The sequence below is a fragment of the Apteryx rowi genome, unplaced genomic scaffold, assembly GCF_003343035.1.
Source record: "Apteryx rowi isolate R43461 unplaced genomic scaffold, aptRow1 scaffold_61, whole genome shotgun sequence".
Taxonomy (NCBI): domain Eukaryota; kingdom Metazoa; phylum Chordata; class Aves; order Apterygiformes; family Apterygidae; genus Apteryx; species Apteryx rowi.
In genome coordinates, this window is record NW_020450883.1 from 45,622 (window position 1) to 110,219 (window position 64,598).

A 64,598-nucleotide genomic window follows, 5' to 3' on the forward strand; every position below is an offset into this window, starting at 1 on the left:
AGCGCCGCCTGGGCGCGGAAACCTTGGCGCAAATCATGGCCGAGCGCGCAGCGGGAGCTCCGGCAGCTGCGCCGCGGCAGCGACCCGGGCGCTTCGCTTCGGGCTTGGGAAGGAGGGAAACCTCCAGGGCTACGCGAACCTCCCCAGGCAGCCGGAGCGCCCTTTGCATTCGCAGGCTTGAACAAAATTTGGCCATAAAAGGCATTTAAATGTTAAAAAGCGTGTTCGTTTTCGGCTTGGAACTTCCCATCAGCGTTTGAAACCTGGAAATGCACAAAATGTGCAGACAACACCTAACTGTCTCTAAAGCAAATCTGTGGGGAAAAAAGAAGTGTATTATATGGAATAAATATGCAACAAATACTAGATTTTTCAGAGAACTCAGTAGCSCTTATCTCCAAAGGCCCGGAGATAAATAATAATAATAATGTAAAATAATAATAATCTATCTACGTGTTAAAGTGGAAACTTGATGGTCTGCCCCTTTACAGGTACTATTGAGCCGCTCAGAAAAACTCCACAGAGGGCAGCTAAAATAATCCCACTGTCACATGCTACTTAGAAACCTGTCTGGACTTAACACAGGACAGGCAAAGAGTGGATGACAGTGGATAGAGAGGCAGCTCGCTCGCTCGCTCACACACACACACACACACACACACACACACACGCATATGGCCTTTGCAGCACAAAATGTGGGTTACTTATGTTTTAAAAATTATGTAGTAAAAGAAATGATCGCTCCCTCCTCTTTGTTTATCTTTGCCAGATTCCAGCCCTCGTCCTAGTGGTTTCACACAATAGTTGTCACAGGTCCAGCAGCAGAAAAGGGGATAATAGCAGGATCTGTAGTACTGAAATAGATCATTAGTTCATTAGTTCCTAAACAGTGCTTTACACAGCTGCACCCTATTTAAAAATATGCATTTGATGTTTTCTGTAGCCATCAGTTTAATGCTTGGAAAATGAAATTTGATTATCTTAATTCAGATTTAATTACTCATATCTTAGCACACTAACACCAATTATTCATTAATACAATTTGGACTGTATTCTGAATTTACCTTCATATGTTTATGGCCCAGATGCCTTATTCACATGTGTAGCATATCTGTGTAAGTTAAAACCCTGGCTGCTGCTCAGTGAGTTTATTGAAGTAGCCTTTTGATTTCAGAGTGGCTGAGTAAGAGTTGAAATCTTGTTTCAAACAAGTCCGGATATTCTTTCCAACAGAGAGTCTTTCAGATGTCTCAGTAACCTTTCAATCATAAGTAATTCTGTGAAGAAGCTTGTTAAGACCCAAATAGTCAAAAGAGTTCTTGAATTGTCTTCCTGGAGATATCTTTTGAGTTTGATAAATAATTCTTTAAGCTCTGTCAAGTAACCAGTTCCTAGCTGTTCTATTTTGTACAGAAACAACTTTTTTTTTTACATAAGGAGCAAGTTACAGCCTTATACTGACCTTAGCAAGGCTTCTGACATGGTCTCCCAAATCATTTTAATCGCCATCTAAGCTGGGATGTTATGGTCTGAATGGGTGGACAATTAGATGGGTGAAAAACTGGCTGGAATGAAGCTCAAAGGGCAGTGGTTAATGTTTTGTACCCTATCTGGAGGCTAGTTAACAAGTCTAGTTTGTCAGGTTTCATACCTATCAGTAACAAGCGGGGAGGAGGCAGAGTGCACCCTCATCAACTTTGCAGATGACACCAGCCGTGAGGTCTTAGCAGACGCACTCAAGGGCAGGGCTGCAGCTCAGTGGGGCCTAGACAGGCTGCGAAACGGGCCAGCAGGAACCTGATGCAGTTAAATAAGGACAAATGCAAAGTCCTGCGCCTAGGATGCGCTGACTACCTGCAACAGCACAGGTGTGTGGGGGGGGGGGACTGACCAGCTAGGAGCCGCTCTGTCAAAAAGCCCAGGGGGGCAGTGGTGGACAGCGAGCTAAACGGCCAGCAGCATGTCCTGGCAGCAAAACAGGCTGGATAAAGCTATGAGCCAGCCAGCCTGACTCTGCTTTGGTCAAGAGATTGGAATAGAGACACGTCTCTAGGAATAATCCCAACCTGAATTATTCTGTGATGTCATACTTTTGAATAAGGCATCTTATTAATCATACAAAAAAGTCACAAAGCAGTTATCACATGAAGCCTAGCATATATATATATACACAATATATTTGTAAATTCTCTCTCAAAAATTTAAACCATCATAGGTATTTGAGGAGCAAATTTTTTCCTCTTCAGTTAGGCCTGGATTGGAATTAGTATCTGCTCTGAATCATCATTAGCTGTTCTTGTCCACCTTATAGTTTAAATAGCAAAGGCAAGACTTATTACAAATGAAAACTTCCAGCTGTGATTCATTATTTAGATTTAAATAAGATTTTATGCTTTGCAAAGATGAAGGATAAAACAATATCATATCTTGGCATCAGTCCTAGCTTTATTAAACAGCCTAATGCATTATTCCTCCCTGAGTGTTCTGAGTGTGGAGCATCTTAACACTTATTCGTAAAATGGGCTTTTCCAAAACGCCAAGCCTCTTGGGAAATGTATGTTCCTGAGCCAGAAATTTACTGTCTACACACCAACTTGTTAGGCTCAAAATCTTGTTTATGGGCAAAAAGGAAACACGTCATATATATGAGGCCAAGTATGTATTATTTGTATAACTGAAATCTTAACAGCATAATCCAGGAATCATTATTAATCCAGAGTTATTAGAGAGAGAATACATATATGGAGAAGAAGTTTCAATCATAACAGTAGTAATAGAGTTAAAATTGTTATACACACACTACTTAGTTTCTGTCTCTCTCCCAATGTTATGCTCACACTTCCTTTGGGTCCTAAGGTTGGTGGTCTCGTTCTGGTGGGGTGGGGGGTGTTACGGCAAGTTGTCAGCACCTACAGTCCTTCATCAAGAGGAATATCATGTTCATGTTGATGCTTTCTTCTTCCTATCTCTAGGATACACTTGGGGTCATTTTTGTATGTTTGCTAAGACACTTTTACTTGTTGTTCTTTCTTCACCAGCCTGCAGCTCCATGTTACATCCAAATTTACTATATGTGGTGCCTTTTACCTGTATTATATACTATTTCTATGTTCTCTTTGTTACCTTTAAATCCATTTTTGTCTGGCTTCAGGTCTGCATTTCCTTAACTGACCATTGGTGAGTTGTTTACAGGTGTGGGGTCTCCAGTGCCTGCTTGCTGCCGCTGTCTGTATAAAACTATGGTCATAGCATACAAAGATAACAGAAGTAAAATAAATTAGCTATGGACACCTAGTCAATTAGAGAAATTGCTGTCACAGTTAAACCCAGTAAAAAAAAGCTTCAGGCAGGTCAAAAAACGTTCAGACAGAGCAAGACTAACAATCCTCAGTCCGAAGGCCTTGCAAACTCAGTACAAAGCTTATGGCCTGTTGCTAGCCATGGCAATACCATCACAGGGTACATGGTTAGAGGTTGATAATAGGCTCATTATAGATTATAGTCTGTAATGAGAGAGTCCTACTTAATTCTATACAAAGCACTAATCACAGATTGCTTAAGACATCCCTCAAAATATAATTAAAAGGAAAATATACAATTAAAAGGAAATTAGTAAGTTAAATATATGAACCAACAGATATTTAGAAAACAGAATTATCCTTTTGGACACTTAGAAGCCTCTTAGATTAACAGAAAGCAGAGCTCCCTTAGAAATTTTTGTAATGACCTTCTGTATATTATTTATCTCAATAAGCAATTAACTGTCATGTTCTCCAACCATTACTTTCAGGAAAATAATTGTCTTTCATAATTATTAAAGGCAAACCAGTAATAACCTTACAGTATGGGATTAAACTGTAATGATTGTATGGATCACAAAAATTTATATTAGTATGATGCCTACTGCCTTCCATTCAGGTTCTCTGTGGCTTTTTGGGGCAGTTAATAAAAATCTTCATCCTGACTCCAGAAATCCTTGAATTCCTATGACAACAAGCTATTGGCATTACCAGGGGAAGGAATGCTTTCTTATATTGCACCAGATGCTAAAATGAGTATAGTTTTCATTACATTTATATTTGCATTATACCAGCTGATCGGGGTTTTTCAGTCTATTTGTCAGTGATTATTTTCTGAAGTAGCTTACTGCAGTCAAGTGGGGACATTTTGGCTGCCAATGGAGTGAGTCAGTTTCTGGAGGACTGTTTTCCCATTTTTATTTTCACGTGCCTTGATATGAAACGGATACTTGCAAATTGTTAACAGATGATAGGAAGTCATCAGAAGTTGCACCAGAGGGATGACAGGGACAGAACTAAAAATATGTGTATGGAAGAGAAGAGGAGTATACAAATGAAAAGAAGTGAAATAAACAAGGCAGACAAACTAGCTATATTCTGTACAAATCAAAGGGTTCAGATGCAGTGGAAAACATCTATAACTCCAATAGCAGCATCTGCAAACATTTTAAACAGATGTTTTCAGAAAATAAGACCCCCTTGATTTCAGTGGACATGTCCATCCTCTGTCAAATGTCATATGCATCACATTGTAACAAACTATTATTTAATTAGTATCCTGTGATTATGTCTACAAGACCCGCAAAGAAAGAAAAATAACAGAGACAAAATAGTTCCCTGAAAACAGGAAACAGTAAGTGTGTCAGACTTCCTTTCCCTTAAATATTATCATGAATTTGGCACGGTTTGTCTGGAGTTCCAAAAAATCATCCACATTCTGAAATGCAAACGATTTGTGCAGAGATTTGCCTGAATGTAATTGTTTGCTAGCTGGAAAGCAAACCACTGATTTGTCAAGAACCTTTTAAACATTTTTGTGTAGAGGAATTTGGACGCATATTTACTAGTTTGGGGGTGATATGATAAGTATGTTCTTTACCTTCTACCCTCACAGTTTTCCCTTAGTTTGAGGCCCAGTGCATCACAGAACCCGATTTACAGCCATGCAAGACCCTCTCTTTTCTCCTGTATTCCAGATAAAGTTTGCAACCAACAATGAATTTCCAACACACATAAAGCTACATTCTTTGATTCCTCAAAAACATGACAAGAAAACACTTAAAAAAAAATGAAGATGTTTGTCTTTACCTGAATAGCTCTACAAATTTCTCCCACATCTCATGTACTTTGGGCATTGTACACCTGAGCTAGGGCTGTATTCCAGCTTTCATTTTTTCCAATACCCATTTTTCCACAGATTTCTCAATTTTTCAAAAAAAAATTCCATGCTTTTTTTCAGCCCATATGTGTTCTGATTTGGATGTGGAATTTTGGGGTTCCATTTGGGGGTTTTTTGCTTTCACAAAACTATTCAGGCTCCTTGATTTATATGGTGCATAAAAATATACTTCCGTCATGCTTTCATGAATTTCCTGAATAAGTAACACAACAACATCCAAAGCAGGGGAGGGAGGGGTGGGAAAATGACAGAAGACATACTAAAGGCCTGATGCAGAACTTACAAAAAGCAATATGTATATTTCCAATGTTTTTTCTCCCGTACAGGCCCTTTACTAACATGTTAATCCTATTTTTAGACACTTTATACATCTAAAATTGTTTAACAGAGAAATTATGAATAAACCTGGTAAAAATTACTAGTTGAATGCACCAACCTAAGAAGAACTGTTCAGAAATTTCAGTTGTTTCTCAAACCAGTTATGGCTGATTATCCAAAGTTGATAATCTTCCTGAAAATGTGTCATATCATATAGGAGAACTGTGCAGGGCTTCTCACATGAATAAAATTAAACTTGGCTTCAGAGTCTTTAGCTAAGAAGTACAAACATTCTACACTGATCATTCTTTTTCTGTCTTGAGGTAAAAAAAGTTATGTAAAGATGAAATAAAATGAAGATTGAAGCTTCTTCTTAAACCTGCAGTTTTAAATATACGTGGAAATTCAGGAAAATAAGGAGTTGTTACCCTGAGATCCATTATCTGCTCAAAAAAACATACTGCAGTCAGGTCTGCTAGAAGTACAGAGCCTTCTTTAGCAGTGAGATGCTGAAATTCATGGGTGCATATGAATTGGAAAGTAAGAGTCTGCACGTGCATAGAAGTATCCTTTGCATTATTATAAAGTAACATGCTCCCACAATCCTAATGAACTGTCAGGAACAGAAAAAATATCCAGAGAATACTGGAGCTGGGACTCTGAATTTATACTATTTCCTCTGTCGTGTGTCCAATCCCTGCAAAATATCCATATTCAGCAGGGCATGTATTATATAACAATATAATTCCTCTAATATTACATTTAGTATAAAAGGCATAGGGAGGGAATAAAAATACATGACTAGTAAATGCTGCGTGTCACCCTAACCTGGATAAGCAAGAGCAATGAGAGCTAAAACTAATCTTAGGTTTTTCAACATTTGAATACATGTTGCGTGCATAGACTGAAGAGTCACTAATATTATCACAGGAAAAACACACTCAAAATGATTGATTTTTATCTCTTGTTTCTTTTTTTAGGAATCCTTACAGGATTCAGCCATAACCACACAACAGTTTCACAGGCTTCACACAATATTACTTCATATCCACTTAAAAAAAACCCACAATTGCCCTTATGCACTCTGAATGAACTGGAAATTTAAGACGTACAGTAACACTTTCAGTCACTAGGTGGCACTAAACAGATGTCTAAAGACGCTGTTACTAAGTGTGAGCGTTTGACGTTTTCAGACACTCACAGTGCTCCATTTATTTAATAGAGGCCTTTTTCCATTTTTTTCTAGCCTATATCCTTGTATGTAAGCTATGGTGCRATGCGTGCTAACCAATACATTTAAAATATCTAACATTGTCCAATATCTGGTAAAATGAGGAAAAATCCAACTCCACAATAACTTGTCTTCCAGATTATATTGCATTTTATTTCTCATCTCTGTCTCCAAATGAATCACATGTAAACAGGAGGATCAGTGTTATCTCAACATTTTAGAGAAAAAAAGAATCTTGTTAGGACATTTGTTTAATCCATCCCAATCTAGCTGCTAATAATGTAAGTTCTCATTCACTTCTTAATCACAGCAGATAGAACTGGATAATCCTAGTCCAATGACAGCTAACCCCAACCAAAGCTCTTCCCATGTGGCATATATGAAGCTTTGAGGAAGACACATATTAAGATCCTTCTCTTGTCTACAGAAGAGCAGATTTTGGAATCGCATGTCCTTTTAGCACAGCTCCTGCCCTGCATGGTTGTTGTGAATACAACTCAGTAGATTCAGGCAGCAGATTACAACTCACTAGTAAGTAGATCTTCTGGAAAAGAAGAGCCTGACACAAACATGGAGGGACATCCCTCCTGAGGTTTAGTACGAAATCACAGAATGTCTGAGGTTAGGTGGGACCTCTGGAGATCACCTCATCCAACTCCCTGCTCCAGCAGGGTCACCTAGAGCACGTTGCCCAGGACCTTGTCCAGGCGGCTTTTGAATAGCTCCAAGGATGGAGACTCCACAACCTCTCTGGGCAGCCTGTTCCAGTGTTCAGTCACCCTCACAGTAAAAAGGTTTTTCCTTGTGATCAGACAGACCTTCCTGTGTTTCAGTTTTATGGAACCAGTTGGAAATTGTGCTCATTGAATAGTTATCGACAGACCACTGTCAGAATCACACACAGAATCACAGAACGGTTGAGGTTGGAAGGGACCTCTGGAGATCATCTAGTCCAACCCCCCTGCTCAAGCAGGGTCACCTAGAGCACGTTGCACAGGACCCTGTCCAGACGCCTTCTGAATATCTCCAAGGATGGAGACTCCACAACCTCTCTGGGCAACCTGTTCCAGTGCTCTGTCACCCTCACAGTAAAGAAGTTTTTCCTTACGGTCAGAATAGAAGGATGTATCAAATGGGGTTCAACAGGAGTCTGCCTTTGTTTAAAAAAGAAAAGAAAAGAAAAGAAAAGAAAAGAAAAGAAAAGAAAAGAAAAGAAAAGAAAAGAAAAGAAAAGAAAAGAAAAGAAGAAAAGAAAAAATCTATTTTAGAAGAGGCAATGCAAGTAAAGAGTTTGCTTCCTGCTGTGTTATGAAAAGAACCATGATCAAAGCACTAAGCAGGGAGCAGGCCTTTATGAACTCAAGATACAATAGGGCAAATCTTTGAAGAGTTTTCAAAAAGTCAGGAAAGCAGATTTAAGATTTTACATTATTACCAAGAGCTAATAATAATCAGATCTGAATGTAAATTCAATCTTTCTTCTTCCAAATACTGAAGATATTCTTTTGTTGTAGCTCCAAGGCTTGACTTCTGTTTTTTGTTTTTATTTTCAGCTCTTGAAGTTACTTCTAAATATGTGAATCATAATCTAAATCAAGGAAGTACACACTCCATTTATCCTTCTCTGAACTGCTCTATTCCGAATATCACCAAGGGGAAGGTAAGGAGTGCACCCTTTTTAGTGGTTCTCCAAGCTCTCTCAGAAACTGTTTCTTTGACCTGCCCTAGGCACTGTGTACACAGAAAGTACCCCCATCTAGGCTAAATATGAAATTTTTGCATCATATGTCATTCTCACCAGGATTTGGTATTCATTTGTTTGCCTAATCAACCTGTCACAGAGATAAGAATTGGACCCAAATCTGTTTTCCCCAGGAATTCACATGGCAAAATTTCATCTGGTTCCTCCTTTGTTTAATAGCAAAACAGGAAATGAGATTTACAATAAAATATTCTTCATTGCTACTAATGCTTGATAACCTGTCTTCGTAACTAGGCGCTGCATCACTTAGCAGCTCCATCCATGCACAGAACAAAGAAGCCACTGCCTTCTCCGCTCTGATTCTCTCAGGACGAAGATCAGTTAATACATTTCCTTCACCATCCATTCCCTATCCTCCAGGCAAAGTAAAGCAATGATTTCCAAACTCTGTKCTCTTGGGCTTGGAAGTAGCCTTTTAGTTGCTTTGATCTCGGTCCTTTAGACTAAACCCTTAGGTGTGGTTCCACAGCCATTTTATGCCACTAAGTCCCACCCATCTTCCTAACCCCAACCACACGTATGTACCTCCTTTCTTGCACAAGCAGTAGTGCATGGGAAACTAGTTCAGGGAGCAGACTGAGCTGGAAATGAATTCTTAAAAAAAGGCAACCTTCAGCAACAGCAGATCCCTCAACCAATTCTCTGTGCTGCTGCTAAAGCAAACACAAGGAAGGGTCTGTGGCAGCCAGGCTCAAATCAGCTCGAGAATGTTGTTCTGTGACAGCTTATGAGCCCATGTGAAAAACCTGGTTCAATAAATACAYGGAATGCCAGGAGCAACTTGTATATTCTAACTTCTGCCTAAATGTGGTAATGCTGCACCTAGTATTATTGTTTAAGCATGGTTTGCACAGGTATAGAAGTCATTTAAAAACTGGCAAAGACTTTCTGCATTGAGGAGTATGTGATGTGCTTTTGTATCTATACTGACACAGAGAGCTGGTCAACCTGTAGGAAGGCATTCTGGACATACTGAATTAAATTTCACATGTGTAATTATCTTTACAAGTAGAGCAGAGGTGACATGTCCACAAACGCAGATTCCCTGCACATGTGTGGCAGTTTGTCTCAACCTTTGTAGTGTTGTACTTCTAACATTTCCAGACATCCTGGGCTGAGAGATGCCTGGAGTCTTCGTAGAGAGCAACACCCAAAGCGTAGGGCAGAATTTACTGCCAAAGTCAGTAATGTCGACAGGCCTGTGTTCCCTTCTACAGAGCAATCTTTCTCTGGAGCCAGACTGCTGTCTAAGTAACTGAACCATTTCTTTACAGGTTATGTGCTATTCCCCTAGTTGGTATTACAACTAATGGTTGGACCTCTGGTTCTCACCATCACCAGCACTGGCTCATTCAACTTGGACTGCAGAAACAACTTTCTTGGCAGTGAAGTCAGAGCCAGTGATAATTCATGGCACTTTGCAGCCCCTTCTCTTCTCATGGGTTGCTATAAAAATGTTACAGAAGTACAGYGTTAAGATAAGCTCATATACTTGTAGAGAGAGAAGGCCCTCATCTCATTTCAAAGTTTTACTTCATTTCAAGGAGCTTTTCAGAACAACAGTAATGACTTTCTCTCCATTAATCTCTTTGGGTAGAATTAGACTGTCCTATGTTTCAGAGGCTTTAAGGAAAATGAATTAGAACTCTTCTAGACTGTATGATTCAGTCTTTTTGTATCAACCCGGAAATACAGCACAGTCAGTAGCAACAGGTCCAAGTGAGATGCTGATGAAGGCCTATCTATTAACTTGTAAAATAAATATATACATACATAATCCCAAAGTATTTAGACAATACCTTATTATCTCAACCTATAACAATGCTCAGAATATCAGGAATAATTTGTGAATGTCAACTACATGAAGGCCATACCTCTTGTTCCTATTCTTTTGATATTAGGAACTCGGTAAGAATGCAGTGTTCTCAAGAACTTTCAAAACTACACAGTTTAGTCTCTTTTTAAAAGGAATAATTCATAGGCTTATTATAGAAATGAAGAAAATCAAGAGAATTTAGTACTTTAAACTGGGAAATGCACAGATTCTCCAGGATCATCCACTAATAGTTTGGGGAAATTGACTTCAACCTTAAATTTACACTGGATAAATGACTTATCTTGAGCATATCCTAGGTCAAGACAAATTGCAATCCATTCTTCTTTGTAAAAATATGCTTTTTCTTACATCTTTTCTGATTTTTTTCTGCTGACCAAGATTTCCTTCCCTTTTTTACTTCCCTAGAGTTTGTTGCTATAAGTACATGAGGCCATATTACTCAGGTGTTCCTAAAAAGATCACAGAGCAATGATTAGTACACATGTGGAGACATACATGACTATAGCTTAGCAATTTGCACTAGTATACATGTTTTTCATACTGAACCTCAAAAATTGTAGTCACAATACTCCTTACCCACCTAGTAATAATTTTAAACATTTAGACAAAAATGCCTACATAAAACTTTCCCCAAATTCTCAATCATCGATTCAATATGCTTTACAACTAGCATCATTTACCACCTATTTCAAAAGGCACGACTATCCAGATGGTTAAACAGCTGATTTAAAGTTTAGATATCACACCAATCAAATTATAATGTACTCAAACTTAAAGGAGAGTATCTGCATCAAACTAAACCTCCCTTAATAGAGTTTGTTTTATATAATGACAGGCCTTTTCCTTTCCATTATAACTCCGTTTAAAGAAGTTGTAATTTATTCATGGACATTGTTGTTGTTAACTATCACAAAGAATGAACTGTTTCTGTACAGCATTGTGAGGTCCCAATCATTCTTCTCTGTTTGTAGAGACCATTTAGGGAGAGCAAGAATACACATTGTAGACAGAGAGCCCATCAATACTTCAACACACATCCAGGAACAAATTTTCTGAGAAATATAAGATTATTATAGAAAAACAGGTGATCATCTAGGCAATAGAGATGTATTTGAAACATATTTCATCTTCATAAAAAATAATGGTTCATTGTAAGCTCCCCAGATCTGTTAACCTGCCTAGCAATATTGAAAAGAGGTTAAAAAAAAAGAAAAAAGAAAAAGAAGTTCAAAATAATGTAATAGTACTGTAGTTGTGTACTGATATCAAAATGAATTCTATTTTAGGCTTACAGAAAAATGAGCAGTTTTGATGCTACAAGGAATTGATTTCTTCAATAGCCTCCCCAGAATGACAAATACATCTCAGGTTTCTTTTTGTTTGTTTGTTTTAACTAGCACTCCAGCTTTGAGCAACTTGCTTTAGCCAGAGATTTTAAGACTGTCAGAATTACTACCTTTTTCCCACAAAACCCCAAACCTCCATATACTGATCTCAGATTAAGTACAAAGAAATTACAGAGTTCTATAAAATAAATCAAAACCACAAACTGGTTTTAGTACATCAATAAATGCACTCAGAGCACAGAGATACCCTGAAGCGCAATTACAAAGCTACCTTTGTGAGAGACTGCACTTGCTTAATAGCAGAAAGTGCCAGTCATTTCACATATAGCAGAACTACAATTCTAGAAAATATGAACAAAGGTAAGCTGTTCTTCAGCCTTGCATTGTGATTACTTAGCTTCTTCTCATACACCACAAAAAACTGAGATACACTGCGACTTTCAATGTTAGTTGGCCCATAGAGGTTACTGCTATTTTTACCGTACAACACAATTTAGTGGTGTGGCAAAAGAATATGCTATGAGCTGAAGAGAATAAAATCCCATGTTAGTTTTAGTATTCATTTATAAAGTAAATAACAGTACCAATTCAAGAAACAATGTAACAACTTTAAGAAAAAACATGCCTGAACCTTTGTTGGAGAGGGAGAAAATAGCCTGTGACTCTTTCACTCCCAAATTACAAGCAACTGATCTGTACTCAACAACAGTCAGGTCGGTCACTCTCCCTCACCAGCATGACAGCAAACTGACAAAAATAAAACAACCAACCTTAGATGCAAGAGGTTACCTGCTCAGAGTACTTCATGCACCTGCATTTCCCATACAAGGAACCAGGACAAGACCTAAAACCTTCTTAAAAAGACAGCTATCCCCCATTAACTCCTAGAAATGTCCAGTCTCAGGTACAGGACAGGAAAGATTTCTTCTTACATTGCAGAGATCAGTGTTAGAGTTACTGAGAAGGATCTGGACTTTTCTCCAAGCAAAAGGGGAAAGAATATACAATTTTTATTTAACAGGCACTGATGGGCACAGAGCAAGAGGAAAGAAGGGAGAATAAATGCATAAAGAAATCATAGTCCTTGTTTTGGAAAAAGTAGAGGAGACAAACTACTGCAGTAATTTTAATCTTGTGTTTTTTAGAAAAGATTATGCATCCCTAAGTTTCAGATTCTCTCATATATATACAGAACATAAACAGAACATTGTRACAGGTCATTCTAATCATTAAATATGATTAACTCTCATCCTTCTGCAAGAAGAATTTACACCTGAATAATATGATGATATCAGACCCACTAGCTTTCATGGTTGTGTCATATATTGTCCAGCTGCCAACCAAAATGCAACCACATGACAGACCGCATCCTTAAAGAACGATATATCTCACTATAGTTTGGCTTACAGCATGGCTCCAGGTATTAAAAAGCTCAAATGGCAGTCTTCCAAATTTTACCCTTTCTGTTCTCAATTGGTCCAAAAGATCACACTTTACAGTCTAGGCTGACTCTTAAGCTTACTGAAAGAAGGTGTATCCCTTTGTATCTTCAACCCCAAAACGGCATTATTCACAGAGATGAGCACACATTGCAAAACTAGTGTCACATTTGAGCTGTAAGGCAAGCTCTTTTCTCCTGCCAGTTAGTTGCTTTCGTGTGCTTCGCATCACCATCCATGTAGAAGTTGTAATGCAGTCAGACCAAGGTTTTGGTTTTTGCCCTTGTTTATGATATTAGAACAAACAGTCTTGGGAAGAGAATTGTGTGACTGTGTACACACAAAGCACAAAACCTGGGACAGGTGTTTGGTCAAAAAGAGCCAAAGTTGGTATTTATTTGTATTCCTATTGGTAGTTTGCAAAACGTTTACCTTGAGAGTGAACTACAGTAGTTAAACTAATCAACAGTGAAGAGAGCTATTTCAGTTGCTTTAAATAGGAACTCATCAGAGGCAAATGCAACTGGAGAGGAGATAAACTGAGCACACAGTATAACGTTACTGAGAATCCATATGTGGGAATCTTGAAGTGTCTTGACATTACCAGATGGTACATTCCATTTTTTAAGAGAAATTGCTATGTTCCTATTCACAAGGTTCATTGGCAAGACCTTTTCAGTTATGAATGGCTGTATCTTTTTTTTTTGGGGGGGGGGCAGTTTTACAGGATACATTTGAAGATTAACTTTGCTTCAAAGCTTGAGTTGCCTCTCCATAAACATTCCCATTCCAAATCCATCATATGTATTTGATTCAAACAAGCAACTGCTCTAATACCTGGAAGACTCAGCTCTTGAACACTGTTGCCCATTAACATTGTACACAAGAAATTCCATGTCCAGCCATGACTGGGGTTATTAAACTGATTTTGCATTAGAGCACACTTATTTCAATAAACCCAAGTTTACCACGTGGCTTGTTTACCAGTTACATATGCACCATCATCCCATGTTTGCACTGATAATGTATACCCGTTTCCTTAAGGTAAAAGGTAAAGCAAGAAGGAGGGTTTCTGATATTTTGACTGACAGCTAAATCAGTTGTGTTCCTTTAGGTCTAGTCATGCCCCTGTAGATTTGGGGAGAGGGAGAAAATGAAAGCCCTCTGCCAGTTCCTCAAAATATAGGCAGAGACATTCCTTTATTACCTAGCACTTATACTGCTGACAGCACCGTTAGCCTTCCATAGCCTTACAGACAGTGCATTGAGACAATATACACCCTGATACTTGCAACTTCCACCTCTTGCTTTTTGTCCAACAGACTTCCTCAGTAGGAACTTTCTGTTCTCCCTTCCCCGCTCCCAGCTAGGGACCTACTCTTTTTTCTTAAGAAAAGAGGGACTCTTTCCCTACATTGCTGACACTGTGCTCACAAAGAGATGGCCAGGGAGCCTCCCCACCACCTCTTAGGAACTTCAAAGTCACAGAATTGCAGAATGGTTGAGGTTGGAAGGGACCTCTGGAGATCGTCTAAGTCCAACCCTTCTGCTCAAGCAGGGTCACCTAACACATTGCACAGGATCGTGTCCAGCTGGATTTTGAATATCTCCAGAGAAGGAGACTCCACAACCTCTCTGGGCAACCTGCTCCAGTGCTCTGTCACCCTCACAGTGAAGAAGCTTTTCCTCATGTTCAKATGGAACTTCCTGTGTTTCAGGTTGTGCCCGTTGCCTCGTGTCCTGTCGCTGGGCACCACTGAAAGGAGTCTGGCYCCATCTTCTTGACACCTTACCTTTAGATATTTGTATACATTGATAAGATCCTCCCTCAGCCTTCTCTTCTCCAGGCTAAACAGGCCCAGCTCTCGCAGCCTTTCCTCATAGGAGACATGCTCCACTCCCTTCATCATCTTCCTGGCTCATTGTTGGACTCGCTCCAGTAACTTCATGTCTTTCTTGTACTGGGGAGCCCAGAACTGGACACAGTACTCCAGATGTGGCCTCACCAGGGCTGAGGAGAGGGGGAGGATCACCTCCCTCGACCTGCTGGCAACACTCTTCCTGATGCACCCCAGGATACCATTGGCCTTCTTGGCCACAAGGGCACATTGCTGCCTCATGCTTAACTTGGTGTCCACCAGCACTCCCAGGTCCTTCTCCGCAGAGCTGCTTTCCAGCAGGTCAGCCCCCAGCCTGTCCTGGTGCATGGGGTTATTCCTCCCYAGGTGCAGGACCCTGCACTTGCCTTTGTTGAACTTCATGAGGTTCCTCTCTGACCATCTCTCCAGCCTGTTGAGGTCCCTCTGAATGGCAGCACAGCCCTCTGGCATATCAGCCACTCCTCCCAGTTTTGTATCGTCAGCAAATTCGCTGAGGGTGCACTCTGTCCCTTCATCTGGGTCACTGATGAAGTTGAACAAGACTGGACCCAGTACTGACCCCTGGGGGACACCGCTAGCTACAGGCCTCCAACTAGACTTTGCCCCACTGGTCACAATCCTCTGAGCTCTGCTGTTCAGCCAGTTCTCAATCCACCTCACTGTCCACTCATCTAACCCACACTTCCTGAGCTTSYCTATGAGGATGTTATGGGAGACAGTGTCAAAAGCCTTGCTGAAGTCAAGGTAGACAACATCCACTGCTCTCCCCTCATCTACTCAGGCAGTCATTCCATCAGAGAAGGCTATCAATCAGATTGATAAAGCATGATTTCCCCTTGGCGAATCCATGCTGACTACTGATCACCTTCTTGTCCTCCACATGCTTGGAGATGGCCTCCAGSATGAGCTGCTCCATCACCTTTCCAGGGATGCAGGTGAGGCTGACTGGTCTGTATTTTCCCGGGTCCTCCTTCTTGCCCTTTTTGAAGACTGGAGTGACATTGGCTTTCAACCAGTCTTCAGGCACCTCTCCTGTTCTCCATGACCTTTCAACGATGATGGAGAGAGGCCTAGCAATAACATCCGCCAGCTCCCTCAGAACTTGCGGGTGCATCCCATTGGGGCCCATGGACTTGTGGGTGTCAAGTTGGCCTAAAAGATCTCTAGCCCGATAAGTCAGGCCACCAGTTCAAGTAATGATCAGCTGACCCCTCTACTACTTTCCCCAATCCTCAGCCTGCCACATCCTACTCAGGTAAACACATTCCACACTGCTCCTACTCTCCTAACTAAACCTTGGAAGATCCACCCACTCTCCCCTCTTGTGCCTCTTTCTTTAGTTATCCCCATGACACATATCCCACCCCCTTCTAAATAGATCCAGCCCTCCTTTGGATTTTCCTTATTTGGCTGGAAATCCTGTACTGACTCACCATGTGTCAGGCAGTGACCTGACAGTTGTAAGATTTGACTTCTAGTAGCTCTGGTGCTGATGTTGGTTAAGTGTTCCTCAAATTTTTCTTTCACCATGTTTCTCTGMTGGAATTTCAGAGGAGAACAACTAGTGCACATAGCACAGTTACAATCAGATCTTGGTTAAGACCTTAAAAGTGCCAGTAGTAGAAATAATAACACAAAACAGAAAGACTCAACGCTTCTGTAGTATTGCATTATTACTCTTGCTCAGCCAAGGAATTTCAGTTTGTTGCTTCCTCACCTCAGGTTACTAAGGAGGGGCTACTGCAGGACAGGATTCCAGTTCATTTAAAAAAAAAAAGAAAAAAGAGAAGAGCACCTTTGCTTCACCCTTCTTGTGGAAATAAGTATATCACAGGGGATGTGAAGAGCTTGTGAGGCTCTCATGAGTTAGCACCAATTATCTGATGTGGATTCTCACTGCTAAAAAGCCTAAACACAAGTAATATTGATTTTATTTCAAGAAGACCTTTGTAAGACAGATAAAAGTCCTTGCTGAGTGGCTACTATGATGTCCTGGTGACTGTAACCTTGCAATGCTCCTTACTACAATAATGACTGTGTGACTAAGCAGGTGAAAAGTGGTTCTTAGCTAGAGCCAACATAAAGGACAGAAGGAAAGATTAACACCACAGAAATCAAATTTCAAATTTTTCCTGTGCTTTCATCTACCACAGCAGCTTAGGGACAAGCAAAACTGTGATGGGCTCATCACTAACCATTGTTGATATGATTCAGAGGCATATTTGACCTGCAATCTGAAACAAAGCAGGAAAAAATAAATACAGATGTGTGGAAAAAAAAATGTAGTGGTTAAAAATAGAATAAGGCATGTAGCTAAATGTTAAAAACATTTAGTTAAAATACAGAAGAGTTCCTTTTAAAACTATGACAATGTGTTCATTCACAGACAAGTCTATGATTTAGGATACGTGCTTTCTGCAAGATTTAGTGATCATCCAGTTCTAAAGTGACATTTGACATTGTTCATTTCACAACATTAAACTCTGCAGGCAGATAACTATTTACACTGTTTCCACAGAAGTTGCAATGCAGTTTCCATGGCTGCTAGTAAAGACAAAGATTCTCTTCTGAGGACCGTACTAGCCAAACTGTAACAGATATCCCTAGAGGTAGCTTGGAGGTTGGTTTATCGAATATACAAATGATTCCTATGCACACTAATCAGAAAAGCTTTGCTAGCAAGCAGCTGACAGGAGGAGGTCATAGTTGCTGTGAAGAGTCTCTGTCATAGAAAAAAAAACATTTTAGTCTCTGGAAAACAACTTACTCAGAAAAAGTGTTATCAGGTTTCATGGAAAATATCAGTCCTTTTCTGTTCCTGACTGTGTGCATGTGGTCCTTCACCACAAGAGCATCAAGAGAAGGATGAGTTCCTCTTTTGTTCTGTGCTACAGGGATACAAACACACAGAGCTGCTTCAGTACAGAAGCTATTCAGGGGCTATTTCACCTTTCATTCAGTCAAATACCCAAGTAGTATTAACAAGTTTAAAGCTCCTTTTGATGTCTTCTTCTCTGAGTGTATCTTTTGAGTTGCTGTATACTCCTAGAGGATGTTAAGGCATAGATGTAACTTATGATTTATCTAGAACATGTCTACATTTTATATAAATACCTTATGTTCAACAGAATTTTTCTATAGAAGAATAATTACACAGAGAACACAGGAGAGAATAAGGAATAGCAGTGCTGTATACAGTAGAAATAAAAAATTGGTGGACTTTCTCCATTCCCTTGTAACTCTGGATAAGTACACTGTATCCACTGATATGATTAGGGATTACTTTTGTTTGGCTCTAATTGCCAAAAGTGTCACTGATTCCTAGAATAAGAGGCCAGTGTTTCTTGCRTTAGAGAAGATTGTCATTGTCTTGCATTAGAGATGATGCACTGGAGATGACTGTCAGGGCCCTAAGTGCACCAGCAGGCCTCAATGGCCCTCACTAACCTCACCTGGGACCTTCACCCATGCCCTCTGTCCATGGGCCAAGGAGCTCTGTTTAAGCTCAGGTCTGGGCCTTCAGTCCTTGCCTGAGCTATGTGGTAGGTGTACCTATCTCCAGTCCTGCCTCCTGGGTGGGCCTCAGACCTATGTCATAAGTCAGAGATACACATCTGTCTCCAGTCCTGTCTCTTGGATGGACCCCTTGTTGTAGGTAGCTTGTCTCTAGTCCTGGCTCCCGGATGGACACCTCAGACTTCTATCATAGTCTTGTCTCTGGCTCCACTTCCCACTATGCCTGACTGGACCCACTGGATGGATCCTGGACCTGACAGATTATTTTCCCTTGAGTGGGACTGTTAGTGGAGCCTCTCACAAGCACCCTGCTGTTCACCATGTTCAGATGCTGTGGGGCTGCACCCTGATCAGTGAGGGCACTGCCCGCCCTGTGCTGTGGTCACTCTCAGCCCCTGGTTCACCCTCCCTTGAGGAGCAGCCCTGCTCTTGCTGCTCCCTGGCAATGATCTGTCCTTGTCCACAGCAGCACACAAATTGTATTTAACCAGGGATGAGACGTGACATGAGACATCAAACACTCCATTTATAATGAAAAGAAAGCTTCAAAGATTATGCTTGAGAGAAACAAAATGGAGTGTATTTGTAGAAAACATTCAGTTGAGATCACTCTAACTCCTTTTTTCCTCTTGCGTAACACAAGAAACTTCTTTCCCTGTACACATAAATGTAGTCTAGCAATTAACCCTGTTACCTCTACTGTAATTCATGTGCCTCTTAAAACACAGATTGAAAGCTTCCCGTGGCCTCTTAYGTAAGGGAAGCTGGGCTCTGCCAATATAGTTAAGGGAACAGCTTGAACAGAAGATCAGAAATCAGGTCCAGTGCTTCCAAGTGCAGAGCATGAAGCTGGCATCTTTGCTTAATTTTCCTTTAACTGATATAATATTTCATCTGAACAAGACAGCCAGGGACAAATTACTAAAACAAAAACAAAAACAAAACTGTCTGAAGAAAGATGTCCCAAGAAACTAATTTCATCTTACCTAGGGAGAGTATCATGATCTTGTACCACATTTCATTCCAGAATTTAACTACTCACCTGTCAATAAACAGAGAACTCAAATGTCCCAGAGAAGTTAAATTGTTCGAAATAAAGCGTTGCATAACAGCACTGGTAAAACGTAGAACCACGTAACAGTTAGACTAATACCAAGCTTCCATAAAAAAAAAAAAAACATACAGAGCAAAAGCTAAAAGAGGCAATAACTACTACTTAAATATCACTTAAGTTGTGCCCCTGATAATAGCACTTCATGCAGGAATAATGGYTTATTGTTGTGACAGATTCCCTGCGCTGGCAAAGCTGTGTTTATCCCTGATAAGCAGCACGAGGAAGAGCAGCGACACTACATGTGCGCAGCCCTGCCGCTGCGAGCGTGTGGTGTGGGGCCGGCGGCATCGCAGAGGTGGCCGGTATAACCGCCTCCCCACGGGCCTGGGCAACACGGGCGAGGAGCAGGCACGGAGGGGCCATCACCGCACCGGGCAGAAGCGCGGAGTCGAGCACAGGTGGGAGTAGCGATAGAAACAGCGAACAGCGTGGAGAAAACCAGCGCAGCGCTTTGGGGGCGAACGACGGCACGCTGCTGAGCTTGGCTGCGCTCATACTGAAGGTTCAGATTCAACGCCCCGACGAGGCTCCTGCACCGCCGCTGTCTGCCGGCTGCGGCTGACTGACGTTCAACAGGTTATTTCGACTGTTCCCGCCTCCGCTCTCCCTGCTCCTGCCAGGAAGCCAGCGCCCTTGAAGCAAAGCCGCTCCCGCGGCAGGGGCTTGCTCCTCCTAACCCTAACCCCAGGCCGCGGGTGCCGCCCAACGGCCGCCGCCACCGCCCAACGGCCGCCGCCCAACGGCCGCGGCGGCCCCGCCCCCTCGCCCTGTGACCCCCGCGCGGCGGCGCTTCCTGTTCCCAACCACGTGGGCGCGCCCGGCTCGGCGGGCGGCGGCACCGGCACCGCGGGGGGAACCGGCACCGGCACCGGCATGTCGGGCCGCTCGCAGTGCCTCAGCTACGCGGGCTGCAACTTCCTGCGGCAGCGCCTGGTGCTGTCCACGCTCAGCGGGCGGCCGCTGAAGGTCCGCAAGATCCGCGCCAAGGAGCAGGACCCCGGTCTGCGCGGTGAGCGGGCGGCACCGGCACCGGCGGGGGAGGGCGGGCGCCCCCCGCGCCGGGCAGCGCGCTCGGCCCGCAGGGCAGCGGCGGCCCGGCCGCCTCGTCCCGCCTCCCCGCGGGTCAGCCCGCAGCCGGGGCACGGCGCCCCGCTCCCGAAACGCCCCCGGGCGCCCGCGGGGGGGGGGGGAAGGAAAAGCCGGGGTGTGCAGGGGTGTCAGGATATCCCGGGGCTGAAGACTGCGGTTATCAGATAGCCAGGGGTCTAAGGGTAATCAGGACAGCCAGGGATGCGGTATGGTAATCAGGCTATCCAGGGGTGCAGGACAGTAATCAGGATATCCAGGGGTCTAAGAGTAATCAGGCTGTCCAGGGGTGCGGGACGGTAATCAGGATACCCAGGGGTGCGGGGGCAGCCCAGGCCGGCACGGCGCAGCTGAGCAGGTCAGGGGCTGTGGGGCGGTGAGGTTCCCGTGGGCCGCGGCCGGCGGGAGCGCCGGGTTTCCCCCGCTCCTCTTCTGCAGCGGCAGGGACGGAGCCAGCGGCGGCCGACGGGCCCCTTCCCCGCAGGGGGGAGCGAGGGGAGCGGGCCCTGTGGAGGCAGCTCTGGTGTGGGATGGTCTCCACGCAGAAGCGGGCTCTCTGCTCCCAAGCTGCGGGACCTGCTGGCTCTGCAGCCACCCGTGGTTGCGCTGGGCCCAGCGACTTTCCCGCTCTCTCTTTCTTGGAGCCAAAGTTCCAGCAATTTTACTGGATCAGGCCTTACTCTTTGGTTTTTGTCTATTTTGTGCCCAAATAGGAGTAAAGATAATACCCTTCAATATTTACGCGGTTGGTGATAAGTGATATTTGATCACTCCCATGGCCATGACAGCGGCAGGAGGGACAGCTATCCCGGATGTGTCGTTTAGGTCTTTCCTGGGCAAGGTGTGAAGCTGAGAACAGCGCTCGTACCAGCACAGACACTCTGCTGCCTCCTCAGAAGGCTTCAGTTTATAGCAATAAATTCTCCTGTTAAACTTTCAAAACACTCTTATGTACTTGACTTAACATTTACCAAGGCCCAAAGTATTTATTACTACCATGAAGTGTTTGGCTGTGGTGAAGGTAGGAATTTTTGCCATTTTTTAATAGGTGTTTGAGTATCTTTTCCAAGCATGGGTTAACATGCAAACTGTGGCTRTAGCAGAAAAAGCACAATAACAAACCCTGATTGGTGTTGATACTCAACATGCAGTGCTCTCTGCTTTTTATGACTGGAGCCTTTGCACACACAACTTTTGAGTTTGTCCTCCAAGAGGGTGGCAGCTATTCACGAAGATGTGATTTCTCACTGGAAGTGATTCCAGGACTATCGTGTAAAGCTGAGTATAGAAATTATCACAACAGAGGGCAGAACCAGAGCTGTGTGTCTGKGTCATCAAGCATATGGTGCAAATATTGTTTAACAAACTGTAATTTCTGCAAATAGCTCATTGGTTTAAATGGTTATTGCGTCCTAGAAGCATATGCAGAAATAAAAATCTGATTACTGTTTAAGAACTAACGTAGCATTACTGCTGATGAAGTTGTACAATCAACTGACAATTATGCAGGTGCTGTTAGTTCTTAAAATTGACTGATTTTGAACTATATTTAAACAGTATCTTCCTTGATACTGAATGTCTGCCAACTTGGGATACCTAAATACTAGAATACTAACATTCCTTTTTTTCATATTTGTCTCTTTCCCATGGCTCTGAGAGAGAATCCACACAAACAGGAGAAACTCAGTAAATAATTTCACACAAGCTGCTCTAGTGCACATACTAAGCAGAAAGAGATGTGATGGGAAGACTTGTATTTCTCTAGCCTTTATTATGTCATTGATGGTTTTGGAAAATTTGAAAGTCTGCAGATAGATATCATGATGGTGTTTTTGGAACAGCTGTATGCTTTACATCTGAATGTCAGCTTCTTTTAAAAGAAGACCTCTACAAAAAATAATGGGAAGCTGTTGTTAGCTTCGCAGGCCTAAATAAACAGGGTCCTGTTTGCTGGGATTTGTGCATGTGTGCAAAGGTGACCTTTGTACTGATTAAAAAGGTTTTATCCTGGGCTCAAGTGACTGCTCAGACTGCTGTGATGAGACGTGCTGACTCCCATACCTCATTCTGTGCAGGGGAGAGCAACGTGGCTTGTCCCATGGTCACATCTGGGTGCACCTGCATTGATTTGAGAGGCCTGTGAGACTCAAATTTAGGCCTCTGGATTTGTAGTGAATTGCTTTTTTCCATGTGGTGGACTTGTACTACAACAAACTGAAAAGTGAAGGTAGCCGTACTGTCCTCTAGAGAGTGTCGTGAATGGCCAGAAAGGGAAAATGTATAGGTATGGCATGCTGTGTGTTGAAGTTTCTTATTGTTTTCAGGAACATATTTAAGGAAATTTAAAATCCCTTTTTTTTTTCCTCCTCAGATTTTGAAGCAAGTTTTATTCGCCTCATTGACAAAGTGACCAATGGCTCTAGGATTGAAATAAACCAAACAGGTGAGATCTTCCTTCTCCTCTTCCCCTATGCCAGTCTGCCAGGCTATATCATTTGCTGCAGTGAAAGAAAAGTTTTGGCTTGCCAGGGCTAAGTTTTTAGATAGCTTGGTGCCAAGGACCAAGCAGATCAGAAATAATCAAACTGAGAAGTTCTGTAGTGATAGATCACAGGCGAGAAGAGCAGTGTGCCACTATAAGGTAGTGAGTCAAGGAAAGCACATTGCTCGAGACTTTAAGTTTTGTGTTTTGTTTGGTATGCAGGATTTCATAGTGGGGTAAGATCCCTCTGAACTAGAAGGGGTTTTTGTAGAAGGTAAGGTTTGTGCTTGCCTAGTCATGTTCAGAAGAGGAGTCAGTTGGAGGGCGAAGCTCCCTATGGAGATGCATCAGCAGGTTCTTGTTCTCTATGTGTTGTTGCAGGGACGTCTAAGGATTTTGCAGGGTCAGTAAAGCAGATGACCTACCACTAGGTATGCTGGGGCGGCAATGACCTGTTGGTCTGGTAAAGATTTGGCTGCTGTGGAAGGATGATAGTTGCCTCAGTAAGCGTTTTTGGGGATGGTTAAAGGATTCTTGATTTACTGGGAAGGAAGGGAAAGGAGAAGAAAAGGTGTGCAAAACAGACACGCATGTGCCTTAGTCCATTTGTGCACTGTAGACATGGAAGAAGCGTGCTGGAAGTGCTACCTGCCTCATATAGTCTTTTGCCTCCAGTTTGCTGGTGCGCATCACTGCGAAGTGTCTTTACGCTGTAGTCATGGCTAGCATGCTGACAACACTCTGGTATGATTTCCTCCCCTCTCATCTTCCCCCAGGAACGACCTTATATTATCAGCCTGGTCTTTTGTATGGAGGTTCACTGGAACATGACTGCAGCCCCAGTCGCAGTATTGGCTATTATTTAGAAAGTCTGCTCTGCCTGGCACCTTTCATGAAACACCCGTTAAAAATTGTCCTGAGGGGAGTAACAAATGACCAAGTAGATCCTTCGGTAAGTAATAAAAATTTATTAAGTACCCAAAGAGGATTTTTTTCCTTCTTCATCTCCATTTAAAAAAAGAAAGTCTCCAAAACCTACTGGATTTTTGTAATTTCTTGCAACAAGAAGTATCTAGTATTATTGCATGAGCCAACAAATTCTCTGAATCAAACAAGCATCTTCTGATATGTTCACTTTCTGCTTCATACTCCAAACTGTAGTTTGTAATCCATGTTTTGACATTCAGTTCTGGGCAGCTTCTCTTTTCTTCACTGGAAACTCCCTCTAAATGTAGTGTGAGGCCCTGCCATTGCTTCTCCTGTTCTCAAAATTTAGATGCGTTATTCCCCCATTGCACGTGTTTATTTACTGTAAAAAGAGGAAATTGTCTATAAAATTTAGTGCAGCAAGGAAGGAATCCTTCCTTACTGTAGATGCGGGGCATAGTTATACTGATGTTACTATGAAGTCTTCTGTTAGAAATAAAAGTCACATGATAGTAATGAAATTATAGTAGCAGAAGTCCTGCAGGTAATTTACTCAGCTCCTTTCTGGTTTCAAACAACTTGCAGTAAGAGAACTGTCTCTTCAGAAGGAAGCTGAAAGGCATTATAGATCAAGTGACTCTGAAATTAGCCATGTTTTCCCTGAAGTCTGTTAGTGATGATTTAAAATCCTTCATGCGTTTATAACAGTCTTGTTACAAAAGTGAGCTATGGGTAACTTAGGGTTAAAACACTGAAGTAATGGTTAGGGCTTGGTTGATTTTTATTTTTTTTTTTTCCCTTTAAAGTAATGGCATTTGGAGAACAGCACTGCTGTTTACCTTTCAAATGGTGATTGGAGACTTGCCTATTTTCTTCTGAGTAGATTAAAGGAACGCTGTTACCTGAAAGTTTAACCAATTTAAAATGAAAACAAATATACTATCAAGTATAATAGCAGGTATTAGACCAGCCTCTGAGTCCTGCTGGAATTTATTGCTTTTCAACTACTCTTTCTTGTCATTTTAAAAAATGCGTTCTCTCCCCTGTGGCGCTGTGAAACACCCACATGAGCCAAAGGGTAATTGAAGTGGGTTATACACAGTGCTGTCAATTAAAAAAAAAAAAAAGAACAAAGTAAAATGAAAAACGTGTGTTTCTCTAATCTTTCAGTCACCATGATTAAAGATRTTTGATAGAAATGGTAAGTAGTAAGAATCAAAGCAGTCTCTTTTGGTTGACTGCATCTCTTAACCACAGTGGAGAGAGTCTTCCTTGAAGAATGCAGAGAGGAAGAGCAGTCCAACTTGAACATTGCTTTCAAGTAAGTTTGGACACACATCTAAGCAGTTTAGTCTTGAGTCTGGAAATCATTCCTTTTCAGACATATTGACTTGGGCCAACAGAGATTAAACAGTTCTAGGTGAAATGGGCACAGGAATCTGAGCCAGTTAGTTGTTCCTCGAAGGAGGCCTGCACTGGCTGAAGCTCCAACACAGAAAGGTGTTGTCAGGCGTCGGCTGAGTCACAGTACCTGACAGCGTGCCTGCTGCTCAGCCCATGGCACGTACAAATCAAATGCAGTCACGTGGTGACAGATGTCTGTGCCAGTGARTTATATCTTAATGCTTGCTGTGCTGTAGAAACACAGTTGTCGTTACAGTGGCTCACCTGGTGTGTAGTAACTTGTTAAGTGGSAATAGCTTGATACTAATTCCTCAAACTAGGATAAACCTGGCTAATGTCTGTTTAAYGGGCCTGAATAAACATTAAACCTGGTGCACCCTGATAAACTACTTTCAAGGAATTTTACACAAGGTTTTGTAGTAGCTCAACTATTATAATGAGGAGGGGGGAAAAAACAGGAAAAACAAGAGAAAGCCCCCAAACTCCCTTTGATGAAATCCGCCTGACTCTGCAGGTTGTTGAGACCATGAGCACAAGTTTAAATGCTATCCTAAATGATATGTGTGCTTGAGTAAATGTAAACTTGGTTTTAAATTGATCAGGGCTTTTTATTCTTCTGTAAGCAGATAGCATTTAGAAACTGTGGGTCAAAACATTTTATTTACACTTGCCCAGAAAAAGGATGCTCAAATTCATCCATCCATCTACATGCCATCTGGCTTGCCCAGGGGAAGGGGGGGAAGGCAGACTAATGTAAATATCTTGTGGCTAGTTTAAAATGGACGAGGCATTTTGCCTGCTGCTCTTCATGCAAGAATCTCTCCATCTCAGCTCAGGAGGTGCAATGGGCTTGACATCCATCTGCCTGCACTGGTGAAGTTTTTCTTTTGTTCCCTTTGTAAAAAGGATACCATATTTTGTAAACATGTCTTTATTTTGGGGCCAGATGAACTCTGGAGGAAGTCTCCCTGCATAAGTGCATTCAGTGTCTCTGTTACCTGCAGAAAGACGCTAAAGGTACAACTTCACATATGTATAAATATGTATTATGTATGTACCCACACATATGCATATATGAGCTCACAGAGCACCCCGTTGATGAAAGGAGAAGGTGGTCCTGCCCATCCTCCTTCCTRTCTCGTCCTTTCAGCCACACAATCCTGCTTCCTCCGATACTCTGGCACTTTTCAGAGCCTTCTCTAAGCCAGTTTTACTAAGTGGCAGGATGGCAGGGAACTGCCCCTGGCATTTGCTCGTGGAGGCATCCACAGGGTAAGCAGCAGGAGTGTGTGTTTGGCCAGAAGAGTGGGGCCTTTCCCTCATGGTGGCCTGACCAACTGGGCTTTCTGAAATCTGCTCTCATTTACCACTCTAAAGAGACCTTTAAAAACATCTTTTGGATATGATTGCTGCATTGAGGGCTTGAGGCTACTCCTAGCCAGCAAGCCCTTGTCAGGAGGACAGAGGGGACATGGCACATCTCCTGCCATGGAGACAGTAGATGTGGTGAAGGGGAGAGGAAAGCTGTTTCCAAAGGGCATCTTGTATCAGGAAAGACTTTGGCTGATTTCAGCRAGGTGTAGGTCAGGCAGAGGGCCCCTGGGGTATAAATAGAGTATGTGTTTATGTTTGCATTTGCGTGTATACATCCACTGCCCACTGATGGGGTGCAATGAAAAGCTGTTTGGCAGCTGGTGCCATTAAAGATAACTGAAAACAGCAGTTGGAGAGTCTGGGGCCGCTGAAATGCAGGATAGCATGCACTTGCTGCAGTTTGCAACATGGTGATAATAGTGTGCGAGTGATATATCTTAAATAAGTGAGAGGGATGATACTTTGCTCTTGCGTTTGTCAGGAAGAGGTCTCCACATGACTTGGAATACTAGACTGAACCATTCACTGGCAACTTGCATTTACATTACATTTTTCTGCGCAACCACTAGAGACACTTGTCCCTGTACAGCTTGTGGACCAGCTCTGTGGGACTGGCACACAGAATTGATGTAGTTTCAGGCTTCTCTGCATTGAGAGTGTGCATGGTGGGGAGTATCTTTGTAAAGCATGTTTTTGAAGGAAATGGAGGTAGCATGCAAATGATTACTCCTRTTTTCCTTTCCTTCTTTTCATGTTGTTATTCTGACAAGCTGCAGATATGTGATACTGTAATAACCTGGTTTTAGAATAATCCTTCTTAATGTTGTTTGGGTTTGTGAGTGCTAAAGTTTTTTTACAACTTTGCTTTGGGTTTTTCAACTGAATGACTTTTCATGCTGGCATGAGACTAGCATGTGAAGTTTTGGCTTGGGAACAGCAGTTGTCTGTAATCCCAGGAAAACAAAAGTTTTCCCTGCTGACTTTTCTGGCTCTTTTTTTTCTTTTTTTCTTGTTAGACTCTATGGTTTTACATTTGTGAAACGCACAAAAAAGCCATCTAGCTTTCTGCCACCAAAACATAATGCTGTATGTATGGCACGGTTGAATGATGTTCTAAGCAGTGCTGATGACTTACCTAGACTGGCTAATGGCTACCTAGGAAAGGGATAATCAACTGCTGTTGGGTCTGGTTTTGTTTTTTGTAGCTTTGCACTTGCTAAGGGATTCTGCAAGCCACTAGAAGTTTCAGTTCATATGTTTTTAGATTTTTAATTGTTGTAGATTTCTTTAAAGGCAAAAGTTTGGTTTTATACCAGTTTGGTTTGTGAACAAGCAATGTCTATGGAACTTGGCAAATTAATGGCATTTGTGGTGAGGTATACTCCTCTTGTGCCAAAGCACAGAARAAACATTATATGACTTGGTGTTGTGCTGTCAGCTCTGAAGATGGAATAACTGCCCTCCAAAGAGATCTGAAGGATGGTTTTATGGTTGAGTGGTAGGCAAGAACCTAGAAAATACAGGTTTGCGTCTCAGTTCGGCTGCAGTCCTGTGATTTTGGGTGAGGTATGAAACCCCTCCTACATGAACTCACACTTGTTGTTGAGCAGGGCAGCCTTCTCCCATTCTTCAAGTACTGCTAGTTACCTTTTCTGTTAGGGCTATTAATTTGGAACAGAAACCTTGTACTGTGCGTCTCTCTGGTGCCTGATGAGCATTATGCCTGGAACTTATCTAAGGACTAAAAAGACTATGATAAGTCTTGAAATTTTTGGAAACTAACAAACCAGACTCAAAATTGACTCTGTTTCCTAATGTGGTCATAATATGCTTTTCCATAGATACAGACTTCAGTCCAGAGATTGCAAAAGTGGAAAAAGAGGAGGGGAAGGGAGTTTCTAACTTGCATTGTGAAACTGTTCTTTTAACTGGTATATATTTTTTCATAACAAAGAGGGAGAAATACTCCGCAGTTCTTATGTGAAACAGATTAACTTGTCAGAATTTCAAAACTTCTGCCAGTGGTACTTACCTGTGTCTGTGTTTGTCCACATGCATATTAATAAAGGCTTGTGCTCTAAAAATCAAATCTGACTGTGATTAATGAATACTACTGAGGGGCTGAATGCAGGCAGCATGGCCATACCTGGCATTTCCTAATTTAAAATAAAAGGAATTAATCCTTGATGTAGAGTTTTTAATGACAACATTAACATGTTGATACTACTTCCTACCATTTAAAAACCACCCACACCCTCCCTGCACTCTGGAAAAAAAGAAAGTATGGTGGCCAGCAGGATTTGAAGCATGAGAACTGCAGCATAGGCTTGTAGCAACTCAGGTTGCTCTAACAGGTTGTTCACAGCTTTGTAGATGAGGTACATGCTAGTACTTTGTTCGTGGCTTGCATCATATTACAGAGAGCAGAGAGAGTGTAACTCAAGAATACTGGGTTCTGGTTGAAGCTGTGGGAAGGAGGATCTTTTTTGCCTCCTCTGCCACCATCTACTGCATGCCTGTTTCCTTCTCCATCTGAATTTTAGTTCCTCTTTGGTCAAAGTGTCCTGGTCCCATCTCTCCCCAGCTGCTTATCTCTGATAATTCCCTGTGCTATTGCTAAAATCATTTCTGTCCCCTTCAGCAATGCTACTAAAGTGTCAGCAGAAGGAAGAAGGTGGCAGTCAAAGGACAGTCATTGTTGTCTTAGTTCAGCAACCAGGAATAGCAATTGCAAGGAAAGTCCGGCTCAGACCTGGATTTGGCAAGCACCCAGCTCAGAGGGAATGCGTGGATGATTTGCCACAAGCTTAACCAGTTTTTTCTGTCAACAAAAATTACCTGGAGACTCCTGTTTCTCAGAAACTGCTGAGGAGTTCTTGATGCARGGATGAGATTTCTCCTGCCAAATCAAGGGTCTGCTCCAAACTTTGGAGGTTTTTTAACTCCTCGGAGATTAGGATTGATCAAGAATTTTTTAACAAGCAGAAAAGAATAATTTTTTTCAGTTACTGTGTTCAGAGAAACAAATGAACTGTCTTAGCTGAAGCATAACAAAAATAAGGATCAGGCTGCAGAAGAAATCCAGAGTAGGAAATTTCGGCTCCCAGTAGTTTGTTTTGGCAAAGTTTGTGACCTGTGGTAATCTTAAGAGTAGTTGAAGCTTTTCATGCTGCACTCCCATGTCTGCTCATAGAATACCAAGTCTGGGAAAGCCTTATCCCTGTTAGGCATCTCATAATTCAAGGGTTTTTAAATTATTGACTTATGTAACTTTCAATAAATAGTCTGCTTTTTTGATTTTTTTTTTTTTTTAAATGTGTTCCATAGGTTGATGTCCTTAAGGCAACAGCTCTACCCCTATTGAAAAAATTTGGAATTGATGGTGAAAGTCTGGAAATCAAGGTAAAAAATCTTATTTCTTTCTTTTCCAGCACAGTTTAAATGATACCTTGCTCTGTTTCACACAGGTCTATATGCTTGCTGGCCTTCTGTCTCTAGCAGGTATCTAATTGTAACTGCATATATTTCTAAAATTGCCTCTTGTTTTTGGCCTGTTTTAAATAGCATATCAGCCACACGATGTTTAGATTTAAGGTATGGCGTAGAGGAGAGATGCAGAAGCTTTGGGTAGAGAGGATAAGGGCAAATGTGTGTCGCTTTTCTTAGTTTGTGGGAGATCTCAGAGACTGAGAAAACTTCTTGCTTTCTTGTTCTTCTTCAGTTCCTTCTATTTTCCTTTTCTTGCTGCTTGTTCTTCCTGCCCCATGGTTATGGCCAGGGAATAATAGTAGGATCTTTTGTCTGCTTCACCAGCAGGGCAACTGGAATTGTGTTGTATAGGTGTGTGAGGTTTACTCCCAATGTAGAGGGGTAAAGAACCTTGTTCTCTAAAGACTACACTCTTTATGGGCCCAGCAGACCTGGATGTAGAACAGACATTTAGGCTGAGGGGGAAAAAATCTAAGGTCTTTCAAAATTAAGAAGAAAACAAACAAATAGTAATAATAATAATAAAAAAAAAAAAACCTTGCCAGGGCTCTGGGGTAGCACCAGCCCTCCCTGCCGCTGCCCAGGACCATGCCCTGGTCCCTGCCCAGCCATGGGCTCCCCAACCCCAACCTGCAGGTGACTGCCCAGCCCCATGGCGGTGCCCAAAGAAGTTGGGGCTGCCCCTGGGGTGTCTGGACAAAACCTTTGTGTTAGTTACAAGTTGCAAAGGATTGACTTAATGCACTTTATACTAGCACATAAGCTCTCAAACATCTGCTGGTTTTGACATCTTAAGAAAACCTGTCTGATTTGTGGGGATGAGTTGAGTTTGGTCCCCCATGTGCATGTTAAGCATCAGAAAAATTATTAGCTTCTTATAGATTTTCTTCAGTGGTGAGGCATAGATTGACTATTAGAAACCTGCTTTAAGGCAGGGTTGCTTTCTTGGCAAAGGTGGTTTTTTTCTTCCATTGAGAAGTCATGCCTGCCCTATTTGAAATGAGAGGGTCGACCAAAAAATCTCTTTTTGCTGGTAGGTTTGGTGTAAAATCCATTTCTGCCTTTAGGATTTTTTTTTCCTCGCTTGTATTCACGTAATAGCACTACTGATAAGATCTTACTATATATGGGATAAAAGTTATCACCTTTGAATGTGTAAGTACATTTTTTTTGCTCTTTACTAAACTGTTTTCTCCTCCATTATTGTTTCTAGATCAACCGGAGAGGAATGCCTCCCAAAGGCGGTGGAGAGATACTGTTTGCCTGCCCAGTGAAGAAAGTCTTGCAGCCCATTCAATTCACAGACCCTGGCAAAATCAAGCGCATCAGAGGAACTGCGTATCTTTTTTTTTTTTTTTTTTTTTTTGACGCTTGTTAAAGAGGGCAGGGTGAACATTGTGTAAACATTGCAGACATTGTGTAGAAGGATCATGCAGACAATTAGATCTCAGCATTGTGTCTCAAAGACGCTGTGTTCAGAGCAGTGTTGTGTTCTACATTGAATAGTGGGCATCATGGCTGTTAATGATCCTGGCTGGATGTCAGATGGGTACTTTAAGTCCCATTTACACCTCACTGCACACGTGAATGGAGTTATTTGTTGTGTTATAAAAAGCAATTTCTTATCCCTTTAGCCTCCAGTAATACCACTGGAGGTGGAAGTAGGGGAGGATGTATTTCCCTCACAAAGAAAAGAGTACAAAATACTGTTGTGGAGTACTGACTTTTGCAAAGAGAATTCCACATATCGTTAATGTTTTTTTCTTTCCTTCTCTCTTGTTGTTTCTGTACTGTATCTTTCATGAATCTGCTGTCCCCATAGGAAGAAGGCAGAAATCCCTGACAGGCAAGGAGTGCTAAAGCTTGTATTTCATGAGGCCCTGTTCTCTCCTGGGCATTGGCCATCTTGTAGTTCAGCTCATAATTATGAGAGATCTGGCTTTGATCAGCTTGAAAGGAAGGCAGGAATGAGACAGGTTGGCTGCCAGAGGCGCAGGATTGGAGCCTAGCCCTCCATCTACCTTATGATGTGTTCTTGTAATCGTGAGAACGGGTTGCTTTGAACCCACTCTGCAGCTGCAGCATTTGGATGAGTCAAGCACTCCCGCACAAGAGCAGTTTACTAGGTGCACGTGCTGTAGAGCAAAGGAGGCAGCTCGGTGTGCTTGTGGTAGTGTTTGTCATGGTCTTTCTAAGGAGAAAGTCACTTCTTTATGCCCCTGTCACCTCTCTCATAAGTAGTTCTACCACTCGCCTTTAATTTAAGTTACATAATTTCTACATAATAAAAATGGAAAGACAGGATTTCTTGTTGCTAATTCAGGAGAAACTCACCCATCACTATCTTTTAATACTACAGGAAAAGCAGAGCATGCAGGACTTCCTGCATCATAAGAAAGTGAAAGATGATAGGACAGCAACTGAAAATCATCAAAGGACATCTTTAAGACAGATGTTTACCTTGTCATAATAAGATGTTCTGCACATGTTCTGTGTACCTCACCTCAAGATTTATCAATGAAAAGATTGTAGAAAACACTGAGCACATGTGCTTCTTTAAGTATAGGCTGGGGTTGGGAAGTGGACCAGCATTCATGGACAGATGTCTAAGGCAAAACCACATTATCTGAAATAATGCATTGGGACCTCTTGGCCACTTTTGGTAGTTTAAACCATCATCTGGTTTAAATTTCTCTGTGATTACAATGAATTCCTTAGCTCGGAAGTGTAGATACTCTGTCAGAGTGTCACCACAGATGGCAAACAGAATGGTGGAGTCTGCAAGGAGCGTCCTGAATAAGTTCCTACCAGACATTTATATCTACACAGATCATATGAAGGGGGTCAACTCTGGAAAGTGAGTATCCAGCTTTCACAGTTAACAGAAATACAGCTCTGCATCTGTTTGTCTGCTAGTGTATTCTGATCTGTTACTGCACTGAGCTTCACAACACGCTCTTCTGTTTTGCCGACTTGGAATAAATATTCCTCACAACAAAAAAAGATGGAACGATTGGCAAGTTACATTTGTTTTCCCCTTGATACAGGGACAGAAATTGTGTGCTTTCCTAAACAAGGAATCATCTACCATTATTGCCACTAAAGGGAAACCTGAACTTTCTTTAGCCTTAAAGCTGTTTAAAGTGAGATTAAGATCAGAGGTGCCATGGTATGGTGTGAAAACTAATGTTTGAATCTGATTGTAGACCTCCTGATGGAAATGGTAGCATTCGGGATGGGATCAAACTGTTTTCTGAAACATTTGATCCGTGTGGGCTGTCCTGTTCTTTACTATGACATAAACAGTTGAAGGAGTGTCTGGCCTTTTACTGGCAAGGAGTAGAACCCCAGTTAGACGACAATTATGAGGCATGAACTTACTGTACTTCCAGATTTTTTTTGTTAAAAGAATGCAGAAGTGATGCATATAATTCAGACAGTTTTACTGAGAGGCTTTTGTTGTCCTCTTGTCACTTATAGCTTGGAAAAGGTCACTTGAGGTTGGAGAAGATCTTGGTAACTGACTTGTTTGTTGTCTTTCTGTATGCTCAAACCCAAGCATGCACGCTTTTTTTTGGTGCTAGCTTGGCATGTAACTGCTGGTGCCCAAGGAAGGGGTATCTCAACTAGAAAACGGGCTAAAACGCCATGGCACAAGTGAACACAGGAGAACAAATGATAAATTGTTAGTCCTTTCTTAAAAGGATTCAAAAGAAAACTTTTTTTTTCTTAATTCTGACACCTGTTTCATACTATGCAAATGACCTCACATCCTTGGATCATATCATATTCTTCAGAGAAGCTTGTAAAATAACAAATTGCGTTATCATGGCAATATGCTGTATTGTAATCCTTGTCTGTAAAGTCTTCCAGGCTCTTTGTCTAAAGACTTGGATATTAGGAAAAAGATTATAATCACTGGGCTGTTGATGTGTTAGAATGGATTGCCAGGAAGACTTTCCACCTCTGGAAACTTCTAAGAGCAGGTTGACCAAAGGTAGATACGTTGTCCTTGTCCTGCGATGTAACAGGGGACTGGGGCAAGAATAGGGATTGAAACACAGAGGTGAATCAGCTATGTGACTAGGAAAGTTTTACTCGGTAGATGGCATCTCAAGATGTGGTTTTGTTTGCGATGTGGCCACAGACATCCTGTATAATCTTGAGTAAGCTGTTCTGATCTAGGTTTTGCCTTGTGCATGTATATATAAAACGTGTCTCTTTCCTGGAAGAGGTGGTGAGAAGGCAAAATCCATAAATGATTTTGTGGCCAATACCTCAGGAATAAAGACCTCATAGACATCAAGAGCTGTATCTACATCTAACATGTAAAAACAAATACTTCATCCATCATTTTTTCAGAAATGCTGAATGCTTCCAAGACTAATGTAGATATTTAAATTGCTTACAAGGGTTTTGGTCTACCCCTTGCTGTTAATAGAATGTGCCGTCTACTCAGCACTTCTAAACAGTTACGGTTTTGTATGCTGCTAAATGGTAACATCATTTTTATGTAGTGTTGAGGTAAAATGTTCAGAAAAAGTCTCAAGTATGTTTCAGGGAGGTTTAGCTTCTGGAGGCATTTCTGAAAATGGAATATAAATGCCGTTTGAAGTATTGCCCTAAAGATAAATTATTACATTCACAAGTCTACAATAATCTAAAAAAAAATTGACTCTAAAGTATTTTTTTCCTTTCTGGTCCTTCATCATATTTAATATGACAGGATTGTAAATCTTGTGGCTTCAGGTTGTTAACAATAAGCAGGATTTTGAAACCCTTCTTTTCTGGGTTAGGTATGGGGTTTAGGGGTTTTATTTTGTTTTTTATCTGTCTGTAAAGTGGAAGAGTAAAGTGAGCTAAGGCAGCGCCATTACATTTAGTATTTTCATGGATAGTCCATGCAGAAGACTAAAGAATGGAAGAGGAGGAGAAACTGAAGTCCCCTCCCCCCCTTGCTGGTGCTCATGGCTTCCTAATGCTGCCCTGCCATCACGTTCAACAGGAATGTGGTGCCAATATGTTTGCAGTATACCTGATACTAGTCTCGTGCCACTTTGGCAAAGTTCTGTACTGCCGGGTTCCCGGTGCTTGTGTCGGCAGGACAGGGAGGGAAAGTGGTATATCTTGTTGTTTCCAGTGCTGTCTCTGTTTCGTGATGAGCAAGAGCAGCGAGGGCAAGTTGTACCCGTCTGTGCCCTGCCCAAACCAAGCCTGGCTCTCACAGTACAAAGGATCGAACTGGATCCCCTCCACAATGCCAGTAGCTTCAGGAAATACATTACTTGACCATCTTTTACCACCACTGCTGTCACTCTAGGCAGAGACCTTCTGGTTTTGTTTTGAAAATTTGCAGCAGAAAGTTTGTCTGTGTAGATGGTCGCTAATACTGTCTAAACATGCACAAGGCACTGGATGATTTTAATTTTTGTTTGGGCAGATTGCCACATGCTACTGAACATTAAGAAAACCTGCTAGGGGACATATTTATTAAAGGACACTTCTCCAAACTGTAGCCCTTAAGAAACAGTGTCTTTGACACTGTTGCTGTCTTGGTTGGTAGATCTCTGTTTCAGGGAAAGGAAAGGAGAAGAGGTGCATCTTTAACATCCCCTCCACGCTGCTCAGCAAGTACAGGCAGTTTGGTATGGGTGGGAACCACTCATACTTTTTCATTCCCTCCCTACTGAAATGCCTCTAGAAGAACTGTTTTTGTCTAGTACTGGGTTAGTTTGTGTGTACTGGTGTTTGGGGTTTGTTTGGGGGGTTTGTTGATGTTGGTGACATTCCTTACCGTTTTGGGTCACTGGGACCATTTTAATTAAAAAGTGTGGTAGTGGAGGCAGCCAGAGTCAAAAAGCCATGAGAAGTACTATATGTGGAGAAAAGTTAAGCTAACCTTATTCTGAATGGCTAGCTGTTGGTGCTCTTCTAGGGCCTATGAATGAGAAGACCTTGTGATTTTCCTTTGTACAATTTCTCAGCAAGCTGTATTCAGTCATCTGTGAATTTCTTGTAGTAGAAGCTTCTAATGCTCACAATAGCATTTTGTGGTATGCTGAGCTCTGTGGAAAATAGGTGCTTTTGTTTTTCTTCAAATAATTTGTTCAGAATTCTTACATGGCTGTAACAATTTGGCTGGTGTTGAACTCTAAATGAAAAGAAGTGTTTGGATATACAAGTGATGTCAGATCAAACTCTTTTTTTTTTTTTTTTAACCTGGTTCCATGGTTATACTCTGATATTGCTAAATATTGAAGCTTCCAGGGAAAAAATTGGGTCCTTAAAGAAAACTGTTGTTTTTTGGTTTTTGTTTTTTTTTAATATGACAGAGAAGAAACTCCAGATACTCTGGAAATGTTCATCAAACATGAATTAAGCGAATGTGAAAGAGATTGGGGGAGGGGGTTTGTTTTTTTAATAAAGGTGGGTATTTCTAAGGCTTGTGTGGTCATTTTTAAGAGTTTGTTTCAGGAATGACCGGCACAGTGGATTTGGGGCCATGTGTTGCTGATTTTAACCTTGAAGTGCTGGTGTTAATGTTTTTTTTCCAGTGTAAATCAAATGTATGGAACAGGGAGTTTCTCAGCAAGTCCAGATTCATGGTATTGTCCCATGAGTGGAGCTGTTTGTGACTTGAGGAGAAGGTTGACTGGACCAGTTCTTGGCTTGTTATTCAATTTCAATTCAAATTTTTTGAATCAAATGCACTTTTCTTTCCCTTTCTTTCAGATCTCCAGGTTTTGGGTTATGCCTTGTTGCAGAAACCATCAATGGCACTATTCTCAGTGCTGAGCTAGCCTCAAACCCTCAGGGCCAGGGAGCCGCTGTGCTGCCTGAGGAATTGGGCCAGAATTGCGCTAAGCTGCTGCTTGAGGAGGTCTACAGGGTAAGTGGCCCATATAGCCTGTGTGTATAACTGAAGGGAAAGAAGGTGATGCCCTGAGGGTAAAGGAAGAGTTGATTTGAGAGCACCCTCAGACTGGTTAGATCCAGCCAGAGAAATGATCTGATGCTGCCAGGGTCTTCTTAATCCAGGTGAGAAGTGTTTTCAAATTATTCCATGAACAGTATAATGACTTATTGTGCCATGCTATTTCCCATGCCCAAGGTGTGTTACCATGAGTTGCATTAGAGACAAACGTTGCTTTTGTTGCATGAGAATTTAGTTGGGTTTACATGGGCTGTTATTTTGGGGGGGGGTGTTTTTTTAATAATAAGGTGGAGTTGTAACCGAGTCAGGGCTCTGACACTCATGGTGCAAATGCGGCACTGTGAGTAGGTGGAGGTGTGAGGAAGAAGAAGAGCAGCCAGTCTCAATGTTGGCTGCTTTACTGTGATGAAGACAGTCAAATGTGTTGAGATCTGTTGCTTGTACAAGGAATTGGCCAAGTGGTTCTTTGGAAAGGAGCTAGGACAGTGATTGCTTAGAAATCTGAGTGCATTACAGCCTTCCACAGGATAATTTTTTGTATTAGAAATGCTTGTTTTCATTTGTGGTGAGGTTTTTATGTGGATGACCAGCTTTCAGTCTTACAAATGATTTAGTGATTAGAATCAGAGCGAGAGTTTCTGATTTAATAAAGAACATAACCGCTTTTGTTGTTTATCTCAACAAATGTCAAAATAAGTAGCTATTAGTATTGGCAACAAGTATTTGGCCTTTAGGAGGCAGTCATCTACAAATTGTACTCGGTGCTTAAGAAAGTAATTGCTTTGAATTGGAAGTAACCTGATAGGACTTACAAAACATTAAAAATGTCATTAATGAGATTCTGTATGAGGTAACTTAGTTATAAAAATGCTTCTTAATCTCATACATTACATCCATGCTTGCGCTAGCTCACTTATCTGTTTTTATGCTATCTTTTGCTTTCCCTGATACAAACCCTTCTTCTTTCCTTGTATGAATAACTTGCTTGCCCACTTGCTCAATTAATATTCCATTAATATTTCATTCTGTCTTGCATTAATATTTTTTTTCTCTTTCTTCAGTATATGCTGGGACTCAAATATAATTGTGACATTCCTGAAGGAAAATGTTCCTTCCTCCACTCCACATATGTCTAAAACTTTATAGTCTTAAATGTACCATGGTGCTAGAGGATAGGGGAAATGCACATAACCTAGGTGCTATGAACAGACTTTGACACTACCTTTTCCCTTTCTCTTGAATCAATCCTTGGGTCCTCCAGGTAAATTGTTAGTCCTCCCTTTCCACATAGATGCAAGCAGCGGAGAAGATGCTGTTTTTCTTCCCAAACTGAGCTGCATAGGTGCTTGTGAAGGACAGCATCATCCAGACAGCCATGGACTACCAGTATAGTTACAGGCTTGCAGCAACTCTGCTGACTGTCCAGACTGGTAATGTGGTTGTCCGCAAAATTGCGAGGGATTGTTTCTAACCCAGGGTTCTTACATAACAGAGATGCTATAAACAAATGTTCTTCCTGAGGACAGTTGATATGCCTTGCATTTGAAAGTTCAGCCCTGAATATACATGGAGAGCTAACAGGTACTCACTGTGATGAAACATCTGTGTGTTTCCAGGAGCAACTGAGTGTGGTGACAGTCAGCTATTTTTATTTAAATGGGATGAACTGTAAAATATTGCAGCTTCAGTCTTTGAAAAAGAACTAAAATTCAGTACATCTGTTGCTTTGCATAAACCTCTTGGAAAAGATGTTCAGATAGTCAGATGATAGGAGGCATCAACAATCCCATTTCCTCATGTTTTTACCAGCAGCAGTAGTTACTTATTTTCCTTTGAAAGCCATCCAGCACTTGATAGTTTGAAACAAATGAGGGAATCTGTCCAGATATTATACTTTCTGCAGAGATAGTTGCCAGAGAACCTGCAAAATGAGGAGGTCTGGAAAGGCCATGACCAGTTGTCTGCACTAATGTCGTGAATCGCAGCCATTTGAATGTGATGAGTGAAATTCTGCAAAGCAGACCAGGATAGTGAAGATCTCAGAGGAAATCGGAGAAATGTATTTGGGGAAGAAACAGGGAACCCTTGGGTCAGGCAAGTCTTTGAATGTTAAGGTGATGGGTCATCAGGTTTCAATGTCTTTGGAGATCAAGTTCTCCTGTGGGTGAATGAGATTGTTAGCTGTGATCTGCCATGGCACAGCAGGCTCTCTGGAAGGTCATTTCCTTGTGGGCCTCTTCAGATCAGGTCAAAGAGTGACTGACAAGTGCTGAGCACTGCATGGACTGCTTTTGGCCCTCCCCTGCAGCCGTTCTCTGTGGAAAAATTGTTGTTTGTGAGCCTGTCTGATAACAGTGCTGCTTACCTGCTGGATGCTCAGCCCTCATTCAGTGTTCATGCATTCCCCGCTCCCTCTGTCATAGGCAATACAGTGTCTTTTGTTTCGTGGTTTTCAGAATGCACTCTTGCATTTGTGCATGACAGACAGGCACACAGATTCACACGCAGCCCTAGCCAGGCATTTGGAAAGATGGACTTTGTCATTGACTTCACTTTCTTTAACATAGGTCAGTGTGATCCAGTGTTGACCACAGAGAGGATATAAAAACACCTTGCAAAGTATGCAATGTTTGCTTGTTTTGAAGAAACTGTTTGTTAAATTTCTTTGCCCAGATTTATGGATTAGCTGTCTAATGAAACAGTTTAAAATTTGCATCCTGGCAAAGCCGTGCCTGGGACAAGAACAGGCTGCTCTGAGCAGGCAGTCCTAAAGCCCTACTCTCTTTACTCTGGCTGCTCACTGAATACAGGGTTTAAGAGCGAATTTCTCTCCCTGTGCTTAGATTCCCTACTGGGGATGAGTTTTATGGCATAAGACTATTTCTCACTCTGTCTTTGGCTATAGGTGCTGTGCTCCAGGAGATGGGGAGAGGGTTGATCAGAAAGGGGCATCTTGGGAGCATTGGAGATGATTCGCTGCAGAAGGGTTTTAGCTGTCAGTCACCCACAAACCTACCAGAGTTCGGTATTGTTTAAGGGGCCCTGAGGCATCTGCTACAGTGACAGCTGAATGCTAAATGGTCCCTTTCCTAAGCCTTCAAAAAGAAATTTAAGAGGACATTCTGCTCAGAATCAGTGGAGCTTGGTTTATGTACATTTATTGACTGAAGGATGTCAGGGCTAATAGACTAATAACAACTGGCAGAGTGCTAATTACAGTGGCCCTGAAAGAGGGACATGGAGTGATTAGCATTGTCCTTACAAATCCTACCTGAGCTTAATTGTTGAAGGCCAACATGAACTTTCCCCTTGTCTTTGAAAGGTGCTAGTTATGGGAACTTTATGTAAATGGTGAGTGGCAGGATGAGAAAGCCTAGAAGAACTGGAAAAGGATTGAAGGTTTATATTTCTTGTGACTGGGAGAACCAGAGGAGAGTGCAATGCCTATTTAAAGTTGAGCTACTTAATAAGGGTGAGTTGTTATCGGGGCTTGAGAGGGCAGGAGGGGTAGGGCTGTTGTCTTATTTAACCAGAGATAAGATAACTAAAGCACCTCAGGTTTCTTGAGGCACGCAAGTATGTATGTGCAGGAAAGTGAGGAAATTGTGCCTATGCCAAAACACTGCCAAGACTAAATCAAACCTAGAGTCAAGCTCAGAAGAATAATCCTCCTTGAAACACTGTTGTCCAATATCTGCAATTATTTTTGTACGTGTATGTAGACTGTAGTATTTGTATTGCCACATTTCAAAACAGACTGCATTTTAAGAAATCTGTGTCTCTAAATTGTGTGCTGGATCTGGCTGTGTTGTCAATGGGAACAATAATGGAGAAGCTGCCATAAATTGAAGTGTTATGGTCTAGAAGCTGCATCCTGAACCGCTAATGAGTGCCAGCCATTTTGGAACAAATGTCAATACTTTGGCTCTGACTTCGCCCATCCCAGTTCCAGTGGGAAGATTGCTTTGAGTTTGGACACTTGAATAAGCAGCAGGTGGATTGAGAGAGAAAAGTCGGCCTCCCTGAGAGAGGCATTTGCTTGTGTTTCATTAGACATAAGTTACTGCTCTCTCAGGGTTTGATTACAGGCAGATCACTTAATTTCCCTGTATGGCAACTGCCTGTGTGCGAGTGGGCATAACAGTGCATTGCTAATGCACAGCAATAGAAGGGATGACTCTGACTCACTGCAGCAAGAGAGACTTATGTAAGTAGCGAAGATGCAATGGATATATCATGTTTTGCTGTGTTGTACAGGACATGGTTGCCTCCATGCTGGCTGAAGCCTTTGTATAATTTGGGTCTTAAAAATAGGTGCTTTATAATGTTTTCAGCTTAAAAAACAAAACAAAACACACGCACAAAAACAAACCCAGAAAAGGTAATGTCTTCATGCAAGTGGTAAAGAGCATTTTAAGTGGCTGACTATAAATACAGAGAATACAGAGAGCCTGTATCTGAAATGCTTCTTACTAAACTCTCAGCTGCTTCTTGGAGATGTTTCAGATTTGCTAATGCAGCTGGTGAGAACCGCTGCTCTAGAGGGCACCAACAAATTCTGCAGGTACCTTGTTCACTCAAGATGGAGCACAGTTTTCTTCAGCCCCATAGAGGACATTAGGCTGAATGCGTAAACCCCACTATGGTATGGTAGTTTTGCACAGTTAACACCGAAAGGGCTGCTGTAGGAGACAGCAGAGCAGCTGCTAGGAGGTAGATGGCCGTGGAGCTGGTACGTAACGAAGGTGCATCCTTTCATTACATGAAATGTAGAGTTTTTTCAGAGCAGAGCTGAGACTTGTCGCACTGAGGCAAGGCTATCTAGAAAATTAAACCTTCAGTAACTCTTCTTGGAAAGGTCCTCCTTTCTGCCTTCTTGCTGAGTAAATGCACTGAAGTTTTCACATTATGTTTTCTTAATCTATGTATTCCTAGCTTCATTTTGCCCCTCTCTTGCCTTTTTGGATGGTAATGATACCTCTTAAAATGTTGACAGGCTGCTCCTTGCCGACAAAGCTGTTGGTATTTCTTGTTACAGAGTTTTAAAAGGGTTACTTGTCAGTTTTGCTCTCTCTAGAGATTCTGTTCAGAGGGTTTAGCATCAGGCCTCTGATTCAGTTGGAAACTGTTCACAGATTTCTCATGGCTTTGGACCAGAATGAATATGAGGAAAATCCAAAAGAACATTATGCCAGATATTTTTTCTATTTTCAGTGTGTTTGTATAGTCATAGTTAGTAAATTCTCTCTACAGAAATCTTGAATGAATATATTAATTTAATTTTAAATAATTTTAAATTTATTTTCAGACTTTGTAAACAAACCAGCCTTCCAATTCCAATTTACATATTCATTATAGTTACCTCCCCCCATACAAAACAATCTACCCTGCATGTATTTCTTCACTTATTTTGAGTGTAGCATTTGTAGTTCTACATTTTTGTGTGTGGCTCTTTCACATAGCAGCAAATACACTTCTTTCTATTATAAATACAAGGAAAAATGCAAATGTAAAACACAAAAACTAGCAGTAGGGGCTTTGGTGGAGGTGTAGGAAACAACTTTTAACTTGCTGTTTTGAGGCTGTTACAGCTGAACTATTTGTCCAAATGTCACTTTTAAAATGTTAAAGTGCTGCAATTCAGATACATCAATAGTCTTCAAATGCACATGAACTATAAAGTAACATCTCTTTTCAGCTGACTGCAGAGAGTGAAATACAGAAGTTCACTTCTCCCTGCTGCTTGAAGCTGTTCATTAAAGTTCAGAAATCCTTCATTGCTTTCATTCTGTGATGTTAGAAGTGAACAGGTTGGAAGAGTGGGAAGGGTTCTTTAATGTGACATTGTTATTGGATTTTATTTTTTTTTACTTCTGTTCCTTTCCCAACCTGCCTTGTGAAATTAATGTCATTGTTACAAAATCTAGATTTTTATCTTTTTGGCCCTTAAAAATTGAGAGCGGTTATAGCAGTTATTCTGCCTTTTAAGTAAATCTTTCTCCTCCATTACTCTCCTCCCATCCCAATTTCTGGTTTGTACAGAGATTAATTATTAAAACATTTTGGTCTGCAGGGAGGCTGTGTAGATTCAACAAACCAGAGCCTTGCTCTGCTCCTCATGACCCTTGGACAACAGGATGTTTCCAAAGTCCTGTTGGGACCTCTGTCTCCGTACACGTAAGTTTTGTTCAGCTTAATTACCCAGTCTCGTTTAATTCGCTAGTTATACCACACAACTAGCTTTTGTATATGGAAGACTTTGCCTGTGGCTATGAGTAGAACAACTTGTACTGTCTTCAAAAGAGACATGTAGTTAAGTTACCTTGTGTTTATTTGTACATGTTGGAAGATGATTTCCTTACTGTTATATATTCTTCCTGGTTCTGAGGCAATTAAAATTGCAGAGATGGGGCTTATTGTTGGATCTCGGTCTTGGATTGGATGTCTGCATCAGTTAGCTTTTTTGTTGCCTAGCATACGCTGTCATGTTTTCCTAATGATCTCCCTGCAGCTCTGGCAGTAAATGCAATGTGTTTTGAATGGCTAGCCACGTGCCGAAGATACGACAGCCCAAAGGAAAGGGCTCTGAAGTTCAATTCATGAAGCTCTCTGCAACCCCAGAGCTTTAGCCCTCTCATGCAGTGGACTTCTATCTTGTTTTTTAGCCTCAGTTTTTACTAAAGGTTTTTCTGTGGCTGGTAGTGGTTTAGAGGAGAGAGAAGTGATATGCTTCTTCTCACGTTGCTAATTGCAACACACAGGTTAGGATAAAGTGCATCCTGTATCAAGAATTTCATTTACTCTAGCTGGCTGACAAGTGATTGACTAGACCACAGTTGTTCAGAGACTGAATTGTTGTTCTTTGAGCAAGACAGGGGTGGAGGGTTGTTTATCTGACAATGATAACCAAACGACAAGACCATGAACTGCCCTTTTTCGGTTATCATGGTACCGGTGCTGTATACATGATAGGTACAGTACTGTGATAACTGAAGAATGGTGGTGCCATCACATGATAGCTAGAAATCGCCTCAGTGCTATCAAACCCCTGATACCTTGGAAACAACACCCATCAGACTTTGAGGGGGAGAAGGAGAAGCCTCCCATTGCATAGGGGAAAAGTAATTCCTGAAAAGTAAGTCCACAAGAAAGGCTTATAAAGAGTGCACAGTTAAGTGAATGAAATGAAACAATGCCTTTTTTTTTTTTTTTTTTTTTTTTTTTTTATCTTTTTCCCGTCAGGTGAACACAGGATTTTAAGCAGGTTGATTTCAAATGGGTGTTGCTTCTCCCAAGCTGGGGGTGTGTGGCTGGGATGAAGGTCAGGAGCAGATGTTGTGAAGCAGCATGTGTCACATGAGCTTGTGTCACTCTGTCTGCAGCACCCCTTGCCCTCACTAATTCAGCTGGTTAAGGACTGGGAAGTCTGGCTTCAGAGGAACTCAACAGATGCACAATTTTGGGGAGCATTTTTGAGCTAAATTACAATACTGTCACGTTCCACTTCACTGTCCCTACTCTTCTCTCTTGGGGCTGTGACGACATCTCTTCTTAATGCTTTCACCCCGCAGACTCCAAAGCTATTTATAGACCATTTACAGTAGACTGACTTCCCTGTCTAGCACAAGGCAGCACAAATGCGACAGTTCAGCCAGTGGATTAGAGCACTGTGAGGGGACATGGCATGCTTCGGAGTACGTCCATCAGAATGAGAAAACACATTCCAGGTTTAATTGCATATTTACCTAAGAGACACTCCTCTGCCCCTGCTAAAGTTATGGGGGGACATGCCTTGAGCAGGGGTGTCCTGCATGGTGCTGCAGGCACCAACCCTAGAAAGACCACTTGGCCTGCGGCCGTTTGGATTTTCCCTTCTTGGTTTATATGCAAGATGTCGCAGAAGTGAGCACCTGTCAGTCAAGCTGAACTTAAAATCAAATGCAGGGTGCTGGCTGTGTTGCCACCACACTGAACTGTGCACAGTAACATGTCTAAAATCCTGCAAGAGATTGGAGCCTTTCAGGCCAGGCTGCTCTGGATGCAGGTGGATGGGAGGAGGCACAGGATGAACCAGAGGATACAAGAGGGAGAGCAAAGGGGAATCGTTGCTACAGACATGAGTGGCCTTGGAAAGGAAAAGAAAGTTCTCCTGCGCCCTCTGGAGAAAGTTGAACAAACTACAGTTTTTAACTGCTTGGGAGCTTTAATGCACGATGCAAGACCACCCAAAAGGGTAGAGGACAACGGGACAAGGCAGAGCAGCGGCACGTACACAAAGCATAAAAGGAAAGAAGAGGGCTGAGACCGAACAGAAGTCTCAACTTGATTGGACAAGAGACAGGCAGGAGGAAGCAATCTCTGCTTATCCGGACGTGCCCATCTGTGGCTGCTGCTGCTTTTTCTCTACCGCTCTTTCCACTCCCATTCCTGTGGAAACCACCAGGAAGCAGCCCGCTGACGCATGCTAACTTGCCATCCTCCGGGTTTTGCAATGTGTTGGGCTTGCTGTGGCATAAACGCTCCCACGCGGAGAACTAGAGACCTCGTGTTCAAAATCCAGCCCCTTTGAGTGGACTCCCTCACTTACAAACTTCGCTGGCACACTGTGGGGGGCAGCACTGGGGGTGCCCTGGGCTCTCGGATGGGGCATAGGGCACAGGCACGTCCAGGAGCTGCAGATTGGGGCTGTGCATCCCCCCATCTCCCTGAGCGATGACCTCCTCTTCTAGTCAGCACAGCTGGGACAAACCCGAAGGGGGACAGTTGCGCAGCTGCAACAGGCCCCCCCCCCCCCCCCCCAGCACTGCGTTTGTGGCTGGGCGCCGCTTGCATGAGCTCTGCGGTGGTGAGCTCTATTTTAAGTGTAAATTAATAAGGAAGCTGTTTTCAGTGCCATGGTCTCCTCTGGCAGCAGTGATTTGCAAGCTGGTTGCTTTGCCCTGACAGTAAGCTAAAATGTGTGAAGTGGATATGTACCTCTTTTGGACAGTGAGGTGGATTGAGAACTGGCTGAATGGCAGAGCTCAGAGAGTTGTGATCAGTGGCACAAAGTCTAGTTGGAGGCCTGTAGCTAGCGGTGTCCCCCAGGGGTCAGTACTGGGTCCAGTCTTGTTCAACTTCTTCATCAAAGACCTGGATGAAGGCACAGAGTGCACCCTCAGCAAGTTTGCTGATGATACAAAACTGGGAGGAGTGGCTGATACACCAGAGGGCTGTGCTGCCATTCAGAGAGACCTGGACAGGCTGGAGAGGTGGGCAGAGAGGAACCTCATGAAGTTCAACAAAGGCAAGTGCAGGGTCCTGCACCTGGGGAGGAATAACCCCAGGCACCAGGACAGGCTGGGGGCTGACCTGCTGGAAAGCAGCTCTGCGGAGAAGGACCTGGGAGTGCTGGTGGACACCAAGTTAAGCATGAGGCAGCAATGTGCCCTTGTGGCCAAGAAGGCCAATGGTATCCTGGGCTGCATCAGGAAGAGTGTTGCCAGCAGGTCGAGGGAGGTGATTCTCCCCCTCTACTCAGCCCTGGTGAGGCCACATCTGGAGTACTGCGTCCAGTTCTGGGCTCCCCAGTACAAGAGGGATGTGGCACTACTGGAGCAAGTCCAGCGAAGGGCCACAAAGATGATTAGGGGACTGGAGCATCTCTCTTATGAGGAAAGACAGAGAGAGCTGGGCCTGTTCAGCCTGGAGAAGAGAAGGCTGAGAGGAGATCTTATCAACGTGTACAAGTATCTGAAGGGAGGGTGTCAAGAGGATGGAGCCAGACTCTTTTCAGTGGTGCCGAGTGACAGGACGCGAGGCAACGGGCACAAACTGAAACACAGACACTTCCATCTGAACATGAGGAAAAACTTTTTCACCGTGAGGGTGACAGAGCACTGGAACAGGTTGCCCCAAGAGGTTGTGGAGTCTCCTTCTCTGGAGATATTCAAAACCCGCCTGGACGTGATCCTGTGCAATGTGCTCTAGGTGAACCTGCTTGAGCAGGGGGGTTGGACTAGATGATCTCCAGAGGTCCCTTCCAACCTCAGCGATTCTGTGATTCTGTGATTCTTTATGTCACTTAACAGGCTTCTGGGAAAAGAGGGCACTTATGTAAACAGACTTTTTTTATACTTTTTTTTCTTTCTTTCTTTCTTTTTTTGGTAGTACAATGGTTTTTAATTTGAAACTGGAAGGCCCTGAGGAAAATCTCTCATGTGGCTCACTCTGCTGTCCAATGGTCTGGAAAGGTGTTCAGCTCTGCCTTGTTCTTGCTCAAACATACAGTTCAAGTTTCAGTCAAAAAAACCCTGCTTTATACATCTTGCTCTCCCAGTCTGTCCCCCAGTCTGTCCATGCATGTTTAGTGCTTCCTCTATTGTTTGGGATGTAAACCTTCCCACACCTGATCTTAATCAGCCTCAAGCTAATACAAACTCCCTCTCTACTTCACCTTGTCACATATCACTGTTTTCCTCTCCTTTTTCTCCTTTTGCAGAGTTCCTGCCACCTGTGCTTTCACTGCAGCAAGGCAGAGCCAACCTCACACTGTCTGCAAGTTCTCCCTCCACGTCTCTAGGCAGCCTCTCCTTCTCTCCCACTCCCCTGAGTCTTTCTGATTTGTCTGGAGGCTGTGGCAAAGCCCTGTTGCTTTTCTTTCCCCTCACTCTGCCTTCATTCAAAAGGAGGAAGAGATAGAGGAAGCATGATAAACCATATACGTACAGAGGGAAGTACAGGTTGAACTGATCCCAGAGATGCGTTGCAGAGTTTGCTGAGCAGCCTGTAGGATTGTGCCCTAGCCTTCGGCTTCATGCTGCCTTTGGCATTTTTATGCAGTTTATTCTGTGCCCTCCTTGCAATTCAGCACTCCCCACTCCTGATGTTTTGGTCTTGACTGCTTTCTTGTCACACTGCCAGAGCTCTGGGAAAGGACCCAGCTTAGAAGGGAGGTTGGTATGGGACTTGTACCCATCAGCTTTATTGAAGTATTTGTGCCAGCATATGCCCACCTGCCTATTATAGCAACCATGCAGTCGGGGAGTCGTGGAGGATAAGATACTCTCTAATTTTTTAAGATGCCTGGTCATTTGAGAGATGCGAGCTGTGGTGTCTGTAATGAGCTGGTCACCAGCCCAGGAGGTGGGGTAGAAAGGTTTACATAGCATAGAGGCGGATAAGGCAATTCCTGCTCCTGCTTTCATTGTCATAGGAGGTTCCTCCCTAAAGTGTTCCTGCTCCTGAGACTTTCACTGTACTCCATGCTTGGACAGTCCCAAAGTTTCGGGAATAGGTGGAGCTGCCGGGAGGCTTTCTGAGGCCTTGTGATGTTGCAGTGGGGGCTGTCCTACACCCTTGGCCTCCTGCTTCCCATTTTGTGGGTGCTTTCTCTTAATTTAGGGTCATGACTTGAGTGTGACTGATATGCTCTTAGCTTGCACAGCAGTGTTTTTTTTCCAGGTTGTCAGCCAAACAAATGTGCGGGGTGGATGTTCACATACTCTTTCTTCAAAGGTTAAACTTCATCTAACAAGGGCACATGCCAATTGTTGTGAGAGATTAAACCTCAGTTTGAGGCGCCAGACTTACTAGTGACCATGACCGGAAAAGACCAGAATCCTGTCATGAGCAGTTAACAATCTCCTATCTGTAGCTTTTCAGTGTAATTGTTTGTTCCCTGTTTTGGGCAGGTCAGTAGAAAAGTTCTCTTTATCTTTTTTTTATACTGCTCATTAATTTTTCTGTCACTCTCCCTCCAGTCAGTCTGTGTTTAGGACCGTTGTGTCTATTTGGTTTCTTCATGCCTTTAATTCTAAAATGATGAAAGAAAAGGGTTGTTTTTTTTTGGAAAATAAAGAAAGAAAACAGCCAGAATCCTGAGTCTGAAAGTGAGTCTAAAGAAACATTAACTTAGCAGTGGAGGAGTTTGTAATACATGCTAAATACATACTTTAGGATCTGATATCTCTCCTTTAAAGCATGCCCCCAAGACCAACCTTTTGGCTATCTCTATTTATTTCTGCTTAAAACAATGGGAGTGGGGGAGGAGTTGGTCAGTTTCTTCTGGCTGTAATGGAGAGTAAGTCTCATGGGTAAGTGACCTCACTTGGCCATGCCTCCTCTTTCTCCTCCCTTTCTTCCTCCCTCACTATTTTGCCTTACTATGTTACAGGTTATTCCTTCTCGCTCTGCTTGTACAGGGAGGGCAGTGATTTCAGCAGGGGGTCACTAGCCACTTCCATAATGCAAGTGAGAATTTTTTTTTTTTTTTTTTGAGCCTGTAGACCCATTTCTCTGTACTAAGCAGTCTTCTCTGCTCTATTCACAGAGCCAGGGCTTGTGTTCATCACTGGAGTCAATGCTAGAAGATACTGTTAATGAGCTTTCTGTTCTGTTTCTTATACTCTGTTTTCTCTCCTTCAGAATTGAGTTTCTGCGACACCTGAGAAGCTTCTTCCAGATCATGTTTAAAATTGAAACGAAGACCCCTGAGAAGGAGCACAAGGGTGGGGAGAAAGTCTTAATGACATGCGTCGGCATTGGATTTTCCAACCTGAGTAAAACAATAAGATAAAACATCTGCAGACTTTCTGAAATGGGGTGACAGAAAACACTGCAAAGATCTGATATAACAATATGAGAACCTGCCTTTCCCTGTGCTTTTTCTGGAACCAGTGATCCCAATGCAGAGGTACCCAAGCTTGCTGCATGTAAGCAATAAAGCTTCCTTCAGGCTGTTTAGGCCTGTATTGTGTACAAACACAATGCCACTGTTGTGCTGCATGGAATAGCTGGCCGGAGTCTCAGCTGGCTTGGGACTTCTTGCACTGTGCTCCAGTGCATGGGACACAGGTGCCTCTTACGTTCTTGTGCCCTTTTCCCATGCCCTCAAGCCTTAAATGCAGTGAGTGTTCTACTTGTCATTATGTGTATCTGTGTATCTACAGGCTTCACTCTTAGCTTTTTCTGAAAGGTTTAGACAGAGAAGGGAAACAGGATTGAGCAAAATGAGACTTGCAGTGCAAAACAAATGATCAGAACAGAAACATTAGATTCTTCAGGTAATTGCAGGGATAATACAGGCATGGAAATTACAGTACAAACTGGAGCAATAATTTCTGGTTCATACACTGTATGTGTACAGAATTTGTCAAATGCTTCGCTCCTGTTCAAGTTGGCTAAATGATAGTTTTGCAGAGGAGAAAAACTACCTGCCTTTTAATTTTCTTTGATGGTAGAATGCTGCAGAAGAGATCACAGCCCATACTGATTTATTCTAGCCTCCTCTGCAAGGATGGGCAGGAGAAATCTGCCTGCAGTTTTCAAATGATTCTGTATATTCTTGTCAGGTTTGTTTGGCATGCCACACGCTACAGTGTACAACTGGCTGTGAAAGGTAGCAACAAAGCTGTGCAGACTTTGAAGGAGAAAAATGTATTCCATTTGTGCCATCACATTTAGTGCAGCTGCTCCATTCTGGAAAGACGGGATTGTCGTGGATGGGCACTGTTTGGATTAACCGGTGCTAAAGGTGCGTAACGGGATAAAAAGACTTACCCAAGAAAGGCTTTTGGTAGATTCCAGGCAAACCTGCTGAAGTTAATGCTGAACTCCTGACATAAGGAAAGTGACTTATTCTGGACTTCAGACTAGGCTCATCAAAATGTGTTTGTGGTAAAATGAATCCATGTCAAAAGCTGGTATATTATATGGCAAGTACTAGTGACTATGTTATAATGGTCTTACAAAATTTATCCAATGCTACTGTAGAGTGGGCATTACCTATCTAATTTGAAAATTATATATTGGACCCAAACAGAACTTTGACAAAAAGGTAGGAATTTCATTAGTGGTTTATGAGCTATTGGAGGCTGTGAGTCATTTTTGTACTGTATTTTGTTCTTGTTGCAATCTGTCTAAACATGTTTTGGAAAAATAAAGTATTTTTTCCTAAATAAGATTTTATTTCTCCCTTTAAAAAAACAAAACGTTCTCCACCAGCCCTATAGTCTGTCAATTTAAAAGATAAACAGCTATTTTGAACTGATTTGTGAAAAGAGTGGTTTTGGGGGTTGTGTCTTAGGGGGTGGCCCTTTTTATATTTAGTTGCTTTCTAAAACTGAAGTTTCAGGTGAGAAAACTCCAACTAATATGGTAGAATCCAAAATAAAAGATTTTGAATCTTTATATTTTTTAAATTTAAAATTACATTGGAAAAAGCTGGTGGGCATGGAAGTATTCTTACCTTGCTCCCCTTCATCATGTATACAATGAAAAAGCTTGAAACTCTCCAAATAAAAATTACTCTAAATACAGGGGAGCCATTTTCACTATCCAAAAGGTGAAATGTGCAAGCTGAGATTAGTAGCCACCAGAGTAAAAACATAAAACCTATGCTAATTAAAGATAGAAATTTGAAGCACAGCTCAGATTTCCAAAATCAGCATAAGTAAAAATTGGAAAGTGTTGTCAGAACTTCAGAAGTTAAAAGCTTTATTGCCTTTAAACTTTTTAAAGCTTTTAACTTTTGAAGTTCTGACAACATTTCCAAATGTTCCACTTACAGCAAACTTGCAAAGGACAATGCATTGCCCAGGCAGCAGATTCCTTAGCAATACAGAAATTATGTTATAAATTTACCTGTGCTTAACCAAACTTTAGTGTTCAAATTAGGTTGCTAACCCTTAGCCCTGCTGAGACAAAACAACTAGATTGTGTGTGTGTGTGTGTGTGTGTGTGTGTGTGTGTGTGTGTTTGGTATTTACATTTTGTGAAAGGTACTTGTTTGGAAATTCTGCAGATAGAATTTGTTTATTTGCAGAACATGAATAAACATCTTTTTTTTTGGACTGATCCCACAAGCAGCAGGATAGCTCTAGTTTAGTTTTGGAGCTGGACAAAGGGACTTAATTTTTGATGAGGACAATTCATAGTACTTGTAGCATTAGACTTCATGGAAAGGATACTCATCTACTGGGAGATGCCTCTTTCATCTCAGTTGATCATGGTAGATTTAAGTCTCTCATGCCTTGTATTTGAACTGGTCACCTGTATGTAAATAATTCTGTACTTAACTGAGTTGAACTGTACCTCAACAGTTCATCTTTCTAGGTGAACAACTCTGCTAATACCCATCTGCTATAAAGGTCATGAAACTTTTCTGCTTACAGAAAGCTTTAAGGATAGACAACAAGGAGGTAAAGGTGTGGGAGGGGACTAGTTAACAAAAATACTTTATAATGTACATTTAAATTGGAATAATTTTAACATTCATATATGGAGAGGGTCAAGGAAGCACAGAGAAATATTTTGGAGGAGAATTTAGTCAGAACATCTGATTAAATAGAAGATCTTTTACTTTAAACTTGCCTAACAGGAAAGACTACTATTGTGGTGATGTGAAAAGCATTTGCAAAATGTGTGTTTACCCTGAACCCGCTTCCACTTTTGAAATATGCATTGTTAAACTATTCTATTTCTGAGGTATGATGGCAACTTGTCTGCAGTTTCTGTGGCTACATCATAAAATTCATGTTAACTTGCTGTAGGACAGGTTCTGGAGTAGCAGAGATTATGCTGAAGGTGAAACTGCCTTAGCCCAAGCCAGTGCAGTTTAGTGAAATTGTATAGCTGGAAACCAGTGCAATAAATGCCTGGGAAAGCACACAGCAGGTAAGTTAGGCAGGCCAAAACAGTAAGTACAAGGCTGTCCTGGGTAATATTTTCAAAACAGTGGTTATGTTTCTGCTAGGTCATAGATGCCCTCTCTTCTTTCCCCTACACCACAGGTGATACTAAGAGTCAAATGGATTTTGTTTTAAGCCACTGTGGCATATTTCTGCTGCCTGCAGGCTCTGACATTCACCTCCAAGTTTTTCAGTCATGTTCTTGAGATAGCCACAGGAGGAAAAAATAGAAATGAAAGAAAAGGATCAGCTTTCAGAAGGAATTATTTTACTAATTTGAGTATCTGGTTGGTTGTGTGATATTGTGTGGCTGTCCCCACACATTCATTTTGCATGTCTGAAAGTGTTTCTGTTTAGTCTGGATCACTGCAGAATGCCCAATCTGAAGACACGCTGCTATGTCAGTGCAACTGCAAACAAAAGAAAGAGGTGGAAGGGGCAACTTTTGCAATTACAGCTTTGGTCTTGATAAGCTCTTTCTTTAAAGATCATTCTTGGTGTGCCCCCTGTACACTTTTCTTGCCGACTGACCTTGGAGCAGCACTATCAAGCTCTGAAAAACACCTATTACTTGTGTTGTCAGTGGGAGAAGACAAAGTCCTGCAAGGAGGAGAGCGTGTGGGTTAAGTTCTGCTGTCACAGCATTGTGCATGCAATGAAGGAAAATGATGCAATTTGTCAGAACGTCACCATGACCAAACAGTACTTGCATTAAATAAAGTGAAGTTGTGACATTGTTGTAAGACAATGTGTTAGAATGATTTGTTGTATATGTGTAGTAGCAGATGTTATATATGGGTGCTAATCTTTTCCCTCCCGGGACRGTAGGAAAAATGTTTTATTAGAAACTGGTATCAATCAACGATGTAACCGCAAGGAAACAAAGCCCCAAAGCAGCTCCTCCCCTGTAACGTCAGGGTGCAGAGTGGCTGGGAGCTCGCAGGCGTGAGGTGCATGAGGGCTCTGCTGCTGACAGCCCCTGGGCACCGTGACCACGTTGAGAGCTGGTCCTTTGCGCTTGCCCGGGGTGAATGGGCGCCTTTGCACATATGTCCCCATGCTGCATGCGTGCCAGACCGCTGGCGCTCACCCTGCTCTTCACTGTCAGCTTGGCTAGTCTTTCCTGGCAGCCTTCACTGCGCTGCTCGCACAACAAACTTAGGAAGCAAATACTCCCTTAACCCACACTGACGGCATATAGGGCCCACGTGAGGTAATCCTTGCATAAACATGGATGAGCTGATGGGATTCAGGGCTTGATTTCAATGATCATTACTGTATGTCAGTGACACATCCAGTTACACAAAATAATGTGACAGGCTCAGGAAGTCACTGACGTTTTTCAGGTTGCACAGAAAGCAGCAGCATCTGAGAACAATTGTCTTACTGATTCTTATATTACTTCTTGATTGCAACCACTCTGCTCCTGGAAAGTTAATTAAAGCTTTCCCAATTCTAAATTGCCTCCATGCATGAGAAAAATTGCTTTAGCTAGCAGTTTTTGTAGATATGTTCTTGCAGGTAACTGGTTGTTCATTAGCACCATCAATTCCCATCCACCTGTCTAGAAGTGCAGTTTTGATGAGTATAAAATACTATGACAGGTAAGGTCTAGATCAAAATATGCATGAATTTTGATTATTAATTCATGTTTTCTTTTTAACATCACCAAAGTTTCAGAAGAAAAAAAGAAAAAAATATATAGCTTATTTGTGTTTGAAGGAATATGTAAGGTGCCTGATTCCATAAGGCTTTCTGTGAGATTTGCCTAAGTATGTATATTTAGAAACACATCTGTGGATTCAGAATGTGTTTAAGGGAAAAGTATTCCAAGTAATGTTCCTGAGTACCGAATGCGAAAATCTACACCGTAATTCCTGCCCAAGGTGCATTATCCAGTATTCTCACGTTGTGCTTTGTGACTTAAAGAATGTCAGTAACGTAATTTCACAGCAAACATCAGAAATACATACAGGTTAAATAAGACAGCCTAGAAAATGTTATTCCTGTTTCTTTTGGAAATGTGTTTGTCAGTTTTTTAATAAAATTACCCGTTTCCCCATCCTTCATCACTAATGTCAGTAGTAAATTTTCCCTTGAAGTGGTGTCAAGATCTTGTTATGGTCTTTGTAAGTGTGGATTTGGTAATGTGTGGATTGAAAGTGAAGAAGAGCTGATTTGAAAAGACCTGGCTTTTTCCACAGTATGTAGAAGAGCAGGCTATTGTACAACTCCTGTGCTCCTAAACGACAACTTGCGCAATGAGAGGGTGATATGGGGGTGATAGTATAACGCTACGCCATCTGGGGTTGACCCTGTCACAGGAAGAATGTAGCAGCTGCCCGAATAGTTTTTCTTCTTGATTTTCAGTTTCAAAGTACAAATAAAGAATAAACATCTGTTTTGGCTTGCACAGTTAAGTAAACATTGTAAGCAGATGGTTTTGAGACTTGAAATTTGCTGTAAGAAGTGTGCATGAAAAGAGGGTGTAACTAACAGCCAAAGGGAGCTGAAGGGAGGGATATTGCAGAATACTACTTCCCTTCTTTTCCCTCCCCAGCCCCACAGGTTTACACAAAAGAGGGTTGAGCAATTTGATCAGGAATTGCTGAATAGCTGTTGAGACATTGTAAGGAAAATACAGGAAAGGATCAAAACCTCATTAGCCTGACTGAAACATGGAGTAAAAACTTAACCATGATTATGATAATGGCATTTTCTCCACCAAGCAGTAAACCAGCTTTTGAAGAAAGAGCTGCTATAAAATAACTTTATCAAAAGTTTCATTTTCAAACCCCTTCAGGCTTCAGTAAAATCCCTCACTGATTTCCTCCACCTTGTTTCTTCGCTAGGCTAGAACAATAGTATTAATTAATGAACTGAATTGTTTTTTCCAAGTAACTGTCTGAATTGTTTTTCCCCAGTCAAAGATTTATAAACATAAAAGCGTACATTGTTTGCTTTCGTGTAATGAAGTTCTTGGCTTTATCGTGTATTTTATCCTTCTGTTCCAAAGTTTGTGTTTTGGAGAAATGCCTCTGTGCCTGCGGGTACAGAAGTATGAAATGACTCTCATATCCCACAGGGATCTGGGATAGAAAATAGAGATCATCAGAGTCTCAGGTCTGTGCAAGTACTTTTCTCACCTTATGAGTGTCAGAGACATGTTGTGGCTCTACAAGCTAAAATCACCATGGCTTATTTCTGCCCTGTTCCTGGGTTTTGTTTTGTTCATAGGTTTTGTTTGTTTGTTTTGCCTATGTGGGATTCATGCAAAGACTAAACCCTGCAGTTTGCACTTGAGAAAGATTTCTGTTGTGGTGCATCCCTAAGTGCTAGGCAGGATCTTTCGCTGCTGATCTGCCTTCCCTCCTCCTGCTGGCTCAGTGGCCTTTCTTCCCTTGTACAACTAGAAAAGCGGTCTTCACCGTGCTGCTGTGGGGGTTTGAGCTGATGGATCATTTCCCTGTCCCTCTTTCCTGGCACTCACAAGGATTTCTCTGCAGGCCGTCTGTCTGGCCACTCCCCTGGCTGACTTCTCTCTCTTGTGCAGTGCTTTAGTGCAGCATGCTGTTCCCTGACCTGCCTCACTTCAGTGACCCTCATCCTGTGTTTATAAAAGGAAAAGCTGCTAGATACATTGGGGTTCTTCTAACTAAATGTTGCCTAGTGGTCCCTGCTGTGCAAGCAAAGGGTTCTCCTCATCTCCCATCTCCAAGGTCTACCTTGGGATCAGACAGCCCTATCTGATGCAATGAGGAAAAGTCACAGTCTTCTAGCTGAATCATCCGTGTTTTAAAGTGGAGCAAGAAACTACTTAGTAACAGTCAAAATCAAAGTTTCTTGCTGATAGCCATCAAAATGTACGGTCTTCTTTAAAACTGGTGGCATGTCTTGCAATAAACTGACAATGGGCATGTTCTTGTGAAGGGAAGGGGGCTATAGGTCACGCAAGTGAAAATCCCTCCACAAGTGAAATATGGCTCTGCTCTTACAGAGCTGAAGGACTGTTCATTTTGGACCCATAGTTAAGGACATAGACCTAGCGTTGTTTGCGTGGCAATGTTGCAGCATTTTCTCTCCTTACCCTTGCAGTGGTGAAAGCCCTGACTGTGTTTCATTACCTCTACTACAAAGAGTATTTCCAAGACAAAGACAATGTTGGCTCAAGAGTAAGAGTTCTGGGGACTGGATGCAACTTCTTAGTTACCTGCTTTTCAAAGGAAGCAGGGCAGAGAATAAAGATTAGAAAAAAAGTGAATAAAAGTCACAGAGCTACAAAAGCACACAGCAGGAGCAAAGAATTTAACAGTGCTGTCTTTCAATTATCTTCTTAAAGTACTAAAAACTATTTTAGAATATTGCTCTTTATCCCACTGAAATTTTATATGGAATAAAAAAAAAATACACAACACTTGTCAGAATATTTTCGCAGTACTTGCTCATCTAACAAACCAAGAAATGCAGATGCTAAGGATATCAGTAGCTGTATCTCAACCGCTATTCCCATGACAATCAATTCCTGCTGGTGTTACTACAGCTGCTAGCCAAATACTAAACTCAGCAAGCTGTGTGTTTGGCATAATGTGTAGGTTTCACTTTTGGGGGGAAGCCGAAAAGTGGTGGCTCAAAGTAAAAGCAGCCTTCTTGGCAATCTTTTCCAGCTTTCTTACTCTTGTATTTTACTAAATGGTTACCCACCTGGACCAGATGAGGAGAACACGTGTTTCTGTTGCCTGCTGCAGCTTCACAAACTGGCTCCAAATTTCACAGTTGTAATGGTGGAGTTTTTCTGCTTATCAACATCTCTGTCTGGGTAGCTGGCAGCTCCAGGCTTTCCAGTGGTGGCTGGCAGAGGTTTGATCATATGGCAGCAGAGGACGGCAGAAGAGAATATACTCAAAATGGGCAGGGATTGACTTGTATGGCTCAACCCCACTGTCTAAGAGGATGTGCTTTGCCCGCAGGTCTAGCTGCTTCCACGAGGTGCCACGACTGCAGGGCTTTCGTGGCGGCTGCTCCAGCATGAGAAGTGCCAGAAACCAAACTGCTCCATGCTGCATTGGGCACTTATTGGAAACGATGAAAAATAGCTTTCCTTCATTTTTGTTTATGACAGCTGGGTGTACCCTCTTGAGCAATTAGGTAAATGCTTGTAATTGGTTTCATCCTTCACAAGAAATTTATTTTGGAAGTGGGCATATTTTGAAAATACTCCCTGTGATGATCAAACCGAGTTAATTACTGTTTCTGCCTGCATCTCACCTGCAATATGTTTTATAATCCCACAGAAGGCAGGTTAGCAAGCTTGACAGCTAATGTTTCATACCTTTTTGCCTAAGGGAGCACTTCCATGCTTTGTTTTGCGTGTTTGTCCCAGTGTCAGGGAGTTCTTCCTAGAACTGTTCATATAAAAATCTTCTTCCTCCAAGAAGACGAGTTCGTGGAAGCTATTTCTAGATCCTGAAATGCTCTCCCTGAGAGCTTGAAAGTGTGGGTTTTCTCCATTACACTACCAAAAGCGGAATGAGGAAACAATGTTCTTCAATGTAATAACTGCTGGATGTCATTCTCTGGAAATGAGAAATGAACTTGCTTCACTGTCTAATATGAAGATGAAAGAAGTGAAAAAATTAATTAGCAACAAACAAATGAAATGAAATATTTTATTTTTAATTTATTGTGAGTAATTTAAAGAGTTTTAGAAACAGTTCCTAAAAGGTTCTTGTCCATATACTTGTGTGTGGATTAAATGTTCCTGTTCTTCAAGGTCTCTCTGGTGGTTGATAATGTAGGCTGTTTGGAAAATGTACAAGATAAACTTGATTCAGTTTTATGACATGAATTTCCATATTGCATTCAAATAGCCTAGTAATTGTATCTTACTCATACCTATAAAGTGCAAAAACTGGTTCAAAAATATCATTAAGGTCGAGCTCTCCTATCAGGAAATTCCAAAATTTCAGCAGTTGACCTTAAAGAGATTTAGTTAGCCTCCTCTTCACCAGAAGTTTGTTTTCATGTCTTTTTGCCTTTTAATTGCTAGCTGTATGATAATCATGTCCTGTCACACTGGCGAAGGCAGATTAAATAACAGGAACATACTAAGGTTAAAANAAAAAAAAAAAAAGGATGAGAAAGTACCATACAGCTGAATTAAGTTATCGAAACCTTGACTTTTGAAGCTTCCTGACTTTCACAAATATAGCTAAGCACTGACAAACAAGTTCAGAAACGTTAACTTTTAGTAATAATCCAAAGCAAAAGAGCCTTGACAGAGACACAGTTTATTGCATTTTAAAATCAGATATTATTAATCAGTACATATTTAACTTCTAGAAACCCTAACCTGAAACATTCTTTAACAGATCCTTATGAGGAGTTTCCCTGTTCCCTCTTCAYAGACATCATGAAACAGAAAAATATAATATCTGTACATGTATGAAAACATCTATTTCAAATAGCAAGCTTACTTTCCACAGACTGATCCCAGGCACACTCATATCATTGTGCAGTCCTGAACATTGTGCAAGGTGAAGTCCTGTGGAGGAGGTATTTTCATGAACCTGGTCTGGAAACTTCTAATTTTGCTTTGGAATACTTCTGATCAATTTCTGAATTCCTCTAAATGTTTGGAAACTCCAAAGCTGAATGCAGAAATGTGAGTTTACACATGTGAGGGAAGTGGGCTGTTTTCCATTTTTGACTAATGTAAGAATAGTTGAGGTAATTTTGATTTTCCAAAATACCCTGTACCCCCCAAAAACTGTTACAAGAAGTTTTCCAGTTAGTAGACTTCCCTAGTTCCAAGGAATTTTCAAGTAAGATGTTCTTGTTGGTATTATAAACTATTTTCCCGTTGATAGGTAAACCCAAGAAGGCACAATTTTGGCTTCTCATTATTATAAAATATATCCTATCTGTATAACAGTATATGCCAAACCTCCTATGAAATCAGATCTCATTGTGTTCAGGCATGAGTTAAACATAGGGAGGATATCCGGCTCTCAAGATGGTATAGTCTTGTAGGAACCCCCCCCCCCAAAAAACTACACAAGTAGCATTTCATTAGAAAATGAAGCGTGTGGGTGTATAAGTTAATGGAGACCTATACAGATGAACTCCAGAAGATCCCATCTCTATTACAGTCACTAAGAGCTTTGTCTGCAGATGCACTGACACTCTGCAAGGTGGGGCTGGCACTGACTACTCTTTGATGTTTTCCTTCAACTCAGGTTGTGGTTTTATTAATTTTTTTTTGTTTCATTTGCATATTTTGTTTAGGAAGGAGAAACTCAGACTTTTCTTACCAACTCTTTTCCTCACTGGATGGTGCTGGTGTACATTTATCTGCTTATTCCTACACTAAGCAAAACAGGCACTGAAAGTTACAGAGTGACAGTAAATTTGTGGTTCCCTATAGTGATGCTAAGCCATTCCCTATTAATAAATTGTATTTCAAAATTTAATTTCAAAAAGTTCTATGGTTAACACAAGAGCTTGCACTTGCCTGCCTGCTTTTCCATCTACGTAACTTTTGCTACATGCTAGCTTTTATTCTATAATAGGAGAAAGGCATATGTTTCTTAAAAGGAAACCCCATGCTGCTACTTAACTCTGATCCAACTAACTTGTCAAGAAATGAATTTACTCATCTCCATATCAGAACCACACCAACCTGTGCTGAGCCACATAGATGAGAGGACTCAAAGAGTTGGAACATTTCACCAAGCTGCACACAGTGCTGAAATTGGTGTGGACACTGCTGTTCACAGGAGGCAACTAACTTCATTAAAGAGTGAATAAAAAAATTATTTAATCTTTCTCTATTTGCAGAAAACCTATCAGAATCTATCAAAAACAACAATAAAACAACCCCATTTTAAAGATACCAATGAAAACCTTATATACTATATATGGCTCACGTGTGTATAGTCTACTACCGCAGGTAGTAGCAGCAATACCATTATGTCATCATTTTTAATAAGAGTTTTATTGCCACTGCTTATTCTGCAGGCACACACCCACCATACAAAACAAGAARCTATCAGGTGGAGTGTCGTTCCTAATTACTGTAAGCTATAAAGTGGACTTCTGCACTGTCTTCCTCTTGTACTGCTTGGAGAGGGTCCCAGAACAAAGTTGGAAAGTTGCAGCTTACTTTGTCTTTTGAGAACACTGTGGAAAGGAAATACGGCAGTGTTAAGGATACACAAGGAGAGGGGGATTTTATTCTTGATTTTATTCCTCTCTGTTCTGTAGAAGTCCTTATACTGCCTTAGCTGCTGGAGGGTGTGAGTGCCTTTTTGTAGTTCAGCAATGTGAACTAACGTCTGTCCTATGTACATTTTTCTAACCTTTTCACTCTGGGAAAGTTCCATAATGCAGCATTTCGCACCAGTTCAAGAACACAGGGGCTATTAAAGAAGGTAGTATCAAAGAAGTATATCTTCCGCTAAGAACAATGTTTAGGGCAGAATTTAGCTTATGGTGAATTATACATGCCCTCAAAGCAATCTTTCACAGAAATGCTTTATCCCCTCATGTTAGTATCTTATAGTTAGGAGCTCTCTACTGTGTCCAGTTATCAAGTGAAAGTCTAGAGGGCCCCTCCAAACCAAGACAAACCTTTTTTCTTAGAGCAGTCCTTTTTTTCACAGTGGATGAATTAGAATTGTGTCCTTTCAGGAGCTGAATCATATGCAAAGCCATATTTGCATGTGTTTGTTCCTCTTTTCTCCTTCAAAAAAGGAGTATTCAATAAACATCACTCAGGGAAACTGGTTTCAGAGAATGACTAAAAATAATGAAAAGCTTTTCTCTAAGAGTGTTTTTCTGCCACATATTTAAAGAGAAAGCATGTTTTATAACCAAAATATACATGTTTCTCTCTAAGGTTAGGCTTACATGAAGAAAGTTAGGGAAACTATTACAATATGTGTGATTATCTTTAAACATCAAGAATTTTACATCCTGAAATGCTCCAAAAATAGAAGGAAAAGTGAAATACATGCAGAGGGTCTAACTTTATAGGTTTGACTTAAATGAGTAACTTCTTTAGGCTCATTCTTACTTGCGAAAGTTTTGCAAATAATTCACACCTCCTCCTGAATACACAATGTGATTTGATTTCCATTTCAGCTGAAAACAACAAATCTAACTCCAAAGATAAAAAGTTTTGAAGGAATTACAAGACTGTTTCTATCATTTTTAGCTGTTAGAATATGAAAACGAAACAAAATTTATTTCCTCTTCTGTGTTTTAACCTCAAAAAAAAAGAAGTATCAAACAGCAAGACTAACTCTTCTGCAAAGATGGCAAGTTTTGTAACTTGCTTAAAAAAGCAAACAAACTCTGAAGGGAAATTGTTGCAACAGTTGTAAAAATCATGTTGCATATATAATTAGTGGTGTTTTTGTCCATTATTTCGGGTTTATGTTTAGTTAGTTTCTCAATGTTTAACATCCCTATTTAATTTAGGATTCTGTGGTTAGGTCTATGTTAGTTCACCCTACAAGTATTTGTGTTTGACATGATGTGAATATGTGAAATGAAATATTAAAAGAGAATGATAAATGACAATTCAATCTTTTTAAGAATTTGCCACCTGCCACAGGCTTACACTTCTACCCAAGTGTATTAATATGCAAACAGATGAAAACTGTATATGGTAATTTAGCAAAGACAAAAGCAGACGAAGGGTGAATGCTTAACTGGAAAATGCAAATTTGAGATGCTGACAGTTTTTTGGTGTAGATGCCATTGAAAGAATTTGTTAAAAGGTACAGAATAGCAGGAATGGTGTTTGTTGAAAGTTACGAACAATCCTGGACAGACTAATGAAAAAGGATATAAAAGAATAATGCTTTTTGCTACAGAATATATGTGTTTAAACTAATTATAACAAAAGGTAAATAAATGTAAAAATGCCTGGTACCATTAGTTAAACTGTAATGTTGGGAGTCCTAATGTAGATGAGACTTTCACAATCTTTATTAGGTGTGCCATCTAATTGATGGTGTGCTTTTTCAGTCAGAATTCTAAATTTGATGAGTGTTGAAGGTCCAACCAAGCCTGACTCTATCCAAATGTTGAATTTTGGTAATGTAAGAAATTCCTGTATATTTCAGTAGAATTCATTGCATTTACAGTGTTCTGTCCACAGAGCTCTTGAGGAACAGAGCCTTAGATATGCAATGAAGCACAATCAACATATTATGTTACTCTTAATTTTTTTAAGTGGTCTGGATACCAGCAGCATCTTATGTGATTACATTTAGGAAAGATCAGAATGTTGTTATTTTGCAGTTTGTTTCCTTTCCATATTTGCCAGAAGTTTTCAGTGTCACTACAGCATGTCCTTGTGGGAGTTTTTCCACGTAGCAGCCTGGAAAGAGAGAAAGATGTTAAAATGAAAAGCAAGTTGTTAGGGGATGAGGTACCACAGAAACTGGCAATGAGATCAAGAACTAAATATACTAGAAGAAAATATGATTTAATTAAAATTTATTTCAAAATCACCAGGTATCCTTTAAACTGTATATTCAAGGAAACCAAGTAAGCAAAGCAATGCAAACTCTGAGTTAAATTCCAGTTCTGAATTGCCCTAGACCTCCTTTTCCATAAAATGATGTTATATGATATGGGCAACTGTTCTCTTCTGCATAAAGAGCAAAAAGCCACACATACCACTGTAAAGACAGTGGTGATAAGCTTGTCCTTTAAGAACAATACTTTGTTTGACAGAATCAAATTCTATGTGCAGACAGGTAACATTTTGAAATCAGTGTAATTATCAGTTTGAGTCTGCTGGTAGTGCGAGTCTCTTCACATGTATCAGATCAAACTCCAATAGCTTTTAGCTTTATAGTTCTTCCCTGTCCCTCTGTCCTCCTCTCCATTGCCTCCTGGGTGGACTTCAGATTACTTACCTGTAGATCAAGTGCTCTGACTTTTTCCTTATTTCTTTAGGTCAGCAGTCAAGCTCCTTCTCTTTTGCTTGTCCTCAATGAACAATCAGGTTCAGAGCGTTTATATGAAGCATACTCATTTGGCAGGGGAAAGAGAAAACTCATCATATAAAAAGCTGAAGGAAAACGTACGTCTGCAGGCTTAGAATCCTGCAACAAATCCCACCAACTAGGCCATGAGTAGCGCACACCGCCTTTATTGCTGAAGAAAAGGTGCCTTTTTCCTCGGGCCTAACGAGGACACACAGCACCACTGTGCAGGGCGACCGCAGCGCAGACGCGCTGCTTTCCTCCGCCACGGTAGAACAAGGCCGGGCCTGTCCCCGCCACTTGTGCCTGCGGGCTCCGCTGAAGGGCTCCTCGCCACCTCCACCCCGCGGGCGCGGGCGGAAGGCGCGAGAGACAAGGGGCCGTTGTTCCCGGGGTCAGGCACTGAGGGACGGGGGCGGCCGGACGGTGGCCGCCCCGCTGCCGGCTCCTCACAGCGCCTGCAACGGCCCCGCCCGCCCTTCCGGGGGGAGGGGAGAGGCGCCGAGTAACGGCCATAACCGCCGGCCCGGCCCGGCCCCGCCCCGCGCGTCGCCTAGCAGCTGCGTGATGACGCAGAGGGCAGGGGCTTCCC

At 41.8% G+C, this 64,598-nt stretch overlaps 1 protein-coding gene and 1 long non-coding RNA gene across 14 annotated transcripts; one reads left to right on the forward strand and one right to left on the reverse strand.

Moving 5' to 3' along the window:
• The first annotated feature begins 20,479 nt into the window (after window positions 1–20,479).
• Window positions 20,480–51,648, forward strand: RCL1 (RNA terminal phosphate cyclase like 1). 3 transcript variants are annotated; one of them, XR_003256311.1, is made up of 10 exons: window positions 20,480–20,651; window positions 23,100–23,171; window positions 23,987–24,162; window positions 30,243–30,317; window positions 31,618–31,742; window positions 33,136–33,261; window positions 37,137–37,293; window positions 43,412–43,515; window positions 49,744–50,011; window positions 50,670–51,648. XR_003256311.1 is itself a non-coding variant. In XM_026083564.1 (9 exons), the coding sequence occupies exons 1-9, from the start codon at window positions 20,516–20,518 to the stop codon at window positions 49,892–49,894; spliced, it is 1,122 nt and encodes a 373-aa protein (XP_025939349.1). In that variant the 5' UTR covers window positions 20,480–20,515; the 3' UTR covers window positions 49,895–51,648. The 3 variants fall into 3 exon arrangements, 2 of the variants coding, with proteins under 2 accessions (XP_025939349.1, XP_025939350.1); XM_026083564.1 differs by having other exon boundaries at window positions 49,744–51,648; XM_026083565.1 differs by lacking the exon at window positions 20,480–20,651 and adding an exon at window positions 22,943–23,012 and having other exon boundaries at window positions 49,744–51,648.
• Window positions 51,649–58,562: 6,914 nt separating this feature from the next.
• Window positions 58,563–64,534, reverse strand: LOC112974522. Of its 11 annotated transcripts, none has more exons than XR_003256314.1 (6): window positions 63,938–64,534; window positions 62,944–63,393; window positions 61,635–61,746; window positions 59,480–61,184; window positions 58,899–59,110; window positions 58,563–58,610 (listed from the first exon to the last, which is right to left on the reverse strand). It is a non-coding gene; the product is annotated as an uncharacterized LOC112974522 (long non-coding RNA). The 11 variants fall into 11 exon arrangements; XR_003256313.1 differs by lacking the exon at window positions 58,563–58,610 and adding an exon at window positions 58,693–58,802; XR_003256321.1 differs by lacking the exon at window positions 58,563–58,610 and adding an exon at window positions 58,693–58,802 and having other exon boundaries at window positions 60,685–61,184; window positions 63,938–64,529.
• Between the last annotated feature and the right edge of the window lie 64 nt (window positions 64,535–64,598).

Bases quoted from the DNA above. Each gene is read 5' to 3' on its own strand.
- RCL1 (XM_026083564.1), top strand. From the start codon at position 20,516: ATGTCGGGCCGCTCGCAGTGCCTCAGCTACGCGGGCTGCAACTTCCTG. The intron at 23,172-23,986 runs GTGAGATCTTCC...ATCTTCCCCCAG, and splicing joins GATTGAAATAAACCAAACAG to GAACGACCTTATATTATCAG. The intron at 30,318-31,617 runs GTAAAAAATCTT...TATTGTTTCTAG, and splicing joins GTGAAAGTCTGGAAATCAAG to ATCAACCGGAGAGGAATGCC.